Source organism: Somniosus microcephalus, chromosome 3, assembly GCF_052327205.1.
Source record: "Somniosus microcephalus isolate GS21.2 chromosome 3, FLI_Smic_1.0, whole genome shotgun sequence".
In the NCBI taxonomy this organism is placed as follows: domain Eukaryota; kingdom Metazoa; phylum Chordata; class Chondrichthyes; order Squaliformes; family Somniosidae; genus Somniosus; species Somniosus microcephalus.
Window position 1 is genome coordinate 182,386,503 of NC_140989.1, and position 72,089 is coordinate 182,458,591.

The window sequence follows — 72,089 nt, forward strand, 5'->3', positions numbered from 1 at the left end:
CCAATCTCTGAAACACTCCCCATCGCTCCCGATCGTGGCCCCGATCTCTGAAACACTCCACGTGCCTTCCGATCATGGCCCCGATCTCTGAAACACTCCCCGTCCTTCCCGATCGTAGCCCCGATTTCTGAAACAATCCCCGTCCCTCCTGATCGCGGCCCTGATCTCTGAAACACTCCCCGTCCCTCCCGTTCGCGGCCCTGATCTCTGAAACATTCCCCGTCCTTCCCGATCGTGACCCCGATCTCTGAAACACTCCCCATCCCTCCCGATCGTGGCCCCGATCTCTGAAACACTCCCCGTCCCTCCCGATCGCGGCCCCGATCTCTGAAACACTCCCCGTCCCTCCTGATCGCGGGTCCAATCTCTGAAACACTCCCCGTCCCTTCCGATTGCGGCCCTGATCTCTGAAACACTTCCCATCCATCCCGAGCGCGGCCCCGATTTCTGAAACAATCCCCATCGCTCCCGATCGTGGCCCCGATCTCTGAAACACTCCCCGTCCCTCCCGATCGTGGCCCCGATTTCTGAAACACTCCCCGTCCCTCCCGATCGTGGCCCCGATCTCTGAAACACTCCCCGTCCCTCCCGATCATGCTGCCAATCTCTGAAACACTCCCCGTCCCTCCCGATCATGGCCCCGATCTCTGAAACACTGCCCGTCCCTCCCGATCATGGCCCCAATCTCTGAAACACTCCCCGTTTCTCCCGATCATGCTGCCAATCTCTGAAACACTCCCCGTCCCTCTCGATCGTGGCCCCGATCTCTGAAACACTCCCCGTGGCGCCCGATCGTGGCCCCGATCTCTGAAACACTCCCCGTGGCGCCCGATCGTGGCCCCGATCTCTGAAACACTTCCCAACCCTCCCGATCTTGGCCCCGATCTCTGAAACACTCCCCGCCCCTCCAGATCGTGGCCCCGATCTATAAAACAAAGCCCGCCCCACCCGATCATGGCCCCGATCTATAACACACTCCCCAGTATCCCGATCATGGCCCCAACCTCTGAAACACTCCCCGTCCATCCCGATCGCGGCCCCGATCACTGAAACACTCCCCGTCCCTCCCGATCATGGCCCCCATCTCTGAAACATTCCCCATCCCTCCCGATCGCGGCCCTGATCTCTGAAACACTGCCCGTCCCTCCCGACCGCGGCCCCAATCTCTGAAACACTCCCCGTCCCTCCCGATCGTGGCCCCGATATCTGAAACACTCCCCGTCCCTCCCGATCACGGCCTCGATCTCTGAAACACTCCCTGTCCTTCCTGATCGCGGCCCCGATCTCTGAAACACTGCCCGTCCCTCCCGATCATGGCCCCAATCTTTGAAACACTCCCCGTCCCTCCCGATCATGGCCCCAATCTCTGAAACGCTCCCCGTAACTCCCGATCGCGGCCCCTATCTCTGAAACAATCGCCGTCCCTCCCGATCATGGCCCCAATCTCTGAAACACTCCCCGTCCCTCCCGATCGCGGCCCCGATCTCTGAAACACTGCCCGTCCCTCCCGATCATGGCCCCAATCTTTGAAACACTCCCCGTCCCTCCCGATCATGGCCCCAATCTCTGAAACGCTCCCCATCCTTCCCGATCGCGGCCCCAATCTCTGAAACAATCCCCGTCCCTCCCGATCATGGCCCCAATCTCTGAAACAGTCCCCATCCTTCCCGATCGCGGCCCCAATCTCTGAAACACTCCCCGTCCCTCCCGATCGTGGCACTGATCTCTGAAACACTCCCCGTACCCTCCGATCGTGGCCCCGATCTCTGAAACACTCCCCGTCCTTCCCAACTGCGGCCCCGATCTCTGAAACACTCCCCGTGCCTTCTGATCATGGCCCCGATCTCTGAAACACTCCCCGTCCTTCCCGATCGTTGCCCCGATTTCTGAAACACTCCCCGTCCCTCCCGATCGCGGCCCTGATCTCTGAAACACTCCCCGTCCCTCCCGTTCACGGCCCTGATCTCTGAAACATTCCCCGTCCTTCCCGATCGTGGCCCCAATCTCTGAAACACTCCCCATCCCTCCCGATCGCGGCCCCGATCTCTGAAACACTCCCCGTCCCTTTCGATCGCGGCCCCGATCTCTGAAACACTCCCCGTCCCTCCTGATCGCGGCTCCAATCTCTGAAACACTCCCCGTCCCTCCCGATTGCGGCCCTGATCTCTGAAACACTTCCCATCCATCCCGATCGCGACCCCGATTTCTGAAACAATCCCCATCGCTCCCGATCGTGGCCCCGATCTCTGAAACACTCCCCGTCCCTCCCGATCGTGGCCCCGATCTCTGAAACACTCCCCGTCCCTCCCGATCATGCTGCCAATCTCTGAAACACTCCCCGTCCCTCCCGATCATGGCCCCGATCTCTGAAACACTGCCCGTCCCTCCCGATAATGCTGCCAATCTCTGAAACACTCCCCGTCCCTCTCGATCGTGGCCCCGATATATGAAACACTCCCCGTGGCGCCCGATCGCGGCCCCGATCTCTGAAACACTTCCCATCCCTCCCGATCTTGGCCCCGATCTCTGAAACACTCCCCGTCCCTCCAGATCGTGGCCCCGATCTATAAAACAAAGCCCGCCCCACCCGAACATGGCCCCGATCTATATAACACTCCCCAGCCCTCCCGATCATGGTCCCAACCTCTGAAACACTCCCCGTCCATCCCGATCGCGGCCCCGATCTCTGAAACACTCCCCGTCCCTCCCGATCATGGCCCCCATCTCTGAAACATTCCCCATCCCTCCCGATCACGGCCCTGATCTCTGAAACACTGCCCGTCCCTCCCGATCGCGGCCCCACTCTCTGAAACACTCCCCATCGCTCCCGATCGTGGCCCCGATCTCTGAAACACTCCCCGTCCCTCCCGATCGTGGCCCCGATCTCTGAAACACACCCCGTCCCTCCCGATCATGCTGCCAATCTCTGAAACACTCCCCGTCCCTCCCGATCATGGCCCCGATCTCTGAAACACTGCCCGTCCCTCCTGATCATGCTGCCATTCTCTGAAACACTCCCCGCCCCTCTCGATCGTGGCCCCGATCTCTGAAACGCTCCCCGTGGTGCCCGATCGCGGCCCCGATCTCTGAAACACTTCCCATCCCTCCCGATCTTGGCCCCGATCTCTGAAACACTCCCCGTCCCTCCAGATCGTGGCCCCGATCTATAAAACAAAGCCCGCCCCACCCGATCATGGCCCCGATCTATAAAACACTCCCCAGCCCTCCCGATCATGGCCCCAACCTCTGAAACACTCCCCGTCCATCCCGATCGCGGCCCTGATCTCTGAAACACTCCCCGTCCCTCCCGATCATGGCCCCCATTTCTGAAACATTCCCCATCCCTCCCGATCGCGGCCCTGATATCTGAACCACTGCCCGTCCCTCCCGATCGCGGCCCCAATCTCTGAAACACTCCCCGTGCCTCCCGATCGCGGCCCCGATCTCTGAAACACTCCCCGTCCCTCCCGATCGTGGCCCCGATATCTGAAACACCCCCCGTCCCTCCCGATCATGGCCTCGATCTCTGAAACACTCCCTGTCCTTCCTGATCGCGGCCCCGACCTCTGAAACACTCCCCATCCCTCCCGATCTTGGCCCCGATCTCTGAAACACTCCCCGTCCCTCCCGATCGCGGCCCCGATCTCTGAAACACTCTCCGTCCCTCCCAATCATGGCCCCGACCTCTGAAACACTTCCCGTCCCTCCCGATCACAGCCCCGATCTCTTAAACACTACCCGTCCCTCCCGATCGTGGCCCCGATCTCTAAACACTCCCCGTCCCTGCCGATCGTGGCCCCGATCTCTGAAACACTCCCCGTCCCTCCCGATCGCGGCCCCGATCTCTGAAACACTCTCCATCCCTCCCGATCACGGCCCCGATCTCTGAAACACGCCCCGAACCTCCCGATCACAGCCCCGATCACTGAAACACTCCCCGTCCCTCCCGATCGCGGCCCCGATCTCTGAAACAATTCCCGTCCCTCCCGATCGCGGCCCCGACCTCTGAAACACTCCCCATGACGCTCGACCATGGCCCGATCTCTGAAACATCCCCCATCCCTCCCGATCGTGGCCCCGATCACTGAAACACTCCCCGTCCCTCCCGATCGCGGCCCCGATCTCTGAAACACTCTCCATCCCTCCCGATCACGGCCCCCATCTCTGAAACACTCCCCGTACCTCCCGAACGTGGCCCCGATCTCTGAAACACTCCCCGTCCCTCCCGATCGCGGCCCCGATCTCTGAAACACTCCCCGTCCCTCCCGATCACGGCCCCCATCTCTGAAACACTCCCGGTCCCTCCCGATCACGGCCCCCATCTCTGAAACACTCCCCGTACCTCCCGAACGTGGCCCCGATCTCTGAAACACTCCCCGTCCCTCCCGATCGCGGCCCCGATCTCTGAAACACTCCCCGTCCCTCCCGATCACGGCCCCCATCTCTGAAACACTCCCGGTCCCTCCCGATCGCGGCCCCGATCTCTGAAACACTCCCCGTCCCCCCCGATCGTGGCCCCGATCTCTGAAACACTCCCCGTCCCTCCTGATCGTGGCCCCGATCTCTGAAACACTCCCCGTCCCTCCTGATCGTGGCCCCGATCCCTGAACCAATCCCCATCCCTCCCGATCACGGCCCCGATCTCTGAAACACTCCCGGTCCCTCCCGATCGTGGCCCCGATCACTGAAACACTCCCCGTACCCCCCGATCGCGGCCCCGATCTCAGAAACACTCCCCGACCCTCCCGATCACGGCCCCGATCTCTGAAACACTCCCCGTGACGCCCGATCGCGGCCCCGATCTCTGAAACATTCCCCGTTCCTACCGATCGTGGCACCGATCTCTGAAACACTCCCCGTGACTCTCGATCGTGGCGCTGATCTCTGAAACAATCCTCGTCCCTCCCGATCGTGGCCCCGATCTCTGAAATATTCCCCGTCCCTCCCGATCACGGCCCCTATCACTGAAACACTCTCCGTCCCTCCCAATCATGGCCCCGAGCTCTGAAACACTCCCCGTCACTCCCGATCGTGGCCCCGATATCTGAAACACTCCCCGTCCCTCCCGATCGCGGCCCCGATCTCTGAAACACTCCCCGTCCCGCCCGATCACGGCCCCGATCTCTGAAACGCTCCCCGTCCCTCCCGGTCGCGGCCCCGATCTCTAAACCATTCCCCGTCCCTCCCGATCGCGGCCCCGATCTCTGAAACACTCCCCGTCCCTCCCGATCGCGGCCCCGATCTCTGAAACATTCCCCGACCCTCCCGATCTCTGAAACACTCCCCGTCCCTCCCGATCGCAGCCCCGATCTCTGAAACACTCCCCGTCCCTCCCGATCGTGGCCCCGATCTCTGAAACAATCCCCGTCCCTCCTGATCGTGGCCCCGATTTCTGAAGCAATCCCCGTCCCTCCCGATCGCGGCCCCGCTCTCTGAAACAATCCCCATCCCTCCCGATCGCGGCCCCGATCTCTGAAACACTCCCCGTCCCTCCCGATCGTGGCCCCGATCTCTGAAACACTCCCCGTGACTCTCGATCGTGGCGCCGATCTCTGAAACAGTCCTCGTCCCTCCCGATCGCGGCCCCGATCTCTGAAACACTCCCCGTCCGTCCTGATCGTGGCCCCGATCTCTGAAATATTCCCCGTCCCTCCCGATCGCGGCCCCGAACTCTGAAACAATCCCCGTCCCTCCCGATCATGGCCCCAATCTCTGAAACGCTCCCCGTCCCCCTCGATCATGGCCCTGATCTCTGAAACACTCCCCGTCCATCCCGATCGTGGCCCCGATCTCTTAAACACTCTCCGTCCCTCCCGATCTCGGCCCCGATCTCTGAAACACTCCCCGTCCCACCCGATCGAGGCCCCAATCTCTGAAACACTCCCCTTCCCTCCCGATCGCGGCCCTGATCTCCCAAACACTCCCCGTCCCTCCCGATCGTGGCCGCGATCTCTGAAACACTCCCCGTCCCTCCCGATCACGGCCCTGATCACTGAAACACTCCCCGTCCCGCCCGATCGTGGCCCCGATCTCTGAAACACTCCCAGTCCCTCCCGATCGTGGTCCCGATCTCTAAAACACTCCCCGTCCCTCCCGATCACGGCCCCGATCACTGAAACACGCCCCGTCCCTCCCGATCACGGCCCCGATCTCTGAAACACTCCCCGTCCCTCCCGATCTCGGCCTCGATCTCTGAAACACTCCCCGTCCTGTCCGATCGCGGCCCCGACCTCTGAAACACTCCCCGTCCTGCCCGATCTTGGCCCCGATCTCTGAAACACTCCCCGTCCCTCCCGATCACGGCCCCGATCACTGAAACACGCCCCGTCCCTCCCGATCGTGGCCCCGATCTCTGAAACACTCCCAGTCCCTCCCGATCGTGGTCCCGATCTCTAAAACACTCCCCGTCCCTCCCGATCACGGCCCCGATCACTGAAACACGCCCCGTCCCTCCCGATCACGGCCCCGATCTCTGAAACACTCCCCGTCCCTCCCGATCTCGGCCTCGATCTCTGAAACACTCCCCGTCCTGTCCGATCGTGGCCCTGACCTCAGAAACACTCCCCGTGACGCCCGACCATGGCCCGATCACTGAAGCACTCCCCGTCCCTTCCGATCGCGGCCCCGATCTCTGAAAAACTCCCCATCCCTCCCGATCTTGTCCCCGATCTCTGAAACACTCCCCGTCCCTCCTGATCATGGCCCCGATCTATAAAACACTCCCCGTCCCTCCCGATCTTGGCCCCGATCTCTGAAACACTCCCCGTCCCTCCTGATTCTGGCCCCGATCTCGGAAACACTCTCCGTCCCTCCCGATCTTGGCCCCGATCTCTGAAACACTCCCCGTCCCTCCTGATCTCAGCCTCGATCTCTGAAACACTCCCCGTCCCTCCCGATCGCGTCTCCGATCTCTGAAACACTCCCCGTCCCTCCCGATCGTGGCCCCGATCTCTGAAACACTGCCTGTCCCTCCCAATCGCGGCCCCGATCTCTGAAATACTCCACGTCCGTCCCGATTGTGGCCCCAATCTCTGAAACACTCCCCATCCCTCCCGATCATGGCCCCAATCGCTGAAACACTTCCCGTCCCTCCCGATCATGACCTTGATCTCTGAAACACTCCCCGTCCCTCCCGATCATGGCCCCAATCTCTGAAACACTCCCCATCCCTCTCGATCGCGGCCCCGATCTCTGAAACACTGCTCATCCCTCCCGATCGCAGCCCCGATCTCTAAAACACTCCACGTCCGTCCCGAACACGGCCCCAATCTCTGAAACAGTCTCCGTCCCTCCCGATCATGGCCCCGATCTCTGAAACACTCCCCGTCCCTCCCGTTCGTGGCCGCGATCTCTGAAACACTCCCCGTCCCTCCCGATCTCGGCCCCGATCTCTGAAACAATTCCCGTCCCTCCCGATCAAGGCCCCAATCTTTGAAACAATTCCCGTCCCTCCCGATCGCGGCCCCGATCTCTTAATCATTCCCTGACCCTTCCGATCGCGGCCCTGATCTCTGAAACACTCCCCGTCCCTCCCGATCGCGGCCCTGATCTCTGAAACACTCCCCATCCCTCCCGATCGCGGCCCTGATCTCTGAAACACTGCCCGTCCCTCCCGATCTCGGCCCCGATCTCTGAAACACTCCCCGTCCTGTCCGATCGCGGCCCCGACCTCTGAAACACTCCCCGTCCCGCCCGATCTTGGCCCCGATCACTGAAACACTCCCCGTCCCTCCCGATTGTGGCCCCAATCTCTGAAACACTCCCCGTCCCTCCCGATCATGGCCCCGATCTCTGAAACACTCCCCGTCCCTCCCGATCGCGGCCCCGATCTCTGAAACACTCCCCGTCCCTCCCGATCTTGGCCCCGATCTCTGAAACACTCCCCGTCCCTCCCGATCGCGGCCCCGATCTCTGAAACACTCTCCGTCCCTCCCGATCGCGGCCCCGATCTCTGAAACAATACCCGTCCCTCCCGATCGCGGCCCCGATCTCTGAAACAATACCCGTCCCTCCCGATCGCGGCCCCGATCTCTGAAACACTCCCCGTCCCTCCCGATCGCGGCCCCGATCCCTGAAACAATTCCCGTGATGCCCGATCTTGGCCCCGATCTCTGAAACATTCCCCGTCCCTCCCGATCTCAGCCTCGATTTCTGAAACACTCCCCGTCCCTCCCGATCGCGGCCCCGATCTCGGAAACACTCCCCGTCCGTTCCGATCGTGGCCCCGATCTCTGAAACACTCCCCGTGACTCTCGATCACGGCCCCGATCTCTGAAACACTCCCCGTCCCTCCCGATCGCAGCCCCGATCTCGAAAACACTGCCTGTCCCTTCCAATCGTGGCCCCGATCTCTGAAACACTCCACGTCTGTCCCGAACACGGCCCCGATCTCTGAAACACTCCCCATTCCTCCCGATCGAGGGCGCAATCTCTAAAACACTCCCCGTCCCTCCCGATTGTGGCCCCGATCTCTGAAACACTTCCCGTCCCTCCCGATCATGACCCCGATCTCTGAAACACTCCCCGTCCCTCCCGATCATGGCCACAATCTCTGAAACACTCCCCATCCCTCCCGATCATGGCCCCAATCGCTGAAACACTCCCCGTCCCTCTCGATCGCGGCCCCGATCTCTGAAACACGCCCCGTCCATCCCGATAGCGGCCCCGATCTCTGAAACACTCCCCGTCCCTCCTGATCATGGCCCCGAACTATATAACACTTCCCGTCCCTCCCGTTCGCGGCCCCGATCTATAAAACACTCCCCGTCCCTCCTGATCTTGGCCCCGATCTCTGAAACACTCCCCGTCCCTCCCGATCGTGGCCCCAATCTCTAAAACACTCTCCGTCCCTCCAGATCGCGGCCCCGATCTCTGAAACACTCCCCGTCCCTCCCGATCGCGGCCCCGATCTCTGAAACACTCCCCGTCCCTCCCGATCATGGCCCCGATCTCTGAAACACTCCCCGTCCCTCCCGATCGTGGCCCCGATCTCTGAAACACTCCCCGTCCCTCTCAATCGTGGACCCGATCTCTGAAACACTCCCCGTTCCTCTCGATCGTGGCCCCGATTTCTGAAACACTCCCCGTGACGCCCGATCGCGGCCCCGATCTCTGAATCAATTCCCGTCCGTCCCGATTGTGGCCCCGATCTCTGAAACAAATCTCATCCCTCCCGATCTCGGCCCTGATCTCTGAAACACTCCCTGTCCCTCCCGATCGTGACCCCGATCTCTGAAACAATTCCCGTCCCTCTCGATCGTGGCCCCGATCTCTGAAACACTCCCCGTCCTTCCCGATCGCAGCCCCGATCTCTGAAACACTCCCCGTCCCTCCCGATCGCGGCCCCGATCTCTGAAACACTCCCCATCCCTACCGATCGCGGCCCCGATCTCTGAAACACTCCCCGACTCTCCCGATCGTGGCCCCGATCTCTGAAACACTCCCCGTCCCTCCCGATTGCGGCCCCGATCTCTGAAACACTCCCCGTCCCTCCCGATCGTGGCCCCGATCTCTGAAACAATCCCCGTCCCTCCTGATCGTGGCCCCGATCTCTGAAGCAATCCCCGTCCCTCCCGATCGCGGCCCCGCTCTCTGAAACAATCCCCATCCCTCCCGATCGCGGCCCCGACCTCTGAAACACTCCCCGTCCCTCCCGATCGTGGCCCCGATCTCTGAAACACTCCCCGTGACTCTCGATCGTGGCGCCGATCTCTGAAACAGTCCTCGTCCCTCCCGATCGCGGCCCCGATCTCTGAAACACTCCCCGTCCGTCCTGATCGTGGCCCCGATCTCTGAAATATCCCCCGTCCTTCCCGATCGCGGCCCCGAGCTCTGAAACAATCCCCGTCCCTCCCGATGATGGCCCCAATCTCTGAAACGCTCCCCGTCCCTCTCGATCATGGCCCTGATCTCTGAAACACTCCCCGTCCCTCCCGATCGTGGCCCCGATCTCTTAAACACTCTCCGTCCCTCCCGATCGTGGCCCCGATCTCTGAAACAGTCCCCGTGACTCTCAATCACGGCCCCGATCTCTGAAACACTGCTCGTCCCTCCCGATCGCAGCCCCGATCTCTAAAACACTGCCTGTCCCTCCCAATCACGGCCCCGATCTCTGAAACACTCCACGTCCGGCCCGAACACGGCCCCGATCTCTGAAACAGTCTCCGTCCCTCCCGATCATGGCCCCGATCTCTGAAACACTCCCCGTCCCTCCCGATCGTGGCCCCGATCTCTGAAACACTGCTCGTCCCTCCCGATCGTGGCCCCGATCTCTGAAACACTCCCCGTGACTCTTGATCGTGGCCCCAATCACTGAAACACTCCCCGTCCCTCCCGATTGTGGCCGCGATCTCTGAAACACTCCCCGTGACTCTTGATCGTGGCCCCGATCTCTGAAACACTCCCCGTCCCTCCCGATCACGGCCCCGATCTCGAAAACACTCTCCGTCCATCCAGATCGCGGCCCCGATCTCTGAAACACTACCCGTCCCTCCCGATCTCGGCCCTGATCACTGAAACAATTCCCGTCCCTCCCGATCGCGGCCCCGATCTCTGAAACAATTCCCGTGATGCCCGATCTTGGCCCCGATCTCTGAAACATTCCCCGTCCCTCCCGATCTCAGCCTCGATTTCTGAAACACTCCCCGTCCCTCCCGATCTCAGCCCCGATCTCGGAAACACTCCCCGTGACTCTCGATCACGGCCCCGATCTCTGAAACACTCCCCGTCCCTCCCGATCGCAGCCCCGATCTCGAAAACACTGCCTGTCCCTTCCAATCGCGGCCCCGATCTCTGAAACACTCCACGTCTGTCCCGAACACGGCCCCGATCTCTGAAACACTCCCCATCCCTCCCGATCGAGGCCGCAATCTCTAAAACACTCCCCGTCCCTCCCGATTGTGGCCCCGATCTCTGAAACACTTCCCGTCCCTCCCGATCATGACCCCGATCTCTGAAACACTCCCCGTCCCTCCCGATCATGGCCACAATCTCTGAAACACTCCCCATCCCTCCCGATCATGGCCCCAATCGCTGAAACACTCCCCGTCCCTCTCGATCGCGGCCCCGATCTCTGAAACACGCCCCGTCCATCCCGATAGCGGCCCCGATCTCTGAAACACTCCCCGTCCCTCCTGATCATGGCCCCGAACTATATAACACTTCCCGTCCCTCCCGTTCGCGGCCCCGATCTATAAAACACTCCCCGTCCCTCCTGATCTTGGCCCCGATCTCTGAAACACTCCCCGTCCCTCCCGATCGTGGCCCCAATCTCTAAAACACTCTCCGTCCCTCCAGATCGCGGCCCCGATCTCTGAAACACTCCCCGTCCCTCCCGATCGCGGCCCCGATCTCTGAAACACTCCCCGTCCCTCCCGATCATGGCCCCGATCTCTGAAACACTCCCCGTCCCTCCCGATCGTGGCCCCGATCTCTGAAACACTCCCCGTCCCTCTCAATCGTGGCCCCGATCTCTGAAACACTCCCCGTTCCTCTCGATCGTGGCCCCGATTTCTGAAACACTCCCCGTGACGCCCGATCGCGGCCCCGATCTCTGAATCAATTCCCGTCCGTCCCGATTGTGGCCCCGATCTCTGAAACAAATCTCATCCCTCCCGATCTCGGCCCTGATCTCTGAAACACTCCCTGTCCCTCCCGATCGTGACCCCGATCTCTGAAACAATTCCCGTCCCTCTCGATCGTGGCCCCGATCTCTGAAACACTCCCCGTCCTTCCCGATCGCAGCCCCGATCTCTGAAACACTCCCCGTCCCTCCCGATCGCGGCCCCGATCTCTGAAACACTCCCCATCCCTACCGATCGCGGCCCCGATCTCTGAAACACTCCCCGACTCTCCCGATCGTGGCCCCGATCTCTGAAACACTCCCCGTCCCTCCCGATTGCGGCCCCGATCTCTGAAACACTCCCCGTCCCTCCCGATCGTGGCCCCGATCTCTGAAACAATCCCCGTCCCTCCTGATCGTGGCCCCGATCTCTGAAGCAATCCCCGTCCCTCCCGATCGCGGCCCCGCTCTCTGAAACAATCCCCATCCCTCCCGATCGCGGCCCCGACCTCTGAAACACTCCCCGTCCCTCCCGATCGTGGCCCCGATCTCTGAAACACTCCCCGTGACTCTCGATCGTGGCGCCGATCTCTGAAACAGTCCTCGTCCCTCCCGATCGCGGCCCCGATCTCTGAAACACTCCCCGTCCGTCCTGATCGTGGCCCCGATCTCTGAAATATTCCCCGTCCCTCCCGATCGTGGCCCCGAGCTCTGAAACAATCCCCGTCCCTCCCGATGATGGCCCCAATCTCTGAAACGCTCCCCGTCCCTCTCGATCATGGCCCTGATCTCTGAAACACTCCCCGTCCCTCCCGATCGTGGCCCCGATCTCTTAAACACTCTCCGTCCCTCCCGATCGTGGCCCCGATCTCTGAAACAGTCCCCGTGACTCTCAATCACGGCCCCGATCTCTGAAACACTGCTCGTCCCTCCCGATCGCAGCCCCGATCTCTAAAACACTGCCTGTCCCTCCCAATCACGGCCCCGATCTCTGAAACACTCCACGTCCGGCCCGAACACGGCCCCGATCTCTGAAACAGTCTCCGTCCCTCCCGATCATGGCCCCGATCTCTGAAACACTCCCCGTCCCTCCCGATCGTGGCCCCGATCTCTGAAACACTGCTCGTCCCTCCCGATCGTGGCCCCGATCTCTGAAACACTCCCCGTGACTCTTGATCGTGGCCCCAATCACTGAAACACTCCCCGTCCCTCCCGATTGTGGCCGCGATCTCTGAAACACTCCCCGTGACTCTTGATCGTGGCCCCGATCTCTGAAACACTCCCCGTCCCTCCCGATCACGGCCCCGATCTCGAAAACACTCTCCGTCCATCCAGATCGCGGCCCCGATCTCTGAAACACTACCCGTCCCTCCCGATCTCGGCCCTGATCACTGAAACAATTCCCGTCCCTCCCGATCGCGGCCCCGATCTCTGAAACACTCCCCGTGACTCTTGATCGTGGCCCCGATCTCTGAAACACTCCCGTCCCGCCCGATCGTGGCCCCGATACCTGAAACACTCCCCGTCCCTCCCGATCGCGGCCCTGATCTCTGAAACACTCTCCGTCCCTCCCGATCGTGGCCGCGATCTCTGAAACACTCCCCGTGACTCTTGATCGTGGCCCCGATCTCTGAAACACTCCCCGTCCCTCCCGATCGCGGCCCCGATCTCGAAAACACTCTCCGTCCATCCAGATCGCGGCCCCGATCTCTGAAACACTACCCGTCCCTCCCGATCGTGGCCCCGATCTCTTATACACTCCCCGTCCCTCCCGATCTCGGCTCCGATCTCTGAAACACTCCCCGTCCCTCTCAATCGTGGCCCCGATCTCTGAAACACTCCCCGTTCCTCTCGATCGTGGCCCCGATTTCTGAAACACTCCCCGTGATGCCCGATCGCGGCCCCGATCTCTGAAACAATTCCCATCTGTCCCGATTGTGGCCCCGATCTCTGAAACAATTCTCATCCCTCCCGATCGCGGCCCCGATCTCTGAAACAATTCCCGTCCTTCCCGATTGCGGCCCCGATCTCTGAAACACTCCCCGTCCCACCCGATCGAGGCCCCGATCTCTGAAACACTCCCCTTCCCTCCCGATCGCGGCCCCGATCTCCCAAACACTCCCCGTACCTCCCGATCATGGCCGCGATCTCTGAAACGCTCCCCGTCCCTCCCGATCGTGGCCCCGATCTCTGAAACACTCCCAGTCCCTCCCGATCGTGGCCCCGATCTCTAAAACACTCCCCGTCCCTCCCGATCACGGCCCCGATCTCTGAAACACGCCCCGTCCCTCCCGATCACGGCCCCGATATCTGAAACACTCCCCGTCCCTCCCGATCTCGGCCTCGATCTCTGAAACACTCCCCATCCTGTCCGATCGCGGCCCCGACCTCTGAAACACTCCCCGTCCCGCCCGATCTTGGCCCCGATCTCTGAAACACTCCCCGTCCCTCCCGATCACGGCCCCGATCACTGAAACACGCCCCGTCCCTTCCGATCGCGGCCCCGATCTCTGAAAAACTCCCCATCCCTCCCGATCTTGTCCCCGATCTCTGAAACACTCCCCGTCCCTTCCGATCGCTGCCCCGATCTCTGAAAAACTCCCCATCACTCCCGATCTTGTCCCCGATCTCTGAAACACTCCCCGTCCCTCCTGATCATGGCCCCGATCTATAAAACACTCCCCGTCCCTCCCGATCGCGGCCCCGATCTAAAAAAGACTCCCCGTCCCTCCCGATCTTGGCCCCGATCTCTGAAACACTCCCCGTCCCTCCCAATCGCGGCCCCGATCTCTGAAACACTCCCCGTCCCTCCCGATCGTGGCCCCGATCTCTGAAACACTCCCCGTGACTCTCGATCACGGCCCCGATCTCTGAAACACTGCTCGTCCCTCCCGATCGCAGCCCCGATCTCTAAAACACTGCCAGTCTCTCCCAATCGCGGCCCCGATCACTGAAACACTCCACGTCCGTCCCGATTGTGGCCCCAAGCTCTGAAACTCTTCCCGTCCCTCCCGATCATGACCCCGATCTCTGAAACACTCCCCATCCCTCCCGATCATGGCCCCAATCGCTGAAACACTCCCCGTCCCTCTCGATCGCGGCCCCGATCTCTGAAACACGCCCCGTCCATCCCGATAGCGGCCCCGATCTCTGAAACACAGCTCGTCCCTCCCGATCGCAGCCCCGATCTCTAAAACACTGCCTGTCCCTCCCAATCGTGGCCCCGATCTCTGAAACACTCCACGTCCATCCCGAACATGGCCCCGATCTCTGAAACAGTCTCCGTCCCTCCCGATCATGGCCCCGATCTCTGAAACAGTCCCCGTCCCTCCTGATCGTGGCCACAATGTCTGAAACACTCCCCGTCCCTCCCAATCGTGACCCCGATCACTGAAACACTCCCCATCCCTCCCGATCGTGGTCGCGATCTCTGAAACACTCCCCGTGACTCTTGATCGTGGCCCCGATCTCTGAAACACTCCCCATCCCTCCCGATCTCGGCCCTGATCTCTGAAACACTCCCCGTCCCTCCCGATCAGGGCCCCAATCTCTGAAACACTCCCCGTCCCTCCCGATCGCGGCCCCGATCACTGAAACACTTCCCATCCCTCCCGATCGTGGCCGCGATCTCTGAAACACTCCCCGTGACTCTTGATCGTGGCCCCGATCTCTGAAACACTCCCCGTCCCTCCCGATCTCGGCCCCGATCTCTGAAACACTGCCCGTCCCTCCCGATGGCGGCCCCGATCTCTTAATCATTCCCTGTCCCTCCCGATCGCGGCCCCGATCTCTGAAACACTCCCCATCCTTCCCGATCTCGGCCCCAATCTCTGAAACACTCCCCATCCCTCCCGATCGTGGCCCTGATCTCTGAAACACTCCCCGTCCCTCCCGATCATGGCCCCGATCACTGAAACACTCCCCGACCCTACCGATCACGGCCCCGATCTCTGAAACAGTCCCCATGCCTACCGATCATGGCCCCGATATCTGAAACACTCCCCGTCCCTCCCGATCGCGGCCTCGATCTCTGAAACACTCCCTGTCCTGTCCGATCGCGGCCCCGACCTCTGAAACACTCCCGTCCCGCCCGATCGTGGCCCCGATACCTGAAACACTCCCCGTCCCTCCCGATCGCGTCCCTGATCTCTGAAACACTCTCCGTCCCTCCCGATCTTGGCCCCGATCTCTGAAACACTCTTCGTCCCTCCCGATCACGGCCCCGATCTCTGAAACACTCTCCGTCCCTCCTGATCTTGGCCCCGATCTCTGAAACACTCCCCATCCCTTCCGATCTCGGCCTCGATCTCTGAAACACTCCCCGTCCCTCCCGATCGCGGCCCCGATCTCTGAAACAATTCCCGTCCCTCCCGATCGCGGCCCTGACCTCGGAAACACACCCCGTGACGCCCGACCTTGGCCCGATCTCTGAAACACCCCCCATCCCTCCCGATCGTGGCCCCGATCTCGGAAAAACTCCCCGTCCCTCCTGATCTCGGCCCCAATCTCTGAAACACTCCCCGTCCCTCCTGATTTTAGCCTCGATCTCTGAAACACTCCCCGTGACTCTCGATCACGGCCCCGATCTCTGAAACACTCCCCATCCCTCCCGATCGAGGCCCCAATCTCTAAAAAACTCACCGTCCCTCCCGATTGTGGCCCCGATCTCTGAAACACTTCCCGTCCCTCCCGATCATGACCCCAATCTCTGAAACACTCCCCATCTCTCCCGATCATGGCCCCAATCGCTGAAACACTCCCCGTCCATCTCGATCACGGCCCCGATCTCTGAAACACGCCCCGTGCATCCCGATAGCGGCCCCGATCTCTGAAACTATCCCCGTCCCTCCTGATCATGGCCCCGAAATATATAACACTCCCCGTCCCTCCCGTTCGCGGCCCTGATCTATAAAACACTTCCCGTCCCTCCTGATCTTGGCCCCGATCTCTGAAACACTCACCGTCCCTCCTGATCGTGGCCCTGAACACTGAAACAATCCCCGTCCCTCCCGATCGCGGCCCCAATCTCTAAAACACTCACCGTCCCTCCCGATCGTGGCCCCGATCTCTGAAACACTCCCCGTCCCTCCCGATCGTGGCCCCGATCTCTGAAACACTCCCCGTCCCTCCCGATCGTGGCCCCGATCTCTGAAACGCTCCCCGTGACGCCCGATCGCGGCCCCGATCTCTGAAACATTCCCCGTTCCTACCGATCGTGGCACCGATCTCTGAAACAATCCCCGACCCTCCCGATCATGGCCCCGATCTCTGAAACACTCCCCGTCCCTCCCGATCACAGCCCCGATCTCTGAAACACTCCCCGTCCCTCCCGATCGTGGCCCCGATCTCTGAAACAATCCCCGTCCCTCCTGATCGTGGCCCCGATTTCTGAAGCAATCCCCGTCCCTCCCGATCGCGGCCCCGCTCTCTGAAACAATCCCCATCCCTCCCGATCGCGGCCCCGATCTCTGAAACACTCCCCGTCCCTCCCGATCGTGGCCCCGATCTCTGAAACACTCCCCGTGACTCTCGATCGTGGCGCCGATCTCTGAAACAGTCCTCGTCCCTCCCGATCGTGGCCCCGATCTCTGAAATATTCCCCGTCCCTCCCGATCACGGCCCCTATCACTGAAACACTCTCCGTCCCTCCCAATCATGGCCCCGAGCTCTGAAACACTCCCCGTCACTCCCGATCGTGGCCCCGATATCTGAAACACTCCCCGTCCCTCCCGATCGCGGCCCCGATCTCTGAAACACTCCCCGTCCCGCCCGATCACGGCCCCGATCTCTGAAACGCTCCCCGTCCCTCCCGGTCGTGGCCCCGATCTCTAAACCATTCCCCGTCCCTCCCGATCGCGGCCCCGATCTCTGAAACACTCCCCGTCCCTCCCGATCGCGGCCCCGATCTCTGAAACAATCCCCGACCCTCCCGATCATGGCCCCGATCTCTGAAACACTCCCCGTCCCTCCCGATCACAGCCCCGATCTCTGAAACACTCCCCGTCCCTCCCGATCGTGGCCCCGATCTCTGAAACAATCCCCATCCCTCCTGATCGTGGCCCCGATTTCTGAAGCAATCCCCGTCCCTCCCGATCGCGGCCCCGCTCTCTGAAACAATCCCCATCCCTCCCGATCGCGGCCCCGATCTCTGAAACACTCCCCGTCCCTCCCGATCGTGGCCCCGATCTCTGAAACACTCCCCGTGACTCTCGATCGTGGCGCCGATCTCTGAAACAGTCCTTGTCCCTCCCGATCGCGGCCCCGATCTCTGAAACACTCCCCGTCCGTCCTGATCGTGGCCCCGATCTCTGAAATATTCCCCGTCCCTCCCGATCGCGGCCCCGAACTCTGAAACAATCCCCGTCCCTCCCGATCATGGCCCCAATCTCTGAAACGCTCCCCGTCCCTCTCGATCATGGCCCTGATCTCTGAAACACTCCCCGTCCATCCCGATCGTGGCCCCGATCTCTTAAACACTCTCCGTCCCTCCCGATCTCGGCCCCGATCTCTGAAACACTCCCCGTCCCACCCGATCGAGGCCCCAATCTCTGAAACACTCCCCTTCCCTCCCGATCGCGGCCCTGATCTCCCAAACACTCCCCGTCCCTCCCGATCGTGGCCGCGATCTCTGAAACACTCCCCGTCCCTCCCGATCACGGCCCTGATCACTGAAACACTCCCCGTCCCGCCCGATCGTGGCCCCGATCTCTGAAACACTCCCAGTCCCTCCCGATCGTGGTCCCGATCTCTAAAACACTCCCCGTCCCTCCCGATCACGGCCCCGATCACTGAAACACGCCCCGTCCCTCCCGATCACGGCCCCGATCTCTGAAACACTCCCCGTCCCTCCCGATCTCGGCCTCGATCTCTGAAACACTCCCCGTCCTGTCCGATCGCGTCCCCGACCTCTGAAACACTCCCCGTCCTGCCCGATCTTGGCCCCGATCTCTGAAACACTCCCCGTCCCTCCCGATCACGGCCCCGATCAATGAAACACGCCCCGTCCCTCCCGATCGTGGCCCCGATCTCTGAAACACTCCCAGTCCCTCCCGATCGTGGTCCCGATCTCTAAAACACTCCCCGTCCCTCCCGATCACGGCCCCGATCACTGAAACACGCCCCGTCCCTCCCGATCACGGCCCCGATCTCTGAAACACTCCCCGTCCCTCCCGATCTCGGCCTCGATCTCTGAAACACTCCCCGTCCTGTCCGATCGTGGCCCTGACCTCAGAAACACTCCCCGTGACGCCCGACCATGGCCCGATCACTGAAGCACTCCCCGTCCCTTCCGATCGCGGCCCCGATCTCTGAAAAACTCCCCATCCCTCCCGATCTTGTCCCCGATCTCTGAAACACTCCCCGTCCCTCCTGATCATGGCCCCGATCTATAAAACACTCCCCGTCCCTCCCGATCTTGGCCCCGATCTCTGAAACACTCCCCGTCCCTCCTGATTCTGGCCCCGATCTCGGAAACACTCTCCGTCCCTCCCGATCTTGGCCCCGATCTCTGAAACACTCCCCGTCCCTCCTGATCTCAGCCTCGATCTCTGAAACACTCCCCGTCCCTCCCGATCGCGTCTCCGATCTCTGAAACACTCCCCGTCCCTCCCGATCGTGGCCCCGATCTCTGAAACACTGCCAGTCCCTCCCAATCGCGGCCCCGATCTCTGAAATACTCCACGTCCGTCCCGATTGTGGCCCCAATCTCTGAAACACTCCCCATCCCTCCCGATCATGGCCCCAATCGCTGAAACACTTCCCGTCCCTCCCGATCATGACCTCGATCTCTGAAACACTCCCCGTCCCTCCCGATCATGGCCCCAATCTCTGAAACACTCCCCATCCCTCTCGATCGCGGCCCCGATCTCTGAAACACTGCTCATCCCTCCCGATCGCAGCCCCGATCTCTAAAACACTCCACGTCCGTCCCGAACACGGCCCCAATCTCTGAAACAGTCTCCGTCCCTCCCGATCATGGCCCCGATCTCTGAAACACTCCCCGTCCCTCCCGATCGTGGCCGCGATCTCTGAAACACTCCCCGTCCCTCCCGATCTCGGCCCCGATCTCTGAAACAATTCCCGTCCCTCCCGATCAAGGCCCCAATCTTTGAAACAATTCCCGTCCCTCCCGATCGCGGCCCCGATCTCTTAATCATTCCCTGACCCTTCCGATCGCGGCCCTGATCTCTGAAACACTCCCCGTCCCTCCCGATCGCGGCCCTGATCTCTGAAACACTCCCCGTCCCTCCCGATCGCGGCCCTGATCTCTGAAACACTGCTCGTCCCTCCCGATCTCGGCCCCGATCTCTGAAACACTCCCCGTCCTGTCCGATCGCGGCCCCGACCTCTGAAACACTCCCCGTCCCGCCCGATCTTGGCCCCGATCACTGAAACACTCCCCGTCCCTCCCGATTGTGGCCCCAATCTCTGAAACACTCCCCGTCCCTCCCGATCATGGCCCCGATCTCTGAAACACTCCCCGTCCCTCCCGATCGCGGCCCCGATCTCTGAAACACTCCCCGTCCCTCCCGATCTTGGCCCCGATCTCTGAAACACTCCCCGTCCCTCCCGATCGCGGCCCCGATCTCTGAAACAGTCTCCGTCCCTCCTGATCATGGCCCCGATCTCTGAAACAATACCCGTCCCTCCCGATCGCGGCCCCGATCTCTGAAACACTCCCCGTCCCTCCCGATCGCGGCCCCGATCCCTGAAACAATTCCCGTGATGCCCGATCTTGGCCCCGATCTCTGAAACATTCCCCGTCCCTCCCGATCTCAGCCTCGATTTCTGAAACACTCCCCGTCCCTCCCGATCGCGGCCCCGATCTCGGAAACACTCCCCGTCCCTCCCGATCGTGGCCCCGATCTCTGAAACACTCCCCGTGACTCTCGATCACGGCCCCGATCTCTGAAATACTGCTCGTCCCTCCCGATCGCAGCCCCGATCTCGAAAACACTGCCTGTCCCTTCCAATCGTGGCCCCGATCTCTGAAACACTCCATGTCTGTCCCGAACACGGCCCCGATCTCTGAAACACTCCCCATCCCTCCCGATCGAGGCCGCAATCTCTAAAACACTCCCCGTCCCTCCCGATTGTGGCCCCGATCTCTGAAACACTTCCCGTCCCTCCCGATCATGACCCCGATCTCTGAAACACTCCCCGTCCCTCCCGATCATGGCCACAATCTCTGAAACACTCCCCATCCCTCCCGATCATGGCCCCAATCGCTGAAACACTCCCCGTCCCTCTCGATCGCGGCCCCGATCTCTGAAACACGCCCCGTCCATCCCGATAGCGGCCCCGATCTCTGAAACACTCCCCGTCCCTCCTGATCATGGCCCCGAACTATATAACACTCCCCGTCCCTCCCGTTCGCGGCCCCGATCTATAAAACACTCCCCGTCCCTCCTGATCTTGGCCCCGATCTCTGAAACACTCCCCGTCCCTCCCGATCGTGGCCCCAATCTCTAAAACACTCTCCGTCCCTCCAGATCGCGGCCCCGATCTCTGAAACACTCCCCGTCCCTCCCGATCGCGGCCCCGATCTCTGAAACACTCCCCGTCCCTCCCGATCATGGCCCCGATCTCTGAAACACTCCCCGTCCCTCCCGATCGTGGCCCCGATCTCTGAAACACTCCCCGTCCCTCTCAATCGTGGCCCCGATCTCTGAAACACTCCCCGTTCCTCTCGATCGTGGCCCCGATTTCTGAAACACTCCCCGTGACGCCCGATCGCGGCCCCGATCTCTGAATCAATTCCCGTCCGTCCCGATTGTGGCCCCGATCTCTGAAACAAATCTCATCCCTCCCGATCTCGGCCCTGATCTCTGAAACACTCCCCATCCCTCCCGATCGTGACCCCGATCTCTGAAACAATTCCCGTCCCTCTCGATCGTGGCCCCGATCTCTGAAACACTCCCCGTCCTTCCCGATCGCAGCCCCGATCTCTGAAACACTCCCCGTCCCTCCCGATCGCGGCCCCGATCTCTGAAACACTCCCCATCCCTACCGATCGCGGCCCCGATCTCTGAAACACTCCCCGACTCTCCCGATCGTGGCCCCGATCTCTGAAACACTCCCCGTCCCTCCCGATTGCGGCCCCGATCTCTGAAACACTCCCCGTCCCTCCCGATCGTGGCCCCGATCTCTGAAACAATCCCCGTCCCTCCTGATCGTGGCCCCGATCTCTGAAGCAATCCCCGTCCCTCCCGATCGCGGCCCCGCTCTCTGAAACAATCCCCATCCCTCCCGATCGCGGCCCCGACCTCTGAAACACTCCCCATCCCTCCCGATCGTGGCCCCGATCTCTGAAACACTCCCCGTGACTCTCGATCGTGGCGCCGATCTCTGAAACAGTCCTCGTCCCTCCCGATCGCGGCCCCGATCTCTGAAACACTCCCCGTCCGTCCTGATCGTGGCCCCGATCTCTGAAATATTCCCCGTCCCTCCCGATCGCGGCCCCGAACTCTGAAACAATCCCCGTCCCTCCCGATCATGGCCCCAATCTCTGAAACACTCTCCGTCCCTCCCGATCTCGGCCCCGAACTCTGAAACAATCCCCGTCCCTCCCGATCATGGCCCCAATCTCTGAAACGCTCCCCGTCCCTCTCGATCATGGCCCTGATCTCTGAAACACTCCCCGTCCATCCCGATCGTGGCCCCGATCTCTTAAACACTCTCCGTCCCTCCCGATCTCGGCCCCGATCTCTGAAACACTACCCGTCCCACCCGATCGAGGCCCCAATCTCTGAAACACTCCCCTTCCCTCCCGATCGCGGCCCTGATCTCCCAAACACTCCCCGTCCCTCCCGATCGTGGCCGCGATCTCTGAAACACTCCCCATCCCTCCCGATCGCGGCCCCGACCTCTGAAACACTCCCCATCCCTCCCGATCGTGGCCCCGATCTCTGAAACACTCCCCGTGACTCTCGATCGTGGCGCCGATCTCTGAAACAGTCCTCGTCCCTCCCGATCGCGGCCCCGATCTCTGAAACACTCCCCGTCCGTCCTGATCGTGGCCCCGATCTCTGAAATATTCCCCGTCCCTCCCGATCGTGGCCCCGAGCTCTGAAACAATCCCCGTCCCTCCCGATGATGGCCCCAATCTCTGAAACGCTCCCCGTCCCTCTCGATCATGGCCCTGATCTCTGAAACACTCCCCGTCCCTCCCGATCGTGGCCCCGATCTCTTAAACACTCTCCGTCCCTCCCGATCGTGGCCCCGATCTCTGAAACAGTCCCCGTGACTCTCAATCACGGCCCCGATCTCTGAAACACTGCTCGTCCCTCCCGATCGCAGCCCCGATCTCTGAAACACTCCACGTCCGGCCCGAACACGGCCCCGATCTCTGAAACAGTCTCCGTCCCTCCCGATCATGGCCCCGATCTCTGAAACACTCCCCGTCCCTCCCGATCGTGGCCCCGATCTCTGAAACACTGCTCGTCCCTCCCGATCGTGGCCCCGATCTCTGAAACACTCCCCGTCCCTCCCGATCGTGGCCCCGATCTCTGAAACACTGCTCGTCCCTCCCGATCGTGGCCCCGATCTCTGAAACAGTCCCCGTCCCTCCCGATCGTGGCCATGATGTCTGAAACACTCCCCATCCCTCCCGATCGTGACCCCAATCACTGAAACACTCCCCGTCCCTCCCGATTGTGGCCGCGATCTCTGAAACACTCCCCGTGACTCTTGATCGTGGCCCCGATCTCTGAAACACTCCCCGTCCCTCCCGATCACGGCCCCGATCTCGAAAACACTCTCCGTCCATCCAGATCGCGGCCCCGATCTCTGAAACACTACCCGTCCCTCCCGATCTCGGCCCTGATCACTGAAACAATTCCCGTCCCTCCCGATCGCGGCCCCGATCTCTGAAACACTCCCCGTGACTCTTGATCGTGGCCCCGATCTCTGAAACACTCCCGTCCCGCCCGATCGTGGCCCCGATACCTGAAACACTCCCCGTCCCTCCCGATCGTGGTCCCGATCTCTAAAACACTCCCCGTCCCTCCCGATCACGGCCCCGATCACTGAAACACGCCCCGTCCCTCCCGATCACGGCCCCGATCTCTGAAACACTCCCCGTCCCTCCCGATCTCGGCCTCGATCTCTGAAACACTCCCCGTCCTGTCCGATCGTGGCCCTGACCTCAGAAACACTCCCCGTGACGCCCGACCATGGCCCGATCACTGAAGCACTCCCCGTCCCTCCTGATCATGGCCCCGATCTATAAAACACTCCCCGTCCCTCCCGATCTTGGCCCCGATCTCTGAAACACTCCCCGTCCCTCCTGATTCTGGCCCCGATCTCGGAAACACTCTCCGTCCCTCCCGATCTTGGCCCCGATCTCTGAAACACTCCCCGTCCCTCCTGATCTCAGCCTCGATCTCTGAAACACTCCCCGTCCCTCCCGATCGCGTCTCCGATCTCTGAAACACTCCCCGTCCCTCCCGATCGTGGCCCCGATCTCTGAAACACTGCCTGTCCCTCCCAATCGCGGCCCCGATCTCTGAAATACTCCACGTCCGTCCCGATTGTGGCCCCAATCTCTGAAACACTCCCCATCCCTCCCGATCATGGCCCCAATCGCTGAAACACTTCCCGTCCCTCCCGATCATGACCTCGATCTCTGAAACACTCCCCGTCCCTCCCGATCATGGCCCCAATCTCTGAAACACTCCCCATCCCTCTCGATCGCGGCCCCGATCTCTGAAACACTGCTCATCCCTCCCGATCGCAGCCCCGATCTCTAAAACACTCCACGTCCGTCCCGAACACGGCCCCAATCTCTGAAGCAGTCTCCGTCCCTCCCGATCATGGCCCCGATCTCTGAAACACTCCCCGTCCCTCCCGATCGTGGCCGCGATCTCTGAAACACTCCCCGTCCCTCCCGATCTCGGCCCCGATCTCTGAAACAATTCCCGTCCCTCCCGATCAAGGCCCCAATCTTTGAAACAATTCCCGTCCCTCCCGATCGCGGCCCCGATCTCTTAATCATTCCCTGACCCTTCCGATCGCGGCCCTGATCTCTGAAACACTCCCCGTCCCTCCCGATCGCGGCCCTGATCTCTGAAACACTCCCCATCCCTCCCGATCGCGGCCCTGATCTCTGAAACACTGCTCGTCCCTCCCGATCTCGGCCCCGATCTCTGAAACACTCCCCGTCCTGTCCGATCGCGGCCCCGACCTCTGAAACACTCCCCGTCCCGCCCGATCTTGGCCCCGATCACTGAAACACTCCCCGTCCCTCCCGATTGTGGCCCCAATCTCTGAAACACTCCCCGTCCCTCCCGATCATGGCCCCGATCTCTGAAACACTCCCCGTCCCTCCCGATCGCGGCCCCGATCTCTGAAACACTCCCCGTCCCTCCCGATCTTGGCCCCGATCTCTGAAACACTCCCCGTCCCTCCCGATCGCGGCCCCGATCTCTGAAACAGTCTCCGTCCCTCCTGATCATGGCCCCGATCTCTGAAACAATACCCGTCCCTCCCGATCGCGGCCCCGATCTCTGAAACACTCCCCGTCCCTCCCGATCGCGGCCCCGATCCCTGAAACAATTCCCGTGATGCCCGATCTTGGCCCCGATCTCTGAAACATTCCCCGTCCCTCCCGATCTCAGCCTCGATTTCTGAAACACTCCCCGTCCCTCCCGATCGCGGCCCCGATCTCGGAAACACTCCGCGTCCCTCCCGATCGTGGCCCCGATCTCTGAAACACTCCCCGTGACTCTCGATCACGGCCCCGATCTCTGAAATACTGCTCGTCCCTCCCGATCGCAGCCCCGATCTCGAAAACACTGCCTGTCCCTTCCAATCGTGGCCCCGATCTCTGAAACACTCCACGTCTGTCCCGAACACGGCCCCGATCTCTGAAACACTCCCCATCCCTCCCGATCGAGGCCGCAATCTCTAAAACACTCCCCGTCCCTCCCGATTGTGGCCCCGATCTCTGAAACACTTCCCGTCCCTCCCGATCATGACCCCGATCTCTGAAACACTCCCCGTCCCTCCCGATCATGGCCACAATCTCTGAAACACTCCCCATCCCTCCCGATCATGGCCCCAATCGCTGAAACACTCCCCGTCCCTCTCGATCGCGGCCCCGATCTCTGAAACACGCCCCGTCCATCCCGATAGCGGCCCCGATCTCTGAAACACTCCCCGTCCCTCCTGATCATGGCCCCGAACTATATAACACTCCCCGTCCCTCCCGTTCGCGGCCCCGATCTATAAAACACTCCCCGTCCCTCCTGATCTTGGCCCCGATCTCTGAAACACTCCCCGTCCCTCCCGATCGTGGCCCCAATCTCTAAAACACTCTCCGTCCCTCCAGATCGCGGCCCCAATCTCTGAAACACTCCCCGTCCCTCCCGATCGCGGCCCCGATCTCTGAAACACTCCCCGTCCCTCCCGATCATGGCCCCGATCTCTGAAACACTCCCCGTCCCTCTCAATCGTGGCCCCGATCTCTGAAACACTCCCCGTTCCTCTCGATCGTGGCCCCGATTTCTGAAACACTCCCCGTGACGCCCGATCGCGGCCCCGATCTCTGAATCAATTCCCGTCCGTCCCGATTGTGGCCCCGATCTCTGAAACAAATCTCATCCCTCCCGATCTCGGCCCTGATCTCTGAAACACTCCCCGTCCCTCCCGATCGTGACCCCGATCTCTGAAACAATTCCCGTCCCTCTCGATCGTGGCCCCGATCTCTGAAACACTCCCCGTCCTTCCCGATCGCAGCCCCGATCTCTGAAACACTCCCCGTCCCTCCCGATCGCGGCCCCGATCTCTGAAACACTCCCCATCCCTACCGATCGCGGCCCCGATCTCTGAAACACTCCCCGACTCTCCCGATCGTGGCCCCGATCTCTGAAACACTCCCCGTCCCTCCCGATTGCGGCCCCGATCTCTGAAACACTCCCCGTCCCTCCCGATCGTGGCCCCGATCTCTGAAACAATCCCCGTCCCTCCCGATCGCGGCCCCGCTCTCTGAAACAATCCCCATCCCTCCCGATCGCGGCCCCGACCTCTGAAACACTCCCCGTCCCTCCCGATCGTGGCCCCGATCTCTGAAACACTCTCCGTCCCTCCCGATCTTGGCCCCGATCTCTGAAACACTCCCCGTCCCTCCTGATCTCAGCCTCGATCTCTGAAACACTCCCCGTCCCTCCCGATCGCGTCTCCGATCTCTGAAACACTCCCCGTCCCTCCCGATCGTGGCCCCGATCTCTGAAACACTGCCTGTCCCTCCCAATCGCGGCCCCGATCTCTGAAATACTCCACGTCCGTCCCGATTGTGGCCCCAATCTCTGAAACACTCCCCATCCCTCCCGATCATGGCCCCAATCGCTGAAACACTTCCCGTCCCTCCCGATCATGACCTCGATCTCTGAAACACTCCCCGTCCCTCCCGATCATGGCCCCAATCTCTGAAACACTCCCCATCCCTCTCGATCGCGGCCCCGATCTCTGAAACACTGCTCATCCCTCCCGATCGCAGCCCCGATCTCTAAAACACTCCACGTCCGTCCCGAACACGGCCCCAATCTCTGAAGCAGTCTCCGTCCCTCCCGATCATGGCCCCGATCTCTGAAACACTCCCCGTCCCTCCCGATCGTGGCCGCGATCTCTGAAACACTCCCCGTCCCTCCCGATCTCGGCCCCGATCTCTGAAACAATTCCCGTCCCTCCCGATCAAGGCCCCAATCTTTGAAACAATTCCCGTCCCTCCCGATCGCGGCCCCGATCTCTTAATCATTCCCTGACCCTTCCGATCGCGGCCCTGATCTCTGAAACACTCCCCGTCCCTCCCGATCGCGGCCCTGATCTCTGAAACACTCCCCATCCCTCCCGATCGCGGCCCTGATCTCTGAAACACTGCTCGTCCCTCCCGATCTCGGCCCCGATCTCTGAAACACTCCCCGTCCTGTCCGATCGCGGCCCCGACCTCTGAAACACTCCCCGTCCCGCCCGATCTTGGCCCCGATCACTGAAACACTCCCCGTCCCTCCCGATTGTGGCCCCAATCTCTGAAACACTCCCCGTCCCTCCCGATCATGGCCCCGATCTCTGAAACACTCCCCGTCCCTCCCGATCGCGGCCCCGATCTCTGAAACACTCCCCGTCCCTCCCGATCTTGGCCCCGATCTCTGAAACACTCCCCGTCCCTCCCGATCGCGGCCCCGATCTCTGAAACAGTCTCCGTCCCTCCTGATCATGGCCCCGATCTCTGAAACAATACCCGTCCCTCCCGATCGCGGCCCCGATCTCTGAAACACTCCCCGTCCCTCCCGATCGCGGCCCCGATCCCTGAAACAATTCCCGTGATGCCCGATCTTGGCCCCGATCTCTGAAACATTCCCCGTCCCTCCCGATCTCAGCCTCGATTTCTGAAACACTCCCCGTCCCTCCCGATCGCGGCCCCGATCTCGGAAACACTCCGCGTCCCTCCCGATCGTGGCCCCGATCTCTGAAACACTCCCCGTGACTCTCGATCACGGCCCCGATCTCTGAAATACTGCTCGTCCCTCCCGATCGCAGCCCCGATCTCGAAAACACTGCCTGTCCCTTCCAATCGTGGCCCCGATCTCTGAAACACTCCACGTCTGTCCCGAACACGGCCCCGATCTCTGAAACACTCCCCATCCCTCCCGATCGAGGCCGCAATCTCTAAAACACTCCCCGTCCCTCCCGATTGTGGCCCCGATCTCTGAAACACTTCCCGTCCCTCCCGATCATGACCCCGATCTCTGAAACACTCCCCGTCCCTCCCGATCATGGCCACAATCTCTGAAACACTCCCCATCCCTCCCGATCATGGCCCCAATCGCTGAAACACTCCCCGTCCCTCTCGATCGCGGCCCCGATCTCTGAAACACGCCCCGTCCATCCCGATAGCGGCCCCGATCTCTGAAACACTCCCCGTCCCTCCTGATCATGGCCCCGAACTATATAACACTCCCCGTCCCTCCCGTTCGCGGCCCCGATCTATAAAACACTCCCCGTCCCTCCTGATCTTGGCCCCGATCTCTGAAACACTCCCCGTCCCTCCCGATCGTGGCCCCAATCTCTAAAACACTCTCCGTCCCTCCAGATCGCGGCCCCAATCTCTGAAACACTCCCCGTCCCTCCCGATCGCGGCCCCGATCTCTGAAACACTCCCCGTCCCTCCCGATCATGGCCCCGATCTCTGAAACACTCCCCGTCCCTCTCAATCGTGGCCCCGATCTCTGAAACACTCCCCGTTCCTCTCGATCGTGGCCCCGATTTCTGAAACACTCCCCGTGACGCCCGATCGCGGCCCCGATCTCTGAATCAATTCCCGTCCGTCCCGATTGTGGCCCCGATCTCTGAAACAAATCTCATCCCTCCCGATCTCGGCCCTGATCTCTGAAACACTCCCCGTCCCTCCCGATCGTGACCCCGATCTCTGAAACAATTCCCGTCCCTCTCGATCGTGGCCCCGATCTCTGAAACACTCCCCGTCCTTCCCGATCGCAGCCCCGATCTCTGAAACACTCCCCGTCCCTCCCGATCGCGGCCCCGATCTCTGAAACACTCCCCATCCCTACCGATCGCGGCCCCGATCTCTGAAACACTCCCCGACTCTCCCGATCGTGGCCCCGATCTCTGAAACACTCCCCGTCCCTCCCGATTGCGGCCCCGATCTCTGAAACACTCCCCGTCCCTCCCGATCGTGGCCCCGATCTCTGAAACAATCCCCGTCCCTCCCGATCGCGGCCCCGCTCTCTGAAACAATCCCCATCCCTCCCGATCGCGGCCCCGACCTCTGAAACACTCCCCGTCCCTCCCGATCGTGGCCCCGATCTCTGAAACACTCCCCGTGACTCTCGATCGTGGCGCCGATCTCTGAAACAGTCCTCGTCCCTCCCGATCGCGGCCCCGATCTCTGAAACACTCCCCGTCCGTCCTGATCGTGGCCCCGATCTCTGAAATATTCCCCGTCCCTCCCGATCGTGGCCCCGAGCTCTGAAACAATCCCCGTCCCTCCCGATGATGGCCCCAATCTCTGAAACGCTCCCCGTCCCTCTCGATCATGGCCCTGATCTCTGAAACACTCCCCGTCCCTCCCGATCGTGGCCCCGATCTCTTAAACACTCTCCGTCCCTCCCGATCGTGGCCCTGATCTCTGAAACAGTCCCCGTGACTCTCAATCACGGCCCCGATCTCTGAAACACTGCTCGTCCCTCCCGATCGCAGCCCCGATCTCTAAAACACTGCCTGTCCCTCCCAATCGCGGCCCCGATCTCTGAAACACTCCACGTCCGGCCCGAACACGGCCCCGATCTCTGAAACAGTCTCCGTCCCTCCCGATCATGGCCCCGATCTCTGAAACACTCCCCGTCCCTCCCGATCGTGGCCCCGATCTCTGAAACACTGCTCGTCCCTCCCGATCGTGGCCCCGATCTCTGAAACAGTCCCCGTCCCTCCCGATCGTGGCCACGATGTCTGAAACACTCCCCATCCCTCCCGATCGTGACCCCAATCACTGAAACACTCCCCGTCCCTCCCGATTGTGGCCGCGATCTCTGAAACACTCCCCGTGACTCTTGATCGTGGCCCCGATCTCTGAAACACTCCCCGTCCCTCCCGATCACGGCCCCGATCTCGAAAACACTCTCCGTCCATCCAGATCGCGGCCCCGATCTCTGAAACACTACCCGTCCCTCCCGATCTCGGCCCTGATCACTGAAACAATTCCCGTCCCTCCCGATCGCGGCCCCGATCTCTGAAACACTCCCCGTGACTCTTGATCGTGGCCCCGATCTCTGAAACACTCCCGTCCCGCCCGATCGTGGCCCCGATACCTGAAACACTCCCCGTCCCTCCCGATCGCGGCCCTGATCTCTGAAACACTCTCCGTCCCTCCCGATCGTGGCCGCGATCTCTGAAACACTCCCCGTGACTCTTGATCGTGGCCCCGATCTCTGAAACACTCCCCGTCCCTCCCGATCGCGGCCCCGATCTCGAAAACACTCTCCGTCCATCCAGATCGCGGCCCCGATCTCTGAAACACTACCCGTCCCTCCCGATCGTGGCCCCGATCTCTTATACACTCCCCGTCCCTCCCGATCACGGCCCCGATCACTGAAACACGCCCCGTCCCTTCCGATCGCGGCCCCGATCTCTGAAAAACTCCCCATCCCTCCCGATCTTGTCCCCGATCTCTGAAACACTCCCCGTCCCTTCCGATCGCTGCCCCGATCTCTGAAAAACTCCCCATCACTCCCGATCTTGGCCCCGATCTCTGAAACAATTCCCATCTGTTCCGATTGTGGCCCCGATCTCTGAAACAATTCTCATCCCTCCCGATCGCGGCCCCGATCTCTGAAACAATTCCCGTCCTTCCCGATTGCGGCCCCGATCTCTGAAACACTCCCCGTCCCACCCGATCGAGGCCCCGATCTCTGAAACACTCCCCTTCCCTCCCGATCGCGGCCCCGATCTCCCAAACACTCCCCGTACCTCCCGATCATGGCCGCGATCTCTGAAACGCTCCCCGTCCCTCCCGATCGTGGCCCCGATCTCTGAAACACTCCCAGTCCCTCCCGATCGTGGCCCCGATCTCTAAAACACTCCCCGTCCCTCCCGATCACGGCCCCGATCTCTGAAACACGCCCCATCCCTCCCGATCACGGCCCCGATATCTGAAACACTCCCCGTCCCTCCCGATCTCGGCCTCGATCTCTGAAACACTCCCCATCCTGTCCGATCGCGGCCCCGACCTCTGAAACACTCCCCGTCCCGCCCGATCTTGGCCCCGATCTCTGAAACACTCCCCGTCCCTCCCGATCACAGCCCCGATCACTGAAACACGCCCCGTCCCTTCCGATCGCGGCCCCGATCTCTGAAAAACTCCCCATCCCTCCCGATCTTGTCCCCGATCTCTGAAACACTCCCCGTCCCTTCCGATCGCTGCCCCGATCTCTGAAAAACTCCCCATCACTCCCGATCTTGTCCCCGATCTCTGAAACACTCCCCGTCCCTCCTGATCATGGCCCCGATCTATAAAACACTCCCCGTCCCTCCCGATCGCGGCCCCGATCTAAAAAAGACTCCCCGTCCCTCCCGATCTTGGCCCCGATCTCTGAAACACTCCCCGTCCCTCCCAATCGCGGCCCCGATCTCTGAAACACTCCCCGTCCCTCCCGATCGTGGCCCCGATCTCTGAAACACTCCCCGTGACTCTCGATCATGGCCCCGATCTCTGAAACACTGCTCGTCCCTCCCGATCGCAGCCCCGATCTCTAAAACACTGCCAGTCTCTCCCAATCGCGGCCCCGATCACTGAAACACTCCACGTCCGTCCCGATTGTGGCCCCAAGCTCTGAAACTCTTCCCGTCCCTCCCGATCATGACCCCGATCTCTGAAACACTCCCCATCCCTCCCGATCATGGCCCCAATCGCTGAAACACTCCCCGTCCCTCTCGATCGCGGCCCCGATCTCTGAAACACGCCCCGTCCATCCCGATAGCGGCCCCGATCTCTGAAACACAGCTCGTCCCTCCCGATCGCAGCCCCGATCTCTAAAACACTGCCTGTCCCTCCCAATCGTGGCCCCGATCTCTGAAACACTCCACGTCCATCCCGAACATGGCCCCGATCTCTGAAACAGTCTCCGTCCCTCCCGATCATGGCCCCGATCTCTGAAACAGTCCCCGTCCCTCCTGATCGTGGCCACAATGTCTGAAACACTCCCCGTCCCTCCCAATCGTGACCCCGATCACTGAAACACTCCCCATCCCTCCCGATCGTGGTCGCGATCTCTGAAACACTCCCCGTGACTCTTGATCGTGGCCCCGATCTCTGAAACACTCCCCATCCCTCCCGATCTCGGCCCTGATCTCTGAAACACTCCCCGTCCCTCCCGATCAGGGCCCCAATCTCTGAAACACTCCCCATCCCTCCCGATCGCGGCCCCGATCACTGAAACACTTCCCATCCCTCCCGATCGTGGCCGCGATCTCTGAAACACTCCCCGTGACTCTTGATCGTGGCCCCGATCTCTGAAACACTCCCCGTCCCTCCCGATCTCGGCCCCGATCTCTGAAACACTGCCCGTCCCTCCCGATGGCGGCCCCGATCTCTTAATCATTCCCTGTCCCTCCCGATCGCGGCCCCGATCTCTGAAACACTCCCCATCCTTCCCGATCTCGGCCCCAATCTCTGAAACACTCCCCATCCCTCCCGATCGTGGCCCTGATCTCTGAAACACTCCCCGTCCCTCCCGATCACGGCCCGGTCACTGAAACACTCCCCGACCCTACCGATCACGGCCCCGATCTCTGAAACAGTCCCCATGCCTACCGATCGTGGCCCCGATATCTGAAACACTCCCCGTCCCTCCCGATCGCGGCCTCGATCTCTGAAACACTCCCTGTCCTGTCCGATCGCGGCCCCGACCTCTGAAACACTCCCGTCCCGCCCGATCGTGGCCCCGATACCTGAAACACTCCCCGTCCCTCCCGATCGCGGCCCTGATCTTTGAAACACTCTCCGTCCCTCCCGATCTTGGCCCCGATCTCTGAAACACTCTCCGTCCCTCCTGATCTTGGCCCCGATCTCTGAAACACTCCCCATCCCTCCCGATCTCGGCCTCGATCTCTGAAACACTCCCCGTCCCTCCCGATCGCGGCCCCGATCTCTGAAACAATTCCCGTCCCTCCCGATCACGGCCCTGACCTCGGAAACACACCCCGTGACGCCCGACCTTGGCCCGATCTCTGAAACACCCCCCATCCCTCCCGATCGTGGCCCCGATCTCGGAAAAACTCCCCGTCCCTCCTGATCTCGGCCCCAATCTCTGAAACACTCCCCGTCCCTCCTGATTTTAGCCTCGATCTCTGAAACACTCCCCGTGACTCTCGATCATGGCCCCGATCTCTGAAACACTCCCCATCCCTCCCGATCGAGGCCCCAATCTCTAAAAAACTCACCGTCCCTCCCGATTGTGGCCCCGATCTCTGAAACACTTCCCGTCCCTCCCGATCATGACCCCGATCTCTGAAACACTCCCCGTCTCTCCCGATCATGGCCCCAATCGCTGAAACACTCCCCGTCCCTCTCGATCAAGGCCCCGATCTCTGAAACACGCCCCGTGCATCCGATAGCGGCCCCGATCTCTGAAACTATCCCCGTCCCTCCTGATCATGGCCCCGAAATATATAACACTCCCCGTCCCTCCCGTTCGCGGCCCTGATCTATAAAACACTTCCCGTCCCTCCTGATCTTGGCCCCGATCTCTGAAACACTCACCGTCCCTCCTGATCGTGGCCCTGAACACTGAAACAATCCCCGTCCCTCCCGATCGCGGCCCCAATCTCTAAAACACTCACCGTCCCTCCCGATCGTGGCCCCGATCTCTGAAACACTCCCCGTCCCTCCCGATCGTGGCCCCGATCTCTGAAACACTCCCCGTCCCTCCCGATCGTGGCCCCGAGCTCTGAAACACTCCCCGTCCCTCTCAATCGTGGCCCCGATCTCTGAAACACTCCCCGTTCCTCTCGATCGTGGCCCCGATTTCTGAAACACTCCCGTCCGTCCCGATTGTGGCCCCGATCTCTGAAACAATTCTCATCCCTCCCGATCTCGGCCCTGATCTCTGAAACACTCTCTGTCCCTCCCGATCGTGACCCCGATCTCTGAAACACTCCCCGTCCCTCCCGATCGCGGCCCCGATCTCTGAAACACTCCCCGTCCCTCCCGATCGCGGCCTCGATCTCTGAAACACTCCCCGACCCTCCCGATCATGGCCCCGATCTCTGAAACACTCCCCGTCCCTCCCGATCGCGGCCCCGATCCCTGAAACACTCCCCGTCCCTCCCGATCGTGGCCCCGATCTCTGAAACAATCCCCATCCCTCCCGATCGTGGCCCCGATCTCTGAAACACTCCCCATCCCTCCCGATCGTGGCCCCGACCTCTGAAACACTGCCCGTCCCTCCCGATTTCGGCCCCGATCTCTGAAAAACTCTCCGTCCCTCCCGATCACGGCCCCGATCACTGAAACACTCCCCGTCCCTCCCGATCGCGGCCCCGATCTCGGAAACACTCCCCATGCCTCCCGATCGTGGCCCCGATCTCTGAAACACTCCCCGTCCCTCCCGATCAGGGCCCCGATCTCTGAAACATTCCCCGTTCCTCTCGATCATGGCCCCGATTTCTGAAACACTCCCGTCCGTCCCGATTGTGGCCCCGATTTCTGAAACAATTCGCATCCCTCCCGATCTCGGCCCTGATCTCTGAAACACTCCCTGTCCCTCCCGATCGTGACCCCGATCTCTGAAACAATTCCCGTCCCTCTCGATCGTGGTCCCGATCTCTGAAACACTCCCCGTCCCTCCCGATCGCGGCCCCGATCTCTGAAACACTCCCCGTCCCTCCCGATCACGGCCCCGATCTCTGAAACACTCCCCGTCCCTCCCGATCGCGGCCCCGATCTCTGAAACACTCCCCGACCCTCCCGATCATGGCCCCGATCTCTGAAACACTCCCCGTCCCTCCCGATCGTGGCCCCGATCTCTGAAAAACTCCCCGTCCCTCCCGATCGTGGCCCCGATCTCTGAAACAATCCCCGTCCCTCCTGATCGTGGCCCCGATCTCTGAAGCAATCCCCGTCCCTCCCGATCGCGGCCCCGCTCTCTGAAACAATCCCCATCCCTCCCGATCGCGGCCCCGATCTCTGAAACACTCCCCGTCCCTCCCGATCGTGGCCCCGATCTCTGAAACACTCCCAGTGACTCTCGGTCGTGGCGCCGATCTCTGAAACAGTCCTCGTCCCTCCCGATTGCGGCCCGATCTCTGAAACACTCCCCGTCCATCCTGATCGTGGCCCCGATCTCTGAAATATTCCCCGTCCCTCCCGATCGCGGCCCCGAGCTCTGAAACACTCCCCGTCCCTCCTGAGCGCGGCCCCGATCACTGAAACAATTCCCGTCCCTCCCGATCATGGCCCCAATCTCTGAAACACTCCCCGTCCCTCTCGACCATGGCCCTGATCTCTGAAACACTCTCCGTCCCTCCCGATCTCGGCCCCGATCTCTGAAACACTCCCCGTCCGTCCCGATCATGGCCCCGATCTCTGAAACAATCCCCGTGACTCTCGATCGTGGCCCCGATCTCTGAAACTCTCCCCGTCCCTCCTGATCATGGCCCCGATTTCTGAAACACTCCCCGTCCCTCCCGATCTCGGCCCCGATCTCTGAAACACTCCCCGTCCATCCCGATCGTGGTGCCGATCTCTGAAACACTCCCCGTGACTCTCGATCATGGCCCCGATCTCTGAAACCATGCTCGTCCCTCCCGATCGCAGCCCCGATCTCTAAAACACTGCCTGTCCCTCCCAATCGCGGCCCCGATCTCTGAAACACTCCACGTCCGTCCCGAACACGGCCCCGATCTCTGAAACAGTCTCCGTCCCTCCCGATCATGGCCCCGATCTCTGAAACACTCCCCGTCCCTCCCGATCGTGGCCCCGATCTCTGAAACACTGCTCGTCCCTCCCGATCGTGCCCCGATCTCTGAAACAGTCCCCGTCCCTCCCGATCATGGCCACGATGTCTGAAACACTCCCCGTCCCTCCCGATCGTGACCCCGATCACTGAAACATTCCCCGTCCCTCCCGATCGTGGCCGCGATCTCTGAAACACTCCCCGTGACTCTTGATCGTGGCCCCGATCTCTGAAACACTCCCCGTCCCTCCCGATCTCGGCCCCGATCTCTGAAACAATTCCCGTTACTCCCGATCAAGGCCCCAATCTCTGAAACACTCCCCGTCCCTCCCGATCATGTCCCCGATCTCTGAAACCATGCTCGTCCCTCCCGATCGCAGCCCCGATCTCTAAAACACTGCCTGTCCCTCCCAATCGCGGCCCCGATCTCTGAAACACTCCACGTCCGTCCCGAACACGGCCCCGATCTCTGAAACAGTCTCCGTCCCTCCCGATCATGGCCCCGATCTCTGAAACACTCCCCGTCCCTCCCGATCGTGGCCCCGATCTCTGAAACACTGCTCGTCCCTCCCGATCGTGCCCCGATCTCTGAAACAGTCCCCGTCCCTCCCGATCATGGCCACGATGTCTGAAACACTCCCCGTCCCTCCCGATCGTGACCCCGATCACTGAAACATTCCCCGTCCCTCCCGATCGTGGCCGCGATCTCTGAAACACTCCCCGTGACTCTTGATCGTGGCCCCGATCTCTGAAACACTCCCCGTCCCTCCCGATCTCGGCCCCGATCTCTGAAACAATTCCCGTTACTCCCGATCAAGGCCCCAATCTCTGAAACACTCCCCGTCCCTCCCGATCGCGGCCCCGATCTCTGAAACACTCCCCGTCCCTCCCGAATGCGGCCCCGATCTCTTAATCATTCCCCATCCCTCCCGATCGCGGCCCCGATCTCTGAAACACTCCCCGTCCCTCCCAAAGGAGGCCCCGATCTCTGAAACACTCCCCACCCCTCCCGATCGTGGCCCAGATCTCTGAAACACTCCCCGTCATTCCTGATCACGGCCCCAATCTCTGGAACATTCCCCGCCATCCTGATTGTGTCCCCGATCTCTGAGACACTCCCTGTCCCTCCCGATCGTGGCGCCGATCTCTAAAACACTCCCCGTCCCTCCCGATCGTGGCCCCGATCTCTGAAACACTCCCCATCCCTCCCGATCATGGCCCCGATCTCTGAAACACTGCCCGTCCCTCCCGATTTCGGCCCCGATCTCTGAAACACTCCCCGTCCCTCCCGATCACGGCCCCGATCACTGAAACACTCCCCGTCCCTCCCGATCGCGGCCCCGATCTCGGAAACACTCCCCATGCCTCCCGATCGTGGCCCCGATCTCTGAAACACTCCCCGTCCCTCCCGATCAGGGCCCCGATCTCTGAAACACTCCCCGTCCCTCCCGATCGCGGCCTCGATCTCTGAAACACTCCCCGTCCTGTCCGATCGCGGCCCCGACCTCTGAAACACTCCCCGTCCCGCCCGATCTTGGCCCCGATCTCTGAAACACTCCCCGTCCCTCCCGATCGCGGTCCCGATCTCTGAAACACTCTCCGTCCCTCCCGATCACGGCCCCGATCTCTGAAACACACCCTGTCACTCCCGATCATGGCCCAGATCACTGAAACACGCCTCGTCCCTCCCGATCGCGGCCCCGATCTCTGAAACAATTCCCATCCCTCCCGATCGCGGCCCTGACCTCGGAAACACTCCCCGTGACGCCCGACCATGGCCCGATCTCTGAAACACCCCCCATCCCTCCCGATCGTGGCCCCGATCACTGAAACACTCCCCGTCCCTCCCGATCGCGGTCCCAATCTCTAAAAAACTCCCCATCCCTCCCGATCTTGTCCCCGATCTCTGAAACACTCCCCGTCCCTCCTGATCATGGCCCCGATCTGTAAAACACTCCCCGTCCCTCCCGATCGCGGCCCCGATCTATAAAAGACTCCCCGTCCCTCCCGATCTTGGCCCCGATCTCTGAAACACTCCCCGTCGCTCCTGATTCTGGCCCCGATCTCTGAAACACTCCCCGTCCCTCCCGGTCATGGCCCCGATCTCTAAAACACTCCCCGTCCCTGCCGATCATGGCCCCGATCTCTTAAACACTCTCCATCCCTCCCGATCTCGGCCCCGATCTCGGAAACACTCCCCGTCCCTCCCGATCGTGGCCCCGATCTCTGAAACACTCCCCGTGACTCTCGATCATGGCCCCGATCTCCGAAACACTGCTCGTCCCTCCCAATCGCGGCCCCGATCTCTGAAACACTCCACGTCCGTCCCGAACACGGCCCCGATCTCTGAAACACTCCCCATCCCTCCCGATCGAGGCCCCAATCTCTAAAACACTCCCCGTCCCTCCCGATTGTGGCCCCGGTCTCTGAAACACTTCCCGTCCCTCCCGATCATGACCCCGATCTCTGAAACACTCCCCGTCCCTCCCAATCATGGCCCCAATCTCTGAAACACTCCCCATCCCTCCCGATCATGGCCCCAATCGCTGAAACACTCCCCGTCCCTCTCGATCGCGGCCCCGATCTCTGAAACACGCCCCGTCCATCCCGATAGCGGCCCCGATCTCTGAAACACTCCCCGTCCCTCACGATCTTGGCCCCGATCTCTGAAGCACTCCCCGTCCCTCCTGATCGTGGCCCCAATCTCTGAAACACTCCCCGTCCCTCCCGATCGCGGCCCCGATCTCTAAAACACTCTCCATCCCTCCAGATCGCGGCCCCGATCTCTGAAACACTCCCCGTCCCTCCCGATCGTGGCCCCGATCTCTAAAACACTCTCCATCCCTCCAGATCGCGGCCCCGATCTCTGAAACACTCCTCGTCCCTCCCGATCGTGGCCCCGATCTCTGAAACACTCGCCGTCCCTCCTGATCGTGGCCCCGATCTCTGAAACACTCCCCGTCCCTCCCGATTGCGGCCCCGATCTCTAAAACACTCTCCATCCCTCCAGATCGCGGCCCCGATCTCTGAAACACTCCCCGTCCCTCCCGATCGTGGCCCCGATCTCTGAAACACTCCCCGTCCCTCCCGATCACGGCCCCGATCTCTGAAACACTCCCCGTCCCTCCCGATCGTGGCCCCGATCTCTGAAACACTCCCCGTCCCTCTCAATCATGGCCCCGATCTCTGAAACACTCCCCGTTCCTCTCGATCGTGGCCCCTGATGTGCCTCAATAATTCCGAGACTCGATGTTAGCGAAACAAAACAAGGCTTTTATTAACTTAGAAAGTAACCCGTAAGAGAGAGAGGTATCTTCCTTCTGGAGACTGAGGCCAGACTGAGCTAGCTTACAAAAGGGGCCAGGTATGGGCGGAGCCATACACACAGCACATTCCAGCACATTCCAATAAACAATACAATGAGGACTGGGGGAAGGGAAATGACACTGAAACCGACCACAGTCACAAGCAGTGATGAATGGAATACTTCATCACATTCACCCCTTCTATAGGTTTAGTCTGTTCGGGGGTTTGATAGTCCTCTGCGACCGACGTGGCTGTTGTGGAGCCGCGGGTGTCGGCTGGGTGTCCCCGGTAGCCTCCTGGGTCTCTGCCGGGGGTGCCGCCAGGGTTGTTGAAGGGGTAGTTGGTGGGGGTGCCGTTGGTCGATGTTCTTCCGGGGGTGATGAAAGGGTAGTGGGTGGGTAAGAGTTGCTGTGATCGTTGTTGCTGCTATTGCCGTGGTTGTTGTCGATGCCGGCTGGGGCAACGTCTTTTATGGACACGGTGTCCTCCCTTCCGTCGGCGTGCCGGACATATGCGTATTGGGGGTTGGCGTGGAGTAGGTGTACTGGCTCCACGAGAGGGTCCGTCTTGTGGCCCCTCACATGCCTTCGCACGAGTACCGGACCTGGGGTGGAGAGCCATGACGGCATGGATATGCCTGAGGTGGATTTCCGGGGAAAGACAAACATTCGTTCATGAAGTGTAGCATTAGTGGCCGTACACAATAGCGACCGTATCGAATGGAGCACATCCGAGAGGACTTCCTGCCAGCGGGAGATAGGGAGGCCCTTGGTCCTTAGAGCTAGAGTGACTGCTTTCCATACTGTCCCGTTCTCTCGCTCCACTTGGCCGTTACCCCGGGGGTTGTAGCTGGTGGTACGGCTCGTGGCGATCCCCTTGGACAGCATGTACTGGCATAGCTCTTCACTCATGAAGGACGCCCCCCTATCCGTATGGATGTAGCTCGGCATACCGAACAGGCAGAACAGGCTGTTGAGGCATTTAATGACCGTGGCGCTGGTCATGTCTGGGCAGGGGAAGGTGTGGTAAACCACGTTCACTATCGTATCACTGTTAGTAGTTAGCACTGTTCACCACTGTTCGTTATAACTGTATCACTGACCACTATTGTATCACGGTACGAGGTCGCCTCTTGCCACACTGCTATACCTGGGATGACCACTGCCGACTCCGCCTTGGCTCCACCCACCAGGCCAGGTATAAAGGTGAGCGACTGACTGGTATTCCTCCTGCTTGGATTGGATCACCCACGAGAGTGGGCTCTGTTATTTAGTCAATAAAAACCTTTAGTCACCTTCGTAACTCTTCGCCTTTTATTGGAGGAATTGATAGGTATATCAATAGGCGAATGGGAACCGGGAGTATTCGTCCACAATGTTCAGGAAGTAAACATTGCGGTCGACGGACGGGAGGGGGCCCTTAAAATCTAAGCTGAGCCGCTCAAAGGGCCGTGTAGCTTTGATTAAGTGGGCTCTATCTGGGTGGTAGAACCGAGGCTTGCACTCAGCGCAAGTGCGGCAGTTCCTGGTCAGAGACCGAACTTCCTCAATCGAGTAGGGTAAGTTACGGGACTTTATGAAGTGGAACAGCCGCGTGACCCCTGGGTGGCAGAGGTCGTTGTGGAGGGTCTGTAGCCGATCCCCGGTGGCGCTGGCACACATCCCTCGTGAGAGGGCGTCAGGGGATTCGTTAAGGGCCCCTGGCCGGTAAATGATGTCGTACTCGAAGGTGGAGAGCTCGATCCGCCACCTAAGAATCTTATCATTTTTAATCTTCCCCCTCTGTTTATTATTGAACATAAACGCTGCCGACCGCTGGTCGGTAAGTAGGGTGAAGCGTTTGCCGGCTAGGTAGTGGCGCCAGTGGCGCACTGCCTCCACGATGGCTTGGGCCTCCTTTTCCACGGAGGAGTGTCTGATCTCGGGCCCTTGGAGGGTCCTCGAGAAGAAAGCTACGGGCCGCCCCGCCTGGTTGAGGGTGGCCGCCAAGGCGAAGTCAGACGCATCACTTTCCACTTGAAATGGAGTGTTCTCGTCCACTGCCTGTAGCGTGGCCCGCTCAATATCCTGCTTAATGCTTTTGAAGGCGGCGTGGGCCTCAGCAGAGAGCGGAAAAGAGGATGCTTTCAAGAGGGGGCGAGCTTTGTCGGAGTAGTTGGGGACCCATTGGGAATAATAAGAAAATAACCCCAGGCACCTTTTCAGGGCTTTGGGAGTGTTGGGCAGGGGCAGCTCCCGTAGGGGGCGCAATCGGTCGGGGTCTGGTCCGATTTCCCCATTCTCCACCACGCTGCCTAGTATGCAGAGGCGCGTGGTGTTGAAAACGCACTTGTCCTCGTTGTAGGTGAGGTTGAGTTTTTGTGCGGTTTCCAGGAACCTCTCGAGGTTCGAGTCGTGATCCTGCTGATTGTGGCCGCAGATGGTGACGTTGTCGAGGTAGGGGAAGGTTGCCTGCAAGTGGTGGTCATCCACCATGCGGTCCATCTCCCTCTGAAAGACCGAGACCCCATTCGTCACCCCAAAGGGGACTCTGAGGAATTGGTAGAGGCGTCCGTTCGCCTTGAAGGCGGTGTACGGGCGGTCCTCTGGTCTGATAGGGAGCTGGTGGTACGCTGACTTGAGGTCGATGGTGGAGAACACCCGGTATTGGGCGATTTGGTTCACCATTTCTGATATGCGGGGCAGCGGGTAGGCGTCTAGTTGGGTGTACCTGTTGATCGTTTGACTATAGTCGATCACCATCCGTTTCTTCTCGCTACCCCTTACCACTACCACTTGGGTGCGCCACGGGCTGTTGCTGCGTTCAATAATGCGCTCTTTCAGGAGCCTGTCTACCTCGGTCGCGATAAACCGCCTGTCCTCCCAGCTGTACCTCCTGCTTTTGGTCGCTATTGGCCGGCAGTTAGGGGTAAGGTTCGCGAATAGTGAAGGCGGCTTTACCTTCAGGGTAGCCAGACCGCACACTGTGAGGGGTGGCTGGGACCCACCGTACTTGAGCGTGATGCTTTGGTGGTTGCACTGGAAATCCAGGCCCAAGATCACGCTCGCACATAGGTTCTTCATGATTAATACTTTAAAATTATCGTATACAGTTCCGTTAACGCCCAATTGTACCGTGCAGTAACCCAGAATGGTCAATGTCTGGGTTTTATCAGCCATAGAGATGGTACCCTGAGCAGGGACCACCTTTAGGGAGAGTTGTTGTGCCAGTTCAGGGTGGATAAAACTCTCCGTGCTTCCACTGTCAATTAAACATTTAACCCGGCACCCGTTTACCTCGATGTCCACCATTGATTTGGATAGCGGGTGCGGCCTGGTCTGGTCCACTGTGACCGATGCCACTGTAGGGCCCTGATCGATACAAGATGGCGTCCACGCTGTCTGCTCATAAGATGGCGGACCCCACGAGGTCGGGCAAGATGGCGTCCAAGATGGCCGCTCCCACGGCGCACACGCGGCGGTGGCGGGTTTTCCGGCGGTTGGTTTTCCGGCGGGGTTCCCTCTGCACACCTTCCCGAAGTGCCCCTTCTTACCGCACTTAAAGCAGGTGGTGCCTTTCGCCGGGCACAGGTTTCTGGTGTGTTTTGGCTGCCCGCAGAAGTAGCAGTTGGATCCCTGACGCGTCGCGGCTGTCATAGGGCTTCTGGGGGGAGAGCGGGGCCCCACCGGTGTCGGGCTGCCGGGCGGGGAAGATGCCTTCCAAGATGGCGGCGCCCTCGGTGCACACGTGGCGGCGTGGACGGCGCGGGCTGAAGAGTAGGCGTCCGAGTTTCTCTGGGCCACATCCAGGGATCGCGCGGTGTCCGCAGCCTGTTTCAGGTCCAACCCCGTTTTTTCCAGCAGTCTTTGCCGGATGTAAGTGGAGCTGAGGCCTGTGATAAAGGCATCGCGAACAAGCTCATCAGTGTACACTGCAGCCTTTACATCTTGGCACTTGCAGTCTTTGCCAAGCATTTTCAGGGTGCTCAGGAACTCCTCCACCGATTCCCCAGGTCGCTGTGCGCGAGTAGCGAGCAGATGCCTAGCATACACCTCATTCGTAGGCTGCTGGTAATGCACCTTTAAGATGTCGCAGGCGGCCAGGTACGTATCGGCGTCTTGGATGAGGGGGTAAACCCGGTGGCTTACCCAATTCCGCAGAATTCCGAGTCTCATCCTCGCAGCGTCCGTAGCGTCTTTGACGGCTGCGGAATTGTCCAGGAAGAATTCCATACACTCAAACCAGTGTCCGAAGCGTGCTGATGCGTCCGGAGCATGTTGATCCAAATCCAAACGTTCGGGTTTCAGGAGTTGATCCATAGTGTTGAAAAACAAGTTAATAAAATTGATGTGCCTCAATAATTCCGAGACTCGATGTTAGCGAAACAAAACAAGGCTTTTATTAACTTAGAAAGTAACACGTAAGAGAGAGAGGTATCTTCCTTCTGGAGACTGAGGCCAGACTGAGCTAGCTTACTAAAGGGGCCAGGTATGGGCGGAGCCCTACACACAGCACATTCCAGCACATTCCAATAAACAATACAATGAGGACTGGGGGAAGGGAAATGACACTGAAACCGACCACAGTCACAGGCAGTGATGAATGGAATATTTCATCACAGCCCCGATTTCTGAAACACTCCCCGTGACGCCCGATCGTGGCCCCGATCTCTGAAACAATTCCCGTCCGTCCCGATTGTGGCCCCGATCTCTGAAACAATTCTCATCCCTCCCGATCTCGGCCCTGATCTCTGAAACACTCCCTGTCCCTCCCGATCGTGACCCCGATCTCTGAAACAATTCCCGTCCCTCTCGATCGTGGCCCCGATCTCTGAAACACTCCCCTTCCCTCCCGATCATGGCCCCGATCTCCCAAACACTCCCCGTCCCTCCCGATCGTGGCCGCGATCTCTGAAACACTCCCCGTGCCTCCCGATCGCGGCCACAATCTCTGAAACACTCCCAGTCCCTCCCGATCGTGGCCCCGATCACTGAACCAAGCCACGTCCCTCCCGATCACGGCCCCGATCACTGAAACACTCCCTGCCCCTCCCGATTGCGGCCCCGATCTCTGAAACACTCCCCATCCTGTCCGATCTTGGCCCCGATCTCTGAAACACTCCCCGTCCCTCCCGATCGCGGCCCCGATCTCTGAAACACTCCCCGTCCCTCCCGATCATGGCCCCGATCACTGAAACACGCCCCGTCCCTCCCGATCACGGCCCCGATCTCTGAAACACTCCCCGTCCCTCCCGATCGCGGCCCCGATCTCTGAAACATTCCCGTCTCTCCCGTTCGCGGCCCTGACCTCGGAAACACTCCCCGTGACGCCCGACTATGGCCCGATCTCTGAAACACCCCCCATCCCTCCCGATCGTGGCCCCGATCACTGAAACACTCCCCGTCCCTTCCGATCACGGCCCCGATCTCTGAAAAACTCCCCATCCCTCCCGATCTTGTCGCCGATCTCTGAAACACTCCCCGTCCCTCCTGATCATGGCCCCGATCTATAAAACGCTCCCGGTCCCTCCTGATCGCGGCCCCGATCTATAAAAGAGTCCCCGTCCCACCCGATCTTGGCCCCGATCTCTGAAACACTCCCCGTCCCTCCTGATTCTGGCCCCGATCTCGGAAACACTCCCCGTCCCTCCCTGTCGCGGCCCCGATCTCTAAAACACTCCCCGTGCCTCCCGATCGCGGCCGCAATCTCTGAAACACTCCCAGTCCCTCCCGATCATGGCCCCGATCTCTAAAACACTCCCCGTCCCTCCCGATCGCGGCCCCGATCTCTGAAACACTCCCCGTCCCTCCCGATTGCTGCCCCGACCTCTGAAACACTCCCCGTCCCTCCCGATCTTGGCCCCGATCTCTAAAACACTCCCCGTCCCTCCCGATCGTGGCCCCGATCTCTGAAGCACTCTCCGTCCCTCCCAATCATGGCCCCGATCTCTGAAACACTCCCCATCACTCCTGATCATGGCCCCGATCTCTGAAACACTCCCCATCCCTCCCGATCGTGGCCCCGATCTCTGAAACACTTCCCGTCTCTCTCGATCGTGGCCCCGATCTCTGAAAGATGCCCCGTCCCTACCGATCTCGGCCCCGATCTCTGAAACACTCCCCGTCCCTCTCGATCGCGGCCCCGATCTGTGAAACACTCCCCGTCCCTCCCGATCATGGCCCCGATCACTGAAACACTGCCCGTCCCTCTCGATCGCGGCCCCAATCTCTGAAACACACCCCATCCATCCCGATCGTGGCCCCGATCTCTGAAACATTCCTCCCGAGATTCTTCATGATTAGTACTTTAAAATTATCGTATACAGTTCCGTTAACGGAAATTGTACTGTGCAGTAACCCATAGTGCTTTGTGCATTGAGTGCTGTTGGAGTTTTGCTAAGTGGGAGAAAAATCATTTAAGTGTATTTTGTGAATTTTAGTGTGTTAAGAAGTCAATTATTTGAAGTAAGTTTAATTTTTTAAGGGTTTTTTAAACTCTTGGGCAGTTTAAACCAGAAGTAGAATCCGGGTATAAAAGGGGAGGGGCTAGTGCGGTGCACGGAGTGCTTTGTGCATTGAGTGCTGTTGGAGTATTGCTAAGTGGGAGAGTTCGGATAAGTGGGAGGTGAGGGTGTGTTTTTTGCTCTGTTTTGTTCCCCACTCCCAGGCTTAGACAGCACTGCGGAGGCGGAGCAGCGAGATGAGTCAACCAAACAGGCCCCACAGACAGTATTCAAGGAGGAGGTTGGTGATCAGCTGGTTGGTTGGTTTTCTTCCTTCTCTTCTCTTTTATACCTTTAAGTTGGTAAGTCCGATTGAATAGTGGTGTGATATTATCATATATATCCGGGCAGGGTCTTCATAACTAATAATAAGAAATTTAATTAATTATATAGAATGGAGCAGGTGATGTGTTACTGTTGCGAGATGTGGGAGCCGGTGAACCCCATTGAGGCTCACGGTGATTATATCTGCGACAAGTGTTTGCTGCTAGAGGAACTCAAGTTCCATGTTATGGAGCTTGAGACCGAGCTTCAGACACTGCGACACATCAGGGAGGGGGAGAAGTTCCTGGACTCTATGTTTCAGGAGATGGTCACACCTATGAAGTTAATTACTGCAGATGTAGTCCGTGGTCAGGGACAGGACGGTGTGACTACGAGTGAGGAAGGTACAGGGATCCAGGATGTAGTGTTGAAGGAGACGCAGCCCTTGTTCTTGTCCAGCAGGATCGAGGTTCTTACTCCCTGTGAGGGCAGGAGCGGGGACTGCAGGGAGGATGAGCAACCTAGCCACAGCACCGTGGTACAGGGGGCCATTCAAGTGGAGGGAGTAAAAAGAAATGTTGTAGTGGTAGGGGATAGTATCATTAGGGGGATAGATAGGGTTCTTTTCAGTCAAGAGCGGGAGTCCCGAAGGCTGTGTTGCCTGCCTGGTGCCAGGGTTAAGGACATCTCTTCTGGGCTGGAAAGAAACTTGGAGTGGGAGGGGGAGGATCCAGTTGTCGTGGTCCATGTTGGTACAAACGACGTAGATAGGACAAGGAAGACGGTTCTGTTAAAGGAGTATGAGCAGCTAGGGGTCAAATTAAAAAACAGAACCTCAAGGGTAATAATCTCTGGGTTATTACCTGAGCCACGAGCGAATTTGGCTAGGATAAATAAAATTAAAGAGTTAAATGCGTGGCTCAAAGACTGGTGTGGGAGAAATGGGTTTTGCTTCTTGGGACACTGGCACCAGTACTGGGACAGGAGGGAGCTGTTCTGTTGGGACGGACTCCACTTGGCCAGTGCTGGGACTAGAGTCCTGGCGAATCATATAAATAGGGCTGTAGAGAGGGCTTTAAACTAATTAGTGGGGGGGAGGTTTCTAGAGAGCAAATAATAGAAATGACAACAGAGAAGGTCATAGACTTAGGTAGCAGTGGGGGAATTAAAAAACAGAATGTGTCAGGAAGGGACAGAAGGTATGGAGTAAAAAGTAAAGTACTAAAAAGGGAAAAAACAGGAACTAAGTGTTACAAAACATATTTGAAAGTTCTTTATCTGAATGCACGTAGCATTCGTAACAAAATGAATGAGTTAACGGCACAAATAATGACATATGGGTATGATCTTGTGGCCATTACAGAAACATGGCTGCAGGGTGACCATGACTGGGAATTAAACATACCAGGTTATTTAACAATCAGGAAGGACAGGCAGGAAGGGGGAGGAGGTGGGGTGGCTATGTTAATAAAGGAAGGAATCCCTATAATACAGAGAAATGATATTGGGTCAAAGGAGCAGGACAGTGAAACAGTTTGGGTGGAGATAAGGAATAATAAGGGGAAAAAAACACTAGTGGGTGTAGTCTATAGGCCTCTGAACTGTTGCAACTCTGTTGGACGGAGTATTAATCAGGAAATAGTTGAGGCTTGTAATAAGGGAACAGCTATAATTATGGGGGATTTTAATTATCATATTAACTGGACAAATCAAATTGGGCAGAGCAGCCTTGAGGATGAGTTCATTGAGTGTATTAGAGATGGGTTTCTTGAGCAGTATGTAACTGAACCGACCAGGGGGCAAGCAACCTTAGATTTGGTCCTGTGTAATGAGACAGGATTAATTAAAAATGTCCTAGTAAAGGATCCCCTTGGAATGAGTGACCATAACATGGTTGAGTTCCATATTCAATTAGAGGGTGAGAAGGTTGGATCTCAAACAAGCGTGCTGAGCTTGAATAAAGGAGACTATGAAGGTATGAGAGCGGAAATAATTAGAGTGGACTGGGAAAATAGATTAAAGGGTAAGATGGTACATGATCAGTGGTGTACATTTAAGGAGTTATTTTACAACTTCCAAAAAAAATATATTCCACTGAGGAAAAAAGGGTGTAAAAGAAAAGATAGCCATCCGTGGCTAAGTAAAGTAATTAAGGATAGTATCCGACTAAAAACAAGGGCATATAAGGTAGCCAAATCTAGTGGGAGGATGGAAGATTGGGAAGTCTTTAAAAGACAGCAAAAAATAACTAAAAGATTGATTAAGAAAGGGAAGATAGATTATGAAAGTAAATTAGCAAAAAATATAAAAACAGACAGTAAAAGTTTCTATAGTTATATAAAAAGAAAAAGGGTGGCTAAAGTAAATGTTGGTCCCTTAGAGGATGAGACCAGGAAATTAATGGTGGGAAACATGGAGATGGCAAAAACACTGAACAATTATTTTGTATCAGTCTTTACAGTAGAGGACACTAAGAATATCCCAACACTGGACAAACAGGGGGCTCTAGGGGGGGAGGAACTAAATACGATTAAAATCACTAAGGAAGTGGTACTTGGTAAAATAATGGGACTCAAGGCGGATAAATCCCCTGGACCTGATGGCTTGCATCCTAGGGTCTTGAGGGAAGTAGCGGTGGGGTTTGTGGATGCATTGGTAATAATTTTCCAAAACTCACTGGACTCAGCAAAGGTCCCGGCAGATTGGAAAACTGCTAATGTAACACCCTTATTTAAAAAGGGTAGTAGGCAGAAGGCTGGAAACTATAGACCTGTTAGCCTAACGTCTGTGGTTGGTAAAATGTTAGAGTCCATTATTAAGGAGACAGTAACGGGACATTTGGATAAACATAATTTAATAGGACAAACTCAGCATGGTTTCATGAAGGGGAAGTCATGTTTGACAAATTTGCTTGAGTTTTTTGAGGAAGTAACATACAGGGTGGATAAAGGGGAACCAGTGGACGTAGTGTATTTAGACTTCCAAAAGGCATTTGACAAGGTGCCACACAAAAGATTATTGCTCAAGATAAAAAATCACGGGATTGAGGGTAATATTCTGGCGTGGGTGGAGGATTGGCTCTCTAACAGAAAGCAGAGAGTTGGGATAAATGGTTCATTCTCAGATTGGCAACCAGTAACTAGTGGTGTTCCGCAGGGGTCAGTGCTGGGTCCCCAACTCTTTACAATCTATATTAACGATTTGGAGGAGGGGACCGAGTGTAACATATCAAAGTTTGCAGATGATACAAAGATGGGACGGAAAGTAGTGAGTGAGGAGGACATTAAAAAACCTGCAAAGGGACATAGACAGGCTAAGTAAGTGGGCAGAGATTTGGCAGATGGAATACAATACTGGAAAGTGTGAGGTTATGCACTTTGGCAGGAAAAATCATAGAGCAAGTTATTATCTTAATGGCAAGAAACTGGGAAGTACTGTAGTACAAAGGGATCTGGGGGTCCTGGTGCACGAAACTCAAAAAGTTAGTATGCAGGTGCAGCAAGTGATTAAGAAGGCCAATGGAATGTTGGCTTTTATTGCTAGGGGGATGGAATATAAAAACAGGGAGGTATTGCTGCAGTTGTACAAGGTATTGGTGAGACCGCACCTGGAATACTGCATACAGTTTTGGTGTCCATACTTAAGAAAAGACATACTTGCTCTCGAGTCAGTACAAAGAAGGTTCACTCGGTTAATCCCGGGGATGAGGGGGTGGTCATATGAGGAGAGGTTGAGTGGATTGGGACTCTACTCATTGGAGTTCAGAAGAATGAGAGGCGATCTTATTGAAACATATAAGATTGTGAAGGGGCTTGATCGGGTGGATGCGGTGAGGATGTTCCCAATGATGGGTGAAACTAGAACTAGGGGGCATAATCTTAAAATAAGGGGCTGCTCATTCAAAACTGAGATGAGGAGAAACTTCTTCACTCAGAGGGTGGTAGGTTTGTGGAATTTGCTGCCCCAGAAAGCTGTGGAAGCTACATCATTAAATAAATTTAAAAGAGAAATAGATAGTTTCCTAGAAGTAAAGGGAATTAAGGGTTACGGGGAGTGGGCAGGAAATTGGACATGAGTCTAGGTTTGGAATGGTCATGGCCCTGTGGGTAGTGGAGTGGGCCCAGGGGCCGCGTAGCCTTGTTCTGCTCCTACTGTGTTCTAATTCTGTGTTAGATTTCAGGAGATGGTTTTATTCCTGTTCCTGGCTGGGGTGGAGATCGCCTTTACAGAAGGTAAGTACTGTAGAAAATATAGGGACAGAGTGATCTCCTGGAAGAATTTCGATCGCCTAGATGGGTCGGAGAGGAATTTCCCAGATTTTTTTCTCCCAAATTGGCCATTGGGTCTTTATCTGGTTTTTCGCCTCTCCCGGGAGATCACATGGGTTCGGGTAGATGCAGAGTGATATAAGATTTGAGGTTAGGATCCGATCAGCCATGATCTTATTGAATGGTGGAGCAGGCTCGAGGGGCCGATTGGCCTACTCCTGCTCCTATTTCTTATGTTCTTATGTTCTTATAATGGTCGATGTCTGGGTTTTATCAGCCATAGAGATGGTACCCCGAGTAGGGACCACCTTTAGGGAGAGTTGTTGTGCTAGTTCAGGGTGGATAAAACTCTCCGTGCTTCCACTGTCAATTAAACATTTAACTCCGCACCCGTTTACCTCGATGTCCACCATTGATTTGGATAGCGGGTGCGGCCTGGTCTGGTCCACTGTGACCGATGCCACTGTAGGGCCCTGATCGAGACAAGATGGCGTCCACGCTGTCTGCTCACAAGATGGCGGACCCCACGAGGTCGGGCAAGATGGCGTCCAAGATGGCCGCTCCCACGGCGCACACGCGGCGGTGGCGGGTTTTCCGGCGGGGTTCCCTCTGCACACCTTCCCGAAGTGCCCCTTCTTACTGCACTTAAAGCAGGTGGTGCCTTTCGCCGGGCACAGGTTTCTGGTGTGCTTCGACTGCCCGCAGAAGTAGCAGTTGGGTCCCCGACGCGTCGCGGCTGTCGTAGGGCTTCTGGGGGGAGAGCGGGGCCCAGACGGTGTCGGGCTGCCGGGCGGGGAAGATGCCTTCCAAGATGGCGGTGCCCTTGGTGCACACGTGGCGGCGTGGGCAGCGCGGGCTGAAGAGTAGGCGTCCGAGTTTCTCTGGGCCACATCCAGGGATCGCGCTGTGTCCACAGCCTGTTTCAGGTCCAATCCTGTTTTTTCCAGCAGTCTCTGCCGGATGTAAGTGGAGCTGAGGCCTGTGATGAAGGCATCGCGAACAAGCTCGTCAGTGTACACTGCGGCTTTTCATCTTGGCACTTGCAGTCTTTTCCAAGCGTTTTCAGGGTGACTAGGAACTCATCCAGCGATTCCCCAGGTCGCTGTGCGCGAGTAGCGAACAGATGCCTAGCATACACCTCATTCGTAGGCTGCTGGTAATGCGCCTTTAAGATGTCGCAGGCGGCCGGGTACGTGTCGGCGTCTTGGATGAGGGGGTAAACCCTGTGGCTTACCCAATTCCGCAGGATGCCGAGTTTCATACTTTCAGCGTCCGTAGCCCCTGTGACGGCTGCGGAATTGTCCGGGAAGAATTCCATACACATAAACCAGTGTCCGAAGCGTGCCGATGCGTCCGAAGCATGCTGGTCCAAATCCAAACGTTCGGGTTTCAAGAGTTGATCCATTGTGTTGAAAAGTAAGTTAATAAAATTGATGTGCCTCAATAAATCCGAGACTCAATGTTAGCGGAACAAAACAAGGCTTTTATTAACTTAGAAGGTAACACACAGTGGAGAGGTGTCTTCCATCCAGAGGTCTGCAGTATTGGATGTGAGGCACGCTGAGCCTGCTTACATAGGGGCCAGGTATGGGCGGAGCCCGACACACAATACAATACAAGGTGAGGAAACAGAACTGAGGTAAGGGAAATGAAACTGAAACTAAACCACAGTCACAGGCACAATCACACAGAGAATACAGATGAGTGATGAATGGCATATTTCATCACAGCCCCGATCTCTGAAACACTCCCTGTCCCTCCTGATTGGGGCCCCGATCTCTGAAACACTCCCCATCCCTCCCGATCACGGCCCCAATCTCTAAAACACTCCCCGTCCCTCCCGATCGTGGCCCCGATCTCTGAAACACTCCCTGTCCCTCCCGATCATGGCCCCAATCTCTGAAACACTCCCCGTCCCTCTCGATCGCGGCTCCGATCTCTGAAACACTCCCTGTCACTCCCGATCACGGCCCCAATCTCTAAAATACTCCCCGTCCCTCCCGATCATGGCACCAATCTCTGAAACACTCCCTCTCCCTCCCGATCATGGCCCTGATCTCTGAAACACTCCCTGTCCCTCCCGATCACGGCCCCAATCTCTAAAACACTCCCCGTCCCTCCCGATCGTGGCCACGATCTCTGAAACACTCCCTGTCCCTCCCGATCATGGCCTCAATCTCTGAACACTCCCCATCCCTCCCGATCATGGCCCCAATCGCTGAAACACTCCCCGTCCCTCTCGATCGCGGCCCCGATCTCTGAAACACGCCCCGTCCATCCCGATAGCAGCCCCGAACTATAAAACACTCCCCGTCCCTCCCGATCGCAGCCCCGATCACTGAAACACTCCCCGTCCCTCCCGATCGCGGCCCCGATCTCTGAAACACTCCCCGTCCCTCCCGATCGCGGCCCCGATTTCTGAAACACTCCCCGTCCCTCCCATCGCGGCCCCGATCTCTGAAACAATCCCCGTCCCTCCCGATCGCGGCCCCGATCTCTGAAACACTCCCCGTCCCTCCTGATCACAGCCGCGATCTCTGAAACACTCCCCATCTCTCCCGATCGCGGCCCCGATCTCTGAAACACTCCCCGTCCCTCCCAATCGCGGCCCCGATCTCAGAAACACTCCCCGTCCCTCCCGATCGCGGCCCCGATTTCTGAAACACACTCCGTCCCTCCCGATCGCGGCCCCGATCTCTGAAACACTCCAGGTCCCTCCCGATCGTGGCCCCGATCTCTGAAACACTCCCCGTCCCTCCCGATCGCGGGCCCGATCTCTGAAACAATCCTCGTCCCTCCCGATCGCGGCCCCGATCTCTGAAATACTCCCCGTCCCTTCCGATCGTGGCCCCAATCTCTGAAACACTCCCCGTCCCTCCCGATCGAGGCCCCGATCTCTGACACACTCCCCGTGATGCCCGATCGCGGCCCCGATCTCTAAAACAATTCACGTCCCTCCCGATCATGGCCCCGATCTCTGAAACATTCCCTGTCCCTCCCGATCGCAGCCCCAATCTCTGAAACACTCCCTGTCCCTTCCGATCATGGCCCCGATCTCTGAAACACTCCCCGTCCCTCCCGATCATGGCCCTGATCTCTGAAACATTCACCGTCCCTCCCGATCGTGGCCCCAATCTCTGAAACACTGCCCGTCCCTCCCGATTGCGGCCCCGATCTCTGAAACACTCCCCGTCCCTCCCGATCTTGGCCCCGATCTCTGAAACACTCCCCGTCCCTCCTGATCATGGCCCTGATCTATAAAACATTCCCCGTCCCTCCCGATCGCGGCCCCGATCTATAAAACACACCCCGTCCCTCCCGATCTTGGCCCCGATCTCTGAAACACTCCCTGTCCCTCCTGATTGTGGCCCCGATCTCTGAAACACTCCCCGTCCCTCCCGATCGCGGCCCCGATCTCTAAAACACTCCCCGTCCCTCCCGACCGTGGCCCCGATCTCTGAAACACTCCCTGTCTCTCCCAATCATGGCCCCGATCTCTGAAACACTCCCCGTCCCTCCCGATCATGGCCCCAATCTCTGAAACACATCCCCGTCCCTCCCGATCGCGGCCCTGATCTCTGAAACACGCCCCGTCCCTCCCGATCTGGGCCCCGATCTCTGAAACACTCCCCGTCCCTCCTGATCGTGGCCCCAATCTATAAAACACTCCCCGTCCCTCCCGATCGCGGCCCCGGTCTATAAAACACTCCCCGTCCCTCCTGATCTTGGCCCCGATCTCTGAAACACTCCCCGTCCCTCCCGATCGCGGCCCCGATCTCTGAAACACTGCCCGTCCCTCCCGATTTCGGCCCCAATCTCTGAAACACTCCCCATCCCTCCCGATCGTGGCCCCGATCTCTGAAACACTCCCCGTCCCTCCCGATCGCGGCCCCGATCTCTGAAACACTCCCCGTCCCTCCCGATCTTGGCCCCGATCTCTGAAACGCTCCCCGTCCCTCCCGATCGCGGCCCCGATCTCTGAAACACTCCCCGTCCCTCCCGATCGTGGCCCCGATCTCTGAAACACTCCCCGTCCCTTCCGATTGTGGGCCCGATCTCTGAAACAATCCTCGTCCCTCCCGATCGCGGCCCCGATCTCTGAAATACTCCCCATCCCTCCCGATCGTGGCCCCAATCTCTGAAACACTCCCCGTCCCTCCCGATCGAGCCCCGATCTCTGAAACACTCCCCGTGATGCCCGATCGCGGCCCCGATCTCTAAAACAATTCCCATCCCTCCCTAGCATGGCCCCGATCTCTGAAACACTCCCCGTCCCTCCCGATCGCGGCCCCGGTCTCTGAAACACTCCCCGTCCCTCCCGATCGTGGCCCCGATCTCTGAAACACTCCGCAACCCTCGCGATCACGGCCCCGATCTCTGAAATGCACCCCGTCCCTCCCGATCTTGGCCCCGATCTCTGAAACACTCCCCGTCTCTCCCGATCGTGGCCCCAATCTCTGAAACACTCCCAGTCCCTCCCGATCGCGACCCCGACTACTGAAACACTCCCCGTCCCTCCCGGTCTTGGCCCCGATCTCTGAAACACTCCCCGTCCCTCCCGATCGCGGCCCCGATCTCTAAAACACTCCCCGTCCCTCCCGACCGTGGCCCCGATCTCTGAAACACTCCCTGTCTCTCCCAATCATGGCCCCGATCTCTGAAACACTCCCCGTCCCTCCCGATCATGGCCCCAATCTCTGAAACACATCCCCGTCCCTCCCGATCGCGGCCCTGATCTCTGAAACATGCCCCGTCCCTCCCGATCTGGGCACCGATCTCTGAAACACTCCCCGTCCCTCCTGATCGTGGCCCCAATCAATAAAACACTCCCCGTCCCTCCCGATCGCGGCCCCGATCTATAAAACACTCCCCGTCCCTCCTGATCGCGGCCCCGATCTCTGAAACACTCCCCATCCCTCCCGATCGTGGCCCCGATCTCTGAAACACTGCCCGTCCCTCCCGATCGTGGCCCCGATCTATGAAACACTCCCTGTCCCTCCCGATCATGGCCCCAATCTCTGAAACACTCCCCGTCCCTCTCGATCGCGGCTCCGATCTCTGAAACACTCCCTGTCCCTCCCGATCACGGCCCCAATCTCTAAAATACTCCCCGTCCCTCCCGATCATGGCACCAATCTCTGAAACACTCCCTCTCCCTCCCGATCATGGCCCTGATCTCTGAAACACTCCCTGTCCCTCCCGATCACGGCCCCAATCTCTAAAACACTCCCCGTCCCTCCCGATCGTGGCCACGATCTCTGAAACACTCCCTGTCCCTCCCGATCATGGCCTCAATCTCTGAACACTCCCCATCCCTCCCGATCATGGCCCCAATCGCTGAAACACTCCCCGTCCCTCTCGATCGCGGCCCCGATCTCTGAAACACGCCCCGTCCATCCCGATAGCAGCCCCGAACTATAAAACACTCCCCGTCCCTCCCGATCTCAGCCCCGATCACTGAAACACTCCCCGTCCCTCCCGATCGCGGCCCCGATCTCTGAAAACAATCCCCGTCCCTCCCGATCGCGGCCCCGATCTCTGAAACACTCCCCGTCCCTCCTGATCACAGCCGCGATCTCTGAAACACTCCCCATCTCTCCCGATCGCGGCCCCGATCTCTGAAACACTCCCCGTCCCTCCCAATCGCGGCCCCGATCTCAGAAACACTCCCCGTCCCTCCCGATCGCGGCCCCGATTTCTGAAACACACTCCGTCCCTCCCGATCGCGGCCCCGATCTCTGAAACACTCCAGGTCCCTCCCGATCGTGGCCCCGATCTCTGAAACACTCCCCGTCCCTCCCGATCGCGGGCCCGATCTCTGAAACAATCCTCGTCCCTCCCGATCGCGGCCCCGATCTCTGAAATACTCCCCGTCCCTTCCGATCGTGGCCCCAATCTCTGAAACACTCCCCGTCCCTCCCGATCGAGGCCCCGATCTCTGACACACTCCCCGTGATGCCCGATCGCGGCCCCGATCTCTAAAACAATTCACGTCCCTCCCGATCATGGCCCCGATCTCTGAAACATTCCCTGTCCCTCCCGATCGCAGCCCCAATCTCTGAAACACTCCCTGTCCCTTCCGATCATGGCCCCGATCTCTGAAACACTCCCCGTCCCTCCCGATCGTGGCCCCGATCTCTGAAACACTGCCCGTCCCTCCCGATTGCGGCCCCGATCTCTGAAACACTCCCCGTCCCTCCCGATCTTGGCCCCGATCTCTGAAACACTCCCCGTCCCTCCTGATCATGGCCCTGATCTATAAAACATTCCCCGTCCCTCCCGATCGCGGCCCCGATCTATAAAACACACCCCGTCCCTCCCGATCTTGGCCCCGATCTCTGAAACACTCCCTGTCCCTCCTGATTGTGGCCCCGATCTCTGAAACACTCCCCGTCCCTCCCGATCGTGGCCCCGATCTCTAAAACACTCCCCGTCCCTCCCGACCGTGGCCCCGATCTCTGAAACACTCCCTGTCTCTCCCAATCATGGCCCCGATCTCTGAAACACTCCCCGTCCCTCCCGATCATGGCCCCAATCTCTGAAACACATCCCCGTCCCTCCCGATCGCGGCCCTGATCTCTGAAACACGCCCCGTCCCTCCCGATCTGGGCCCCGATCTCTGAAACACTCCCCGTCCCTCCTGATCGTGGCCCCAATCTATAAAACACTCCCCGTCCCTCCCGATCCCGGCCCCGATCTATAAAACACTCCCCGTCCCTCCTGATCTTGGCCCCGATCTCTGAAACACACCCCGTCCCTCCCGATCGCGGCCCCGATCTCTGAAACACTGCCCGTCCCTCCCGATTTCGGCCCCAATCTCTGAAACACTCCCCGTCCCTCCCGATCGTGGCCCCGATCTCTGAAACACTCCCCGTCCCTCCCGATCGCGGCCCCGATCTCTGAAACACTCCCCGTCCCTCCCGATCTTGGCCCCGATCTCTGAAACGCTCCCCGTCCCTCCCGATTGCGGCCCCGATCTCTGAAACACTCCCCGTCCCTCCCGATCGTGGCCCCGATCTCTGAAACACTCCCCGTCCCTCCCGATCGTGGCCCCAGTCTCTGAAACACTCCCCGTCCCTCCCGATCGTGGCCCCGATCTCTGAAACACTCCGCAACCCTCCCGATCACGGCCCCGATCTCTGAAATGCACCCCGTCCCTCCCGATCTTGGCCCCGATCTCTGAAACACTCCACGTCTCTCCCGATCGTGGCCCCAATCTCTGAAACACTCCCAGTCCCTCCCGATCGCGACCCCGACTACTGAAACACTCCCCGTCCCTCCCGGTCTTGGCCCCGATCTCTGAAACACTCCCCGTCCCTCCCGATCGCGGCCCCGATCTCTAAAACACTCCCCGTCCCTCCCGACCGTGGCCCCGATCTCTGAAACACTCCCTGTCTCTCCCAATCATGGCCCCCATCTCTGAAACACTCCCCGTCCCTCCCGATCATGGCCCCAATCTCTGAAACACATCCCCGTCCCTCCCGATCGCGGCCCTGATCTCTGAAACATGCCCCGTCCCTCCCGATCTGGGCACCGATCTCTGAAACACTCCCCGTCCCTCCTGATCATGGCCCCAATCAATAAAACACTCCCCGTCCCTCCCGATCGCGGCCCCGATCTATAAAACACTCCCCGTCCCTCCTGATCGCGGCCCCGATCTCTGAAACACTCCCCGTCCCTCCCGATCGCGGCCCCGATCTCTGAAACACTGCCCGTCCCTCCCGATTTCGGCCCCAATCTCTGAAACACTCCCCGTCCCTCCCGATCGTGGCCCCGATCTCTGAAACACTCCCCGTCCCTCCCGATCGCGGCCCCGATCTCTGAAACACTCCCCGTCCCTCCCGATCTTGGCCCCGATCTCTGAAACGCTCCCCGTCCCTCCCGATCGCGGCCCCGATCTCTGAAAAACTCCCCGTCCCTCCCGATCGTGGCCCCGATCTCTGAAACACTCCCCGTCCCTTCCGATTGCGGGCCCGATCTCTGAAACAATCCTCGTCCCTCCCGATCGCGGCCCCGATCTCTGAAATACTCCCCACCCCTCCCGATCGTGGCCCCAATCTCTGAAACACTCCCCGTCCCTCCCGATCGAGCCCCGATCTCTGAAACACTCCCCGTGATGCCCGATCGCGGCCCCGATCTCTAAAACAATTCCCATCCCTCCCTATCATGGCCCCGATCTCTGAAACACTCCCCGTCCCTCCCGATCGCGGCCCCGGTCTCTGAAACACTCCCCGTCCATCCCGATCGTGGCCCCGATCTCTGAAACACTCCGCAACCCTCCCGATCATGGCCCCGATCTCTGAAATGCACCCCGTCTCTCCCGATCTTGGCCCCGATCTCTGAAACACTCCCCGTCTCTCCCGATCGTGGCCCCAATCTCTGAAACACTCCCAGTCCCTCCCGATCGCGACCCCGACTACTGAAACACTCCCCGTCCCTACCGGTCTTGGCCCCGATCTCTGAAACACTCCCCGTCCCTCCCGATCGCGGCCCCAATCTCTGAAACATTCTCCGTCCCTGCCGATCATGGTCCCGATCTCTGAAACACTCCCCGTTACTCCCGATCATGGCCCCGATCTCTGAGACACTCCCCGTCCCTCCCGATCGTGGCCCTCATCACTGAAACTCTCCCCGTCCCTCTCGATCGTGGCCCAGATCTCTGAAACACGCCCCGTCCATCCCGATCGCGGACCCGATCTCTGAAACACTCCCCATCTCTCCTGATCGTGGCCCCAATCTCTGAAACACTCCCCGTCCCTCTCGATCGCTACCCAGATCTCTGAAACACTCCCCGTCCATCCCGGTTGCGGCCCTGATCTCTGAAACACTCCCCGTCCCTCCCGATCGTGGCCATGATCTCTGAAACACTCCCCGTCCCTCACGATCATGGCCCCGATCTCTGAAACTCTCCCCGTCCATCCCGATCATGTCCCCGATCTCTGAAACACTCCCCGTCCCTCCCGATCGCGGCCCCTATCTCTGAAACACCCCCCGTCCCTCCCGATCGCGGCCCTGATCTCTGAAACACTCCCCGCCCTTCCTGATCGCAGCCACGATCTCTGAAACACTCCCCATCCCTCACGATCACGGCCCCGATCTCTGAAACACTGCCCGTCCCCCCCAATTGCGGCCCGGATCTCTGAAACACTCCCCGTCCCTCCCGATCATTGCCCCGATCTCTGAAACATTCCCCGACCCTTCCGATCGTGGCCCCGATCTCTGAAACACTCCCCGTCCCACCCGATCATGGCCCCGATCTCTGAAACACTCCCCGTCCCTCCCAATCGTGGCCCCAATCTCTGAAACATTCCCCGTCCCTCCCGATCGAGGCCCCGATCTCTGAAACACTCCCCGTCCCTCCTGATCCCGGCCCCGAACTCTGAAACACACCCCGTCCCTCCCGATCGTGGCCCCGATCTCTAAAACATTCCCCGTCCTTCCCGATCGCGGCCCCGATCTCCGAAACAATCCCCGTCCCTCCCGATTGTGGCCCCAATCTCTGAAACTCTCCCCATCCCTCCCGATCATGGCCCCGATCTCTGAAACACTCCCCGTCCCTCCCGATCGCGGCCCCGATCTCTGAAACACTCCCCATCACTCCCGATCATGGCCCCAAACTCTGAAACAATCCCCGTCCCTCCCGATCATGGCCCCGATCTCTGAAAAACTCCCCGTCCCTCCCGATCGCGGCCCCGATCTCTGAAACACTCCTCGTCCTTCCCGATCGCGGCCCCGATCTCTGAAACACTCCCTGTCCCTCCCGATCGCGGCCCCGATCTCTGAAACACTGCCCGTCCCTCCCGATCGCGGCCCCGATCTCTGAAACACTCCCTGTCCCTCCCGATCGCGGCCCCGATCTCTGAAACACTCCCCGTCCCTCCTGATCACAGCCGCGATCTCTGAAACACTCCCCATCTCTCCCGATCGCGGCCCCGATCTCTGAAACACACTCCGTCCCTCCCGATCGCGGCCCCGATCTCTGAAACACTCCCCGTCCCTCCCGATTGTGGCCCCGATCTCTGAAACACTCCCCGTCCCTCCCGATCGCGGGTCCGATCTCTGAAACAATCCTCGTCCCTCCCGATCGCGGCCCCGATCTCTGAAATACTCCCCGTCCCTTCCGATCGTGGCCCCAATCTCTGAAACACTCCCCGTCCCTCCCGATCGAGGCCCCGATCTCTGACACACTCCCCGTCCCTCCCGATCATGGCCCTGATCTCTGAAACATTCACCGTCCCTCCCGATCGTGGCCCCAATCTCTGAAACACTGCCCGTCCCTACCGATTGCGGCCCCGATCTCTGCATCACTCCCCGTCCCTCCCGATCTTGGCCCCGATCTCTGAAACACTCCCCGTCCCTCCTGATCATGGCCCTGATCTATAAAACATTCCCCGTCCCTCCCGATCGCGGCCCCGATCTATAAAACACACCCCGTCCCTCCCGATCTTGGCCCCGATCTCTGAAACACTCCCTGTCCCTCCTGATTGTGGCCCCGATCTCTGAAACACTCCCCGTCCCTCCCGATCGCAGCCCCGATCTCTAAAACACTCCCCGTCCCTCCCGACCGTGGCCCCGATCTCTGAAACACTCCCTGTCTCTCCCAATCATGGCCCCGATCTCTGAAACACTCCCCGTCCCTCCCGATCATGGCCCCAATCTCTGAAACACTCCCCGTCCCTCCTGATCGTGGCCCCAATCTATAAAACACTCCCCGTCCCTCCCGATCGCGGCCCCGATCTATAAAACACTTCCCGTCCCTCCTGATCTTGGCCCCGATCTCTGAAACACTCCCCGTCCCTCCCGATCGCGGCCCCGATCTCTGAAACACTGCCCGTCCCTCCCGATCTCGGCCCCAATCTCTGAAACACTCCCCGTCCCTCCCGATCGTGGCCCCGATCTCTGAAACACTCCCCATCCCTCCCGATCGTGGCCCCAATCTCTGAAACACTCCCCGTCCCTCCCGATCGAGCCCCGATCTCTGAAACACTCCCCGTGATGCCCGATCGCGGCCCCGATCTCTAAAACAATTCCCATCCCTCCCTATCATGGCCCCGATCTCTGAAACACTCCCCGTCCCTCCCGATCGCGGCCCCGGTCTCTGAAACACTCCCCGTCCATCCCGATCGTGGCCCCGATCTCTGAAACACTCCGCAACCCTCCCGATCACGGCCCCGATCTCTGAAATGCACCCCGTCTCTCCCGATCTTGGCCCCGATCTCTGAAACACTCCCAGTCCCTCCCGATCGCGACCCCGACTACTGAAACACTCCCCGTCCCTACCGGTCTTGGCCCCGATCTCTGAAACACTCCCCGTCCCTCCCGATCGCGGCCCCAATCTCTGAAACATTCTCCATCCCTGCCGATCACGGTCCCGATCTCTGAAACACTCCCCGTTACTCCCGATCATGGCCCCGATCTCTGAAACACTCCCCGTCCCTCCCGATCGTGGCCCTCATCACTGAAACTCTCCCCGTCCCTCTCGATCGTGGCCCAGATCTCTGAAACACGCCCCGTCCATCCCGATCGCGGACCCGATCTCTGAAACACTCCCCATCTCTCCTGATCGTGGCCCCAATCTCTGAAACACTCCCCGTCCCTCTCGATCGCTACCCAGATCTCTGAAACACTCCCCGTCCATCCCGGTTGCGGCCCTGATCTCTGAAACACTCCCCGTCCCTCCCGATCGTGGCCATGATCTCTGAAACACTCCCCGTCCCTCACGATCATGGCCCCGATCTCTGAAACTCTCCCCGTCCATCCCGATCATGGCCCCGATCTCTGAAACACTCCCCGTCCCTCCCGATCGCGGCCCCTATCTCTGAAACACCCCCCGTCCCTCCCGATCGCGGCCCTGATCTCTGAAACACTCCCCGCCCTTCCTGATCGCAGCCACGATCTCTGAAACACTCCCCATCCCTCACGATCACGGCCCCGATCTCTGAAACACTGCCCGTCCCCCCCAATTGCGGCCCGGATCTCTGAAACACTCCCCGTCCCTCCCGATCATTGCCCCGATCTCTGAAACATTCCCCGACCCTTCCGATCGTGGCCCCGATCTCTGAAACACTCCCCGTCCCACCCGATCATGGCCCCGATCTCTGAAACACTCCCCGTCCCTCCCAATCGTGGCCCCAATCTCTGAAACATTCCCCGTCCCTCCCGATCGAGGCCCCGATCTCTGAAACACTCCCCGTCCCTCCTGATCCCGGCCCCGAACTCTGAAACACACCCCGTCCCTCCCGATCGTGGCCCCGATCTCTAAAACATTCCCCGTCCTTCCCGATCGCGGCCCCGATCTCCGAAACAATCCCCGTCCCTCCCGATTGTGGCCCCAATCTCTGAAACTCTCCCCATCCCTCCCGATCATGGCCCCGATCTCTGAAACACTCCCCGTCCCTCCCGATCGCGGCCCCGATCTCTGAAACACTCCCCATCCCTCCCGATCACGGCCCCAAACTCTGAAACAATCCCCGTCCCTCCCGATCATGGCCCCGATCTCTGAAAAACTCCCCGTCCCTCCCGATCGCGGCCCCGATCTCTGAAACACTCCTCGTCCTTCCCGATCGCGGCCCCGATCTCTGAAACACTCCCTGTCCCTCCCGATCGCGGCCCCGATCTCTGAAACACTGCCCGTCCCTCCCGATCGCGGCCCCGATCTCTGAAACACTCTCTGTCCCTCCCGATCGCGGCCCCGATCTCTGAAACACTCCCCGTCCCTCCTGATCACAGCCGCGATCTCTGAAACACTCCCCATCTCTCCCGATCGCGGCCCCGATCTCTGAAACACACTCCGTCCCTCCCGATCGCGGCCCCGATCTCTGAAACACTCCCCGTCCCTCCCGATTGTGGCCCCGATCTCTGAAACACTCCCCGTCCCTCCCGATCGCGGGTCCGATCTCTGAAACAATCCTCGTCCCTCCCGATCGCGGCCCCGATCTCTGAAATACTCCCCGTCCCTTCCGATCGTGGCCCCAATCTCTGAAACACTCCCCGTCCCTCCCGATCGAGGCCCCGATCTCTGACACACTCCCCGTGATGCCCGATCGCGGCCCCGATCTCTAAAACAATTCCCGTCCCTCCCGATCATGGCCCCGATCTCTGAAACACTCCCTGTCCCTCCCGATCGCAGCCCCAATCTCTGAAACACTCCCTGTCCCTTCCGATCGTGGCCCCGATCTCTGAAACACTCCCCGTCCCTCCCGATCATGGCCCTGATCTCTGAAACATTCACCGTCCCTCCCGATCGTGGCCCCAATCTCTGAAACACTGCCCGTCCCTACCGATTGCGGCCCCGATCTCTGAATCACTCCCCGTCCCTCCCGATCTTGGCCCCGATCTCTGAAACACTCCCCGTCCCTCCTGATCATGGCCCTGATCTATAAAACATTCCCCGTCCCTCCCGATCGCGGCCCCGATCTATAAAACACACCCCGTCCCTCCCGATCTTGGCCCCGATCTCTGAAACACTCCCTGTCCCTCCTGATTGTGGCCCCGATCTCTGAAACACTCCCCGTCCCTCCCGATCGCAGCCCCGATCTCTAAAACACTCCCCGTCCCTCCCGACCGTGGCCCCGATCTCTGAAACACTCCCTGTCTCTCCCAATCATGGCCCCGATCTCTGAAACACTCCCCGTCCCTCCCGATCATGGCCCCAATCTCTGAAACACTCCCCGTCCCTCCTGATCGTGGCCCCAATCTATAAAACATTCCCCTTCGCTCCCGATCGCGGCCCCGATCTATAAAACACTTCCCGTCCCTCCTGATCTTGGCCCCGATCTCTGAAACACTCCCCGTCCCTCCCGATCGCGGCCCCGATCTCTGAAACACTGCCCGTCCCTCCCGATCTCGGCCCCAATCTCTGAAACACTCCCCGTCCCTCCCGATCGTGGCCCCGATCTCTGAAACACTCCCCATCCCTCCCGATCGCGGCCCCGATCTCTGAAACACTCCCCGTCCCTCCCGATCTTGGCCCCGATCTCTGAAACACTCCCCGTCCCTCCCGATCGCGGCCCCGATCTCTGAAACACTCCCCGTCCCTCCCGATCATGGCCCCCATCTCTAAAACACTCCCCGTCCCTTCCGATTGCGGGCCCGATCTCTGAAACAATCCTCGTCCCTCCTGATCGCGGCCCCGATCTCTGAAATACTCCCCGTCCCTCCCGATCGTGGCCCCACTCCCTGAAACACTCCCCGTCCCTCCCGATCGAGCCCCGATCTCTGAAACACTCCCCGTGATGCCCGATCGCGGCCCCGATCTCTAAAACAATTCCCATCCCTCCCTATCATGGCCCCGATCTCTGAAACACTCCCCGTCCCTCCCGATCGCGGCCCCGGTCTTTGAAACACTCCCCGTCCCTCCCGATCGTGGCCCCGATCTCTGAAACACTCCGCAACCCTCCCGATCACGGCCCCGATCTCTGAAACGCACCCCGTCCCTCCCGATCTTGGCCCCGATCTCTGAAACACTCCCCGTCCCTCCCGATCGTGGCCCCGATCTCTGAAACACTCCGCAACCCTCCCGATCACGGCCCCGATCTCTGAAACGCACCCCATCCCTCCCGATCTTGGCCCCGATCTCTGAAACACTCCCCGTCTCTCCCGATCGTGGCCCCAATCTCTGAAACACTCCCAGTCCCTCCCGATCGCGACTCCGACGACTTAAAAACTCCCCGTCCCTCCCGGTCTTGGCCCCGATCTCTGAAACACTCCCCGTCCCTCCCGATCGCGGCCCCAATCTCTGAAACACTCTCCGTCCCTGCCGATCACGGCCTCGATCTCTGAAACACTCCCCGTTACTCCCGATCATGGCCCCGATCTCTCAGACACTCCCCGTCCCTCCCGATCGTGGCCCTCATCACGGAAACTCTCCCCGTCCCTCTCGATCGTGGCCCAGATCTCTGAAACACGCCCCGTCCATCCCGATCGCGGCCCCGATCTCTGAAACACTCCCCGTCCCTCCTGATCGTGGCCCCAATCTCTGAAACACTCCCCGTCCCTCTTGATCGCTACCCAGATCTCTGAAACACTCCCCGTCCATCCCGAGTGCGGCCCTGATCTCTGAAACACTCCCCGTCTCTCCCGATCATGGCCACGATCTCTGAAACACTCCCCGTCCCTCCCGATCATGGCCCCGATCTCTGAAACACTCCCCGTCCATCCCGATCATGGCCCCGATCTCTGAAACACTCCCCGTCCCTCCCGATCGCGGCCCTGATCTCTGAAACACGCCCCGTCCCTCCTGATCTGGGCACCGATCTCTGAAACACTCCCCGTCCCTCCCGATCGTGGCCCCGATCTCTGAAACACTCCGCAACCCTCCCGATCACGGCCCCGATCTCTGAAATGCACCCCGTCCCTCCCGATCTTGGCCCCGATCTCTGAAACACTCCCCGTCTCTCCCGATCGTGGCCCCAATCTCTGAAACACTCCCAGTCCCTCCCGATCGCGACCCCGACTACTGAAACACTCCCCGTCCCTCCCGGTCTTGGCCCCGATCTCTGAAACACTCCCCGTCCCTCCCGATCGCGGCCCCAATCTCTAAAATACTCCCCGTCCCTCCCGACCGTGGCCCCGATCTCTGAAACACTCCCTGTCTCTCCCAATCATGGCCCCGATCTCTGAAACACACCCCGTCCCTCCCGCTCATGGCCCCAATCTCTGAAACACATCCCCGTCCCTCCCGATCGCGGCCCTGATCTCTGAAACACGCCCCGTCCCTCCCGATCTGGGCACCGATCTCTGAAACACTCCCCGTCCCTCCTGATCGTGGCCCCAATCGATAAAACACTCCCCGTCCCTCCCGATCACGGCCCCGATCTATAAAACACTCCCCGTCCCTCCTGATCTTGGCCCCGATCTCTGAAACACTCCTCGTCCCTCCCGATCGCGGCCCCGATCTCTGCAACACTGCCCGTCCCTCCCGATTTCGGCCCCAATCTCTGAAACACTCCCCGTCCCTCCCGATCGTGGCCCCGATCTCTGAAACACTCCCCGTCCCTCCCGATCACGGCCCCGATCTCTGAAACACTCCCTGTCCCTCCCGATCGCAGCCCCAATCTCTGAAACACTCCCTGTCCCTTCCGATCGTGGCCCCGATCTCTGAAACACTCCCCGTCCCTCCCGATCATGGCCCTGATCTCTGAAACATTCACCGTCCCTCCCGATCGTGGCCCCAATCTCTGAAACACTGCCCGTCCCTCCCGATTGCGGCCCCGATCTCTGAAACACTCCCCGTCCCTCCCGATCTTGGCCCCGATCTCTGAAACACTCCCCGTCCCTCCTGATCATGGCCCTGATCTATAAAACATTCCCCGTCCCTCCCGATCGCGGCCCCGATCTATAAAACACACCCCGTCCCTCCCGATCTTGGCCCCGATCTCTGAAACACTCCCTGTCCCTCCTGATTGTGGCCCCGATCTCTGAAACACTCCCCGTCCCTCCCGATCGCAGCCCCGATCTCTAAAACACTCCCCGTCCCTCCCGACCGTGGCCCCGATCTCTGAAACACTCCCTGTCTCTCCCAATCATGGCCCCGATCTCTGAAACACTCCCCGTCCCTCCCGATCATGGCCCCAATCTCTGAAACACTCCCCGTCCCTCCTGATCGTGGCCCCAATCTATAAAACACTCCCCGTCCCTCCCGATCGCGGCCCCGATCTATAAAACACTTCCCGTCCCTCCTGATCTTGGCCCCGATCTCTGAAACACTCCCCGTCCCTCCCGATCGCGGCCCCGATCTCTGAAACACTGCCCGTCCCTCCCGATCTCGGCCCCAATCTCTGAAACACTCCCCGTCCCTCCCGATCATGGCCCCGATCTCTGAAACACTCCCCGTCCCTCCCGATCGCGGCCCCGATCTCTGAAACACTCCCCGTCCCTCCCGATCTTGGCCCCGATCTCTGAAACACTCCCCGTCCCTCCCGATCGCGGCCCCGATCTCTGAAACACTCCCCGTCCCTCCCGATCGTGGCCCCCATCTCTAAAACACTCCCCGTCCCTTCCGATTGCGGGCCCGATCTCTGAAACAATCCTCGTCCCTCCTGATCGCGGCCCCGATCTCTGAAATACTCCCCGTCCCTCCCGATCGAGCCCCGATCTCTGAAACACTCCCCGTGATGCCCGATCGCGGCCCCGATCTCTAAAACAATTCCCATCCCTCCCTATCATGGCCCCGATCTCTGAAACACTCCCCGTCCCTCCCGATCGCGGCCCCGGTCTTTGAAACACTCCCCGTCCCTCCCGATCGTGGCCCCGATCTCTGAAACACTCCGCAACCCTCCCGATCACGGCCCCGATCTCTGAAACGCACCCCGTCCCTCCCGATCTTGGCCCCGATCTCTGAAACACTCCCCGTCCCTCCCGATCGTGGCCCCGATCTCTGAAACACTCCGCAACCCTCCCGATCACGGCCCCGATCTCTGAAACGCACCCCATCCCTCCCGATCTTGGCCCCGATCTCTGAAACACTCCCCGTCTATCCCGATCGTGGCCCCAATCTCTGAAACACTCCCAGTCCCTCCCGATCGCGACTCCGACTACTTAAACACTCCCCGTCCCTCCCGGTCTTGGCCCCGATCTCTGAAACACTCCCCGTCCCTCCCGATCGCGGCCCCAATCTCTGAAACACTCTCCGTCCCTGCCGATCACGGCCTCGATCTCTGAAACACTCCCCGTTACTCCCGATCATGGCCCCGATCTCTCAGACACTCCCCGTCCCTCCCGATCGTGGCCCTCATCACGGAAACTCTCCCCGTCCCTCTCGATCGTGGCCCAGATCTCTGAAACACGCCCCGTCCATCCCGATCGCGGCCCCGATCTCTGAAACACTCCCCGTCCCTCCTGATCGTGGCCCCAATCTCTGAAACACTCCCCGTCCCTCTCGATCGCTACCCAGATCTCTGAAACACTCCCCGTCCATCCCGAGTGCGGCCCTGATCTCTGAAACACTCCCCGTCCCTCCCGATCATGGCCACGATCTCTGAAACACTCCCCGTCCCTCCCGATCATGGCCCCGATCTCTGAAACACTCCCCGTCCATCCCGATCATGGCCCCGATCTCTGAAACACTCCCCGTCCCTCCCGATCGCGGCCCTGATCTCTGAAACACGCCCCGTCCCTCCCGATCTGGGCACCGATCTCTGAAACACTCCCCGTCCCTCCCGATCGTGGCCCCGATCTCTGAAACACTCCGCAACCCTCCCGATCACGGCCCCGATCTCTGAAATGCACCCCGTCCCTCCCGATCTTGGCCCCGATCTCTGAAACACTCCCCGTCTCTCCCGATCGTGGCCCCAATCTCTGAAACACTCCCAGTCCCTCCCGATCGCGACCCCGACTACTGAAACACTCCCCGTCCCTCCCGGTCTTGGCCCCGATCTCTGAAACACTCCCCGCCCCTCCCGATCGCGGCCCCAATCTCTAAAATACTCCCCGTCCCTCCCGACCGTGGCCCCGATCTCTGAAACACTCCCTGTCTCTCCCAATCATGGCCCCGATCTCTGAAACACTCCCCGTCCCTCCCGCTCATGGCCCCAATCTCTGAAACACATCCCCGTCCCTCCCGATCGCGGCCCTGATCTCTGAAACACGCCCCGTCCCTCCCGATCTGGGCACCGATCTCTGAAACACTCCCCCGTCCCTCCTGATCGTGGCCCCCATTCGATAAAACACTCCCCGTCCCTCCCGATCACGGCCCCGATCTATAAAACACTCCCCGTCCCTCCTGATCTCGGCCCCGATCTCTGAAACACTCCCCCGTCCCTCCCGATCGCGGCCCCGATCTCTGAAACACTGCCCGTCCCTCCCGATTTCGGCCCCAATCTCTGAAACACTCCCCGTCCCTCCCGATCGTGGCCCCGATCTCTGAAACACTCCCCGTCCCTCCCGATCGCGGCCCCGATCTCTGAAACACTCCCCGTCCCTCCCGATCTTGGCCCCGATCTCTGAAACACTCCCCGTCCCTCCCGATCGCGGCCCCGATCTCTGAAACACTCCCCGTCCCTCCCGATCGTGGCCCCGATCTCTGAAACACTCCCCGTCCCTTCCGATTGCGGGCCCGATCTCTGAAACAATCCTCGTCCCTCCCGATCGCGGCCCCGATCTTTGAAATACTCCCCATCCCTCCCGATCGTGGCCCCAATCTCTGAAAAACTCCCCGTCCCTCCCGATCGAGCCCCGATCTCTGAAACACTCCCCGTGATGCCCGATCGCGGCCCCGATCTCTAAAACAATTCCCATCCCTCCCTATCATGGCCCCGATCTCTGAAACACTCCCCGTCCCTCCCGATCGCGGCCCCGGTCTCTGAAAAACTCCCCGTCCCTCCCGATCGCGGCCCCGATCTCTGAAACACTCCGCAACCCTCCCGATCTTGGCCCCGATCTCTGAAACACTCCCCGTCTCTCCCGATCGTGGCCCCAATCTCTGAAACACTCCCAGTCCCTCCCGATCGCGACCCCGACTACTGAAACACTCCCCGTCCCTCCCGGTCTTGGCCCCGATCTCTGAAACACTCCCCGTCCCTCCCGATCGCGGCCCCAATCTCTGAAACACTCTCCGTCCCTGCCGATCACGGTCCCGATCTCTGAAACACTCCCCGTTACTCCCGATCATGGCCCCGATCTCTGAGACACTCCCCGTCCCTCCCGATCGTGGCCCTCATCACTGAAACTCTCCCCGTCCCTCTCGATCGCGGCCCAGATCTCTGAAACACGCCCCGTCCATCCCGATCGCGGCCCCGATCTCTGAAACACTCCCCATCTCTCCTGATATTGGCCCCAATCTCTGAAACACTCCCCGTCCCTCTCGATCGCTACCCAGATCTCTGAAACACTTCCCGTCCATCCCGGTTGCGGCCCTGATCTCTGAAACACTCCCCGTCCCTCCCGATCGTGGCCACGATCTCTGAAACACTCCCCGTCCCTCACAATCATGGCCCCGATCTCTGAAACTCTCCCCGTCCATCCCGATCATGGCCCCGATCTCTGAAACACTCCCCGTCCCTCCCGATCGCGGCCCCTATCTCTGAAACACCCCCCGTCCCTCCCGATCGCGGCCCTGATCTCTGAAACACTCCCCGCCCTTCCTGATCGCAGCCACGATCTCTGAAACACTCCCCATCCCTCACGATCACGGCCCCGATCTCTGAAACACTGCCCGTCCCCCCCAATTGCGGCCCGGATCTCTGAAACACTCCCCGTCCCTCCCGATCGTTGCCCCGATCTCTGAAACATTCCCCGACCCTCCCGATCGTGGCCCCGATCTCTGAAACACTCCCCGTCCCTCCCGATCGTGGCCCCGATCTCTGAAACACTCCCCGTCCCTCCCAATCGTGGCCCCAATCTCTGAAACACTCCCCGTCCCTCCCGATCGAGGCCCCGATCTCTGAAACACTCCCCGTCCCTCCTGATCCCGGCCCCGAACTCTGAAACACACCCCGTCCCTCCCGATCGTGGCCCCGATCTCTAAAACATTCCCCGTCCTTCCCGATCGCGGCCCCGATCTCCGAAACAATCCCCGTCCCTCCCGATTGTGGCCCCAATCTCTGAAACTCTCCCCATCCCTCCCGATCATGGCCCCGATCTCTGAAACACTCCCCGTCCCTCCCGATCGCGGCCCCGATCTCTGAAACACTCCCCATCCCTCCCGATCACGGCCCCAAACTCTGAAACAATCCCCGTCCCTCCCGATCATGGCCCCGATCTCTGAAAAACTCCCCGTCCCTCCCCATCGCGGCCCCGATCTCTGAAACACTCCTCGTCCTTCCCGATCGCGGCCCCGATCTCTGAAACACTCCCTGTCCCTCCCGATCGCGCCCCGATCTCTGAAACACTGCCCGTCCCTCCCGATCGCGGCCCCGATATCTGAAACACTCCCTGTCCCTCCCGATCGCGGCCCCGATCTCTGAAACACTCCCCGTCCCTCCTGATCACAGCCGCGATCTCTGAAACACTCCCCATCTCTCCCGATCGCGGCCCCGATCTCTGAAACACTCCCCGTCCCTCCCGATCGCGGCCCCGATCTCAGAAACACTCCCCGTCCCTCCCGATCGCGGCCCCGATCTCTGAAACACACTCCGTCCCTCCCGATCGCGGCCCCGATCTCTGAAACACTCCCCGTCCCTCCCGATTGTGGCCCCGATCTCTGAAACACTCCCCGTCCCTCCCGATCGCAGGTCCGATCTCTGAAACAATCCTCGTCCCTCCCGATCGCGGCCCCGATCTCTGAAATACACCCCGTCCCTTCCGATCGTGGCCCCAATCTCTGAAACACTCCCCGTCCCTCCCGATCGAGGCCCCGATCTCTGACACACTCCCCGTGATGCCCGATCGCGGCCCCGATCTCTAAAACAATTCCCGTCCCTCCCGATCATGGCCCCGATCTCTGAAACACTCCCTGTCCCTCCCGATCGCAGCCCCAATCTCTGAAACACTCCCTGTCCCTTCCGATCGTGGCCCCGATCTCTGAAACACTCCCCGTCCCTCCCGATCATGGCCCTGATCTCTGAAACATTCACCGTCCCTCCCGATCGTGGCCCCAATCTCTGAAACACTGCCCGTCCCTCCCGATTGCGGCCCCGATCTCTGAAACACTCTCCGTCCCTCCCGATCTTGGCCCCGATCTCTGAAACACTCCCCGTCCCTCCTGATCATGGCCCTGATCTATAAAACATTCCCCGTCCCTCCCGATCGCGGCCCCGATCTATAAAACACACCCCGTCCCTCCCGATCTTGGCCCCGATCTCTGA